The sequence below is a fragment of the Schistocerca americana genome, chromosome 7 (assembly GCF_021461395.2).
Source record: "Schistocerca americana isolate TAMUIC-IGC-003095 chromosome 7, iqSchAmer2.1, whole genome shotgun sequence".
Lineage (NCBI taxonomy): Eukaryota > Metazoa > Arthropoda > Insecta > Orthoptera > Acrididae > Schistocerca > Schistocerca americana.
The window spans coordinates 251,722,154-251,794,242 of NC_060125.1; the positions used below are offsets into that span (position 1 = coordinate 251,722,154).

Genomic DNA, 72,089 nt, shown 5'->3' on the forward strand with positions numbered 1-72,089 from the left:
TCCAGATGATCAAGCAAAAACTTCATTTGTAATAGCAACAGCAGTATACAAGTATCTTCATACGCTGTTTGGACTTTGTAATGCTCCAGCTACATTTCAACGCCTGATGGATTCAATTTTACGAGGGCTCACCCCAACACAATCACTTGTTTACCTTAATGATGTAATAATTTTTGGTGAAATCATGAAGCAGCATACTGAGAGACTACAAGCTGTTTTTGAGTGTATAAGAAGCACAAAACTGTCTTTACCAATAGATAAATGTCATTTTGCACAAAGTAAACTATCTTGGTCATGCTATAACCAGTGAAGGTGTTGGACCTGATCCAAAATTAAATGAAGATGTAAAGAATTTTCATGAACCACAGAATTTGAAAGAACTACTATCATTCTTGGGATTGTCAAATTTCTACAGACGATTTATAGCCAGTTATGCGAATATAGCATGTGCAATGACACAGCTACTGAAGAAAGGAGCCACAACAGAGTGCACCACAACAGAGTACACCACAACAGAGTGCAAAAAGGTAATGGAAGAATTTAAAACTGCTCTAACCACAGCCCCAGTGTTAGCCTATACGGATTTCAGTAAACTTTTTATTCTTTCAATAGATGCATCCAATTTTGCCGTAGGTGCAATCTTGTCTCAAGAAGTTGATGGTCATGAACATCCAGTCTTATTTGCTTCCAGCTAATTAAACAAAGCTGAATGTAATTATACTACTACTGAGAAGGAGCTTTGTGCTTTGGTTTTTGGTATGACACACAACAGATGTTTCTTAACAGGAAGAGAATTTACAGTTATTACAGATCATGCCACACTTAAATGGTTGTCGAGCTTAAAGGATCCAAGTTCCGGATTAACAAGATGGGCATTAAGATTGAGGGAGTACCAATTTAAGGTTATTCACCAACCTGGTAAACAACATGGGAATGCCAATGCAGTGAGTAGAAAAGTCAATGTTTGTGTTACAATAAGTCAACAAGAAGAGTTAAAGGTAGCTCAAGAAGAAGATCCACAATGCAAATTATGGAAAAAGATCAACGTTTTGTCGAAGTAGATGGATTATTGTACAAAATCACTAGTAAAGGAAACCGCCTAGTTATTCCAAAAAGCATGAAAGAGCAAATCATGGGAGAACAACACGATTCTTTATTATCAGGACATTTTGGTAAAAAAATGACAAACATTAAAATACACTCCTGGAAATGGAAAAAAGAACACATTGACACCGGTGTGTCAGACCCACCATACTTGCTCCGGACACTGCGAGAGGGCTGTACAAGCAATGATCACATGCACGGCACAGCGGACACACCAGGAACCGCGGTGTTGGCCGTCGAATGGTGCTAGCTGCGCAGCATTTGTGCACCGCCGCCGTCAGTGTCAGCCAGTTTGCTGTGGCATACGGAGCTCCATCGCAGTCTTTAACACTGGTAGCATGCCGCGCCAGCGTGGACGTGAACCGTATGTGCAGTTGACGGACTTTGAGCGAGGGCGTATAGTGGGCATGCGGGAGACCGGGTGGACGTACCGCCGAATTGCTCAACACGTGGGGCGTGAGGTCTCCACAGTACATCGATGTTGTTGCCAGTGGTCGGCGGAAGGTGCAGGTGCCCGTCGACCTGGGACCGGACCAGCGACGCACGGATGCACGCCAAGACCGTAGGATCGTACGCAGTGCCGTAGGGGACCGCACCGCCACTTCCCAGCAAATTAGGGACACTGTTGCTCCTGGGGTATCGGCGAGGACCATTCGCAACCGTCTCCATGAAGCTGGGCTACGGTCCCGCACACCGTTAGGCCGTCTTCCACTCACGCCCCAACATCGTGCAGCCCGCCTCCAGTGGTGTCGCGACAGGCGTGAATGGAGGGACGAATGGAGACGTGTCGTCTTCAGCGATGAGAGTCGCTTCTGCCTTGGTGCCAATGATGGTCGTATGCGTGTTTGGCGCCGTGCAGGTGAGCACCACAATCAGGACTGCATACGACGGAGGCACACAGGGCCAACACCCGGCATCATGGTGTGGGGAGCGATCTCCTACACTGGCCGTACACCACTGGTGATCGTCGAGGGGACACTGAATAGTGCACGGTACATCCAAACCATCATCGAACCCATCATTCTACCATTCCTAGACCGGCAAGGGAACTTGCTGTTCCAACAGGACAATGCACGTCCGCATGTATCCCGTGCCACCCAACTTGCTCTGGAGGGTGTAAGTCAACTACCCTGGCCAGCAAGATCTCCGGATCTGTCCCCCATTGAGCATGTTTGGGACTGGATGAAGCGTCGTCTCACGCAGTCTGCACGTCCAGCACGAACGCTGGTCCAACTGAGGCGCCAGGTGGAAATGGCATGGCAAGCCGTTCCACAGGACTACATCCAGCATCTCTACGATCGTCCATGGGAGAAGAGCAGCCTGCATTGCTGCGAAAGGTGGATACACACTGTACTAGTGCCGACATTGTGCATGCTCTGTTGCCTGTGTCTATGTGCCTGTGGTTCTGTCAGTGTGATCATGTGATGTATCTGACCCCAGGAATGTGTCAATAAAGTTTCCCCTTCCTGGGACAATGAATTCACGGTGTTCTTATTTCAATTTCCAGGAGTGTAGTTCAAACGTTTTGGTGGCTGAGCTGGAAAGCTGATGTTTTTGAGTCTGTTTCACAATGTGATTCCTATAACAGACGGAATAATGTAGGAAAAAGTAGAGAACCATTATAAGAACTGCCAGAGACAAGTGAACCATTTGAAAGAGTAGGAATAGATGGCGTAGGACTATTGCCAAAGACTAAAGATGGAAACAAATACATATTGACAATGTTAGATCATATCTTTAGATACCTTCTCATGATACCAATGCCTGATCAGAGCACTGAGTCTATAGCTAAAGTTTTTGTAAAAGAATGGATTCTTAAGTTTGGATCACCATTAAGTATAATTAGTGATCAAGGAATAAATTTTATGAGTGAATTACTTAAACAGACTTGTAAGCGCAAGCAAATAACTCAGTTAAGGACTACACCAGCACACCCTGAAGGAAATGGAAGAGTCGAGTGAGTCCACAGAACAAATATTAAAATGGTTAGCCATTATGTGGGCAGCAAAAACGACAATTGGGATGTCTGTTTACCGTACTTGGTAAGTTGTTACAATGCCAAAATGCACAGCTCAACTGGCCTAAGTCGATATGAGATCGTCTATGGAAGAAGACTGCAATGAACACATAAGGGATCTAGCTCGCAAGCTAAAGGAACCACAGAGGGGAATGAAATCATCAATCCTTTCTTCAGCAAGCAAGACAACACGACTGCCAAGTGGCAGTGCAACAGTATCGAGTTGGAGATCTTGTGTATCTGAGTAATGTTGTGTTAAAGAAGAGTCAAGTCAAAAAGTTTAAGAAGTTTTGGAAAGGACCATGTCCAATCTCGGATGTGTTGTCACCAGTGACTCATAAGCTCCAACTGCTCTTTTGTCCAACTGTCATTCATATCAAGCGTGTAAAGCCATTTCTGGATAGATTTCGTGTAGTATCGCAAGATGACGAGGACCGACCGAGAGGCAGACCTGCTGTTCTCAAACCCAGGAAGCGAGAATTGTGAGGTCACAGTCCAGACTTCGAGGCCGAGGTATCACCACATTCTGAGCGATCCTGTTCCAGACACCCCTACAATCTGCATAAATGTGTGTAGTTTGTGAGAGTACAATGTGTGTGTTTATTTCAGCCATGTGATTATGTGAATGTGTTGTGGAAATTTAGTACTGAAACTATTGCTCGAGTGTACAAGTGAAACTAAACCTTTTATTCCACAGGTTACCACAGGAAACTCATTTATTTTATGTTCATTGTTAACTCTAGTATTTAGAACTAATTAACCATGTTCATTTTTATTCTGTTTGCTATGGTAGCATATTCTACTAATGCTGTAGTAATAGTACCACAGAGTACAGGTGTTATGTTTGAACCACGATCAGACACGGTAGTTTCAACATGCAAAACTTGTACTCAAGTACAATCTGAGTGAAATCCCAACAGTTCAATTCTGTAAAGAAGCAAATTGATCTAATTTGTTCTGTTAAGGGTAATGATGGAATTTTGGAAATGGTACATCTTGGTATAATAACTGGATCACAGCCAAAATGCAGGTAGTGTCTACATTTGTTAATTATGAACAAGAGAGTTACTGTTTTTTTAAAGCTTTTGCCACACAAATCTTTAATTAGGCATAAACGTGCCTGGTTTGATTTTGGAGGGAGTATTCTTCATACTGTATTTGGTACTTTAACTAGTCAAGATCTACTGGAAGTTAAAGGCAAAATATTAGCTCTTGAACAACAGTCCAATACACGTTCAACTAACCTTTCTAATGAAATTATCATATTAAAGAATATGCAAAGAACCATTACTGACCACACAGGTTTCATTGAACAGATTGTAAAGCAATTTATCTCACATTTCCACATAATCTGTAATGAAACGAACACAAATACCCAAGAACTATTCCGAGGATTAAATGTTGCGAGTGCACACTTAGATTTAAACACTCTTTTCTTAAAGATTACTGATACTTCATCAAATGCTAGACTTGTTTCCCTTAACTTAAGAACAGCCTTAGAAAGTAGTTCAAATGATTGTTTGAGTAGCGTACTGCTACATCCAGGACAATTTTTACAGATCCTACTATCAATTGAGCGAAAGCTAGATGCAACCTATACTATGATTTATCCTGTTAACTCTTACAATTTATACGATTACTATAAGTTAACCACCACACGCTCTTTAATGATTGAAGATGAATTAACTGTTATTGTTTCTATACCCAGTGCTTGATCAAAGCATAATTTTGAAGTGTGTAAGATTTATACTTACCCTGTGAAATGGAGACAGACAGGTATTCATGTAAAGTACGTACTAAATGATTTTCTACTGATCAGAAATGATCGAAGATATTTTGTGTCCCTAAAGGAAAATGATTTGCATATGTGTAAATGTAGTCGTAAGTTAATTTGCCCTGAAACAGCAGTATTCTTAGATAGTAGAGAGTACAGCTGTGATAAGGAATTGTTTATGAATCATCCCCCAAGAGATGATTGCCCTAGAATTTTAACGCATTTTTATCATCCATTTCTTAAACGATGTTCTGAAGGTATAATTTTCTTGTTTAACGCCACCCTTGATGTCACATTTACGTGCAAAAAGTTATGATACACCTGAGCTACCCTTAAAACTCAAACTGAATAACAGTGGATTAATCTTGAATGCCACACATTGTGATTTATCATGTGAACTATTTCATATGTCTAGTGTATTGGCAACTACATTTCATGCAACTGGACACTTGCCATTAATGAAAATGTTATCTGTTTATTACAATGATTCATACATATTAATATATGGAAAGCATTCCTTATCAAGTTTTTCTGAAGACAATAATTTAATTAAGGATATCCATGAAAATTTAATTTCTTCCAATAATGAGCTAAGCTTCATTGAAGCAGCAAATAGAATTAAGTCCTTTGATTCATACAGTAATGTTAATGCATACTTGATTGTCAGTATTGTGTTTTTATTGCTTTTATTATTTTGTTTTTGTCAACAGCATTTGTCATGTATGATATTGTCATCCTCAAGGCACATTTCTCTGTACCGAAAGTTACTGTTTCTGCAAATGAAATACATGTTGCAATGCCTTCTGATGCAACAAATGGTGAAATAGATTCATAACGCCCAGGAGGCTGTTTTGAGCCACCTATGGTGGCTCTTTTTCTCTGGGGAGAGTGATGTAAGGGTCTACAGGTTGCACACAGCTGTATGATGCGTAACACAAGCTCACCAGGTGACCTATCTGGAATGCTGACAATTTGCTTGGACAGTACACGTGCATCTGGCTGCAGTGCAAGCGATTGGCCGCCGTCCGCAGCACGCTGGATAACTAGCATAGCCTTGGGCGCGAATATGTCTCTTTTCTTAGCTCATCATGGAGCCTTCCGATACGACTGTAATTAGCTGCTGTTAGGATGTCAGGCACAGTGATGATGGGTGCGCATAGTGTGCATGTTTTATAATCAGCCTTTTGTTAATAAAACTGTTTAAACTTACTTCTTGGTTTTCATGTATTGCTGTTCCTCAATGACCCACCGCTTACAAATCCTGACAAATATTTCATGTAATTATCATCCGGGCCAACAACACAAATAATTCCCTTATAGCTACAAGTATTGGATGTAACAACCACTAAAGCCTTTGCTAGACCAACAGTGGCACAATGCAAAATCTCCATACATGCCATTGCAGTACAGGCAGAATTACTATGATACTGAAGAATTTAGGGACACAGTGATCCACATACCATCCTGAAGGCATATGGCTGACTACACAGAAACCTGCAAATTGCCTCACATGTTACATCCACATGTGGCAAGATTTCAGTAATGACTTATCAATACAGCATATCATTGTTTGATATGTGCCATTGCCGCCAGATAGCAAATTAACTCAGTGCCAGAACATTACAAATGTGCAGGTCTGAAGGCCTGTCAGCAGTGAAGTATAATGAAGTTCAAGAAGAGTCAATGAAAGAGTCTAAAAAGTGTTCTGTGACAAAAAGCAGGGGACCTGTGTGCTGGATCAGACAGTCTCCTCCAGCCAGCTGCCACCTGTTCTCCTCGGGTCTAAGGTTTGATGCTGTCAGACTGCCTCTGCAACCCAGTAAATCCTTTGCCTAGCCACCATCTGCTGTGCTAACCACAGTTGCACCAGACTGCAAGAATGGTGCCCCAGTTTCATCTTGTTGCAGCCACCACTGCCACCAGTGGTGCACTTTGTCTGCACGCCGCCTTTCATGCAGCTTGCGTGACTTTCAGGGATGACCACCACCATTACATAGATACAGAGACATTATGAATCAATATCAGGCTGCACCCACCTGTATCTTCTCTAGCTTGAAGTATTAGTTTTCTGGGATTCTGACTACCTTGCTAGCCATCCTGAACTTGAAAGGGCACCTGTTCCCTCACCAGCCATTGGACCCACACTACCCATGTGGAGGCACAATTATGCCATGCTGACAGATAAGAAGAATGGCTCCTCACCCCTTCACAGTGGTCATATCACCCCAGCTACTGCTGCTACACCAGGGGCAGAAGGCAATGTCACACCCACTGTCTAACCAATCAAATAGAAGTAATGGTGATTGGAGCATTGACCCCTGAAGCATCATCCCCTTATCTGAAGTCAGTTTTTACAGCTAGTTTAATTCAGCTCTCTATGTCCAACACACAGCTTTTGTGCTGCACCTGGTATAGAATGACTCAAGTGATGTTAAGTATATCAGCCAGTTCATTTGAAATGTAACTGTATGGTGAGAGGAAAAAAATAGAGAACTAGGTATCAGAAGTGGCAGAGTGCAATTTAGAAACAGTCATAAAAGAAATGAAGATACTGACACGCACAGCATTGTACTGGGACTCCATCATAAAAGAAGCAGTAGAATTTCAAGATATTATGTGTCAGTGCCAACATCACCATTACTCTTATCTGATTAGCTCAACAGTAGGTGTGGCATTAACTCCAATCACTTCTGTTCATAGGAAAGTCCAGGTTGGATTACCAACATTATGGAAAGGATGTATTGCTACTCACTGTAAAGATGACATGCTGAGTTGCAGACAGGGTGATGAAAGACTGTTACATATAAGCTTTTGGCCAAAGCCTTCTTCAGAAAAGAGAAACACACACACACGTTCACACAAGCAAGCATGCCTCTCACACACATGGCTGCAATCGCCAGCCACACCGGACAGATTGCAACAGAAATGTGTTCATCAGGAGCAACAAATTGGATCAGGGTGGTGAAGGGGGAGTGATAGCAGGCTACATGAGTGAGAAGAGGGATTGGCACTGCCTGTCAGATCATGTAGAGTGTGGAAGTGGCAGGGCAGGGCTGACAACTGCAGTGTCAGGAAGCTGTGAGGGAGGGAGAGAAGAGGGAAAAATGGGGAACAGAGGAGTGGGAAAGATCTTGGGTAGGATTTCCCTAATTTCAGGAGATGCTGATAGATAGTAAAGCCTTGGCGAAGGAAGTGGTTCAGTTGTTCCAGTCCAGGGTGGTACTGGGTGATGAAGGGGGCACTTCTTTTTAGCTGGTTCTTGGGGATGGTGGGAGGATTGAGGGTGTTGGGAGGATTGAGGGTGTGTGGGGATATGGCACAGGAAATCTGGCTGTGGGCTAGGTTATGGGGATAGTGTCTGTTTGTAAAGGCCTTTGTGAGACCTTCAGCATATTGGGCAAGGAAACTCCTATCACTGTAGATATATCATCTTCAGGTAGCCAGGTTACATGGATGCGGTATTTTGGTGTGGAATCTCTGGCAGTATATCCACCAATCTTTTCCCCTTCCCTGCTCCTCTCATTTCCACCCCTCATTTTCCCCTCCAGTTCCACCCCCACAGCCTCTCAATACTGTGCCTGTCAGCCCTGTAGTGCCTACATGCTCACCCAGTCAGCACTGATTCCTCTTCACCCACCTGTACTGTGCTATCCCCCCCTTCCCCGCACCACTTCAGATTGTTGCACCCATTCAACACATTTCTGTTACAGTGTGGCTGGAGGTAGCGGCCATTTGGGTGAGACGTGTGCTTGCTTGTATGAATGTGTATGCATGTCTATTTTCTGAAGAACGCTTTGGCCGAAAATTTATATGTAACAGTCTTTTATCATGCCTGTCTGCAACCCAATGTGTCATCTTTACTTGTGTAGCTGGAATTTTACAGATGACAGAGAGAATTTTACAGATGACAAAGAGATGTTATACTACATATTACTTGACAGAAGGAAGAAAAAAGAAAATACTGCAACTGTCATCAGCAAAGAAGGAAAGCCCGAGTGGGAGGATGTAGTGGTTTTGAATGTATGGAAAGAAACAGAGGGAGATGGAAGAAATAACACCATTACAGTGGAAAGGATGTATAAACAATCTGGCAAAATAAGAAGAGACCTGCAGATGTTGAATGTAGAGAAAGTTATACTAGAAATGAAAAATGCCACAACTCCTGGAGTAGATGTCATCGCAGTGGAAATGATCGAAGCTATAGGAGCTATCGGAATTCAGTGATTCTATAGAATAATGGGAACAGTGAGGACCTATGGGGATATTCCTTATGATTAGACATTTACAATTATTGTACCTATTTTTTTAAGAAGGGTAGCATAGCATTCAGTGAGAACTACAGAGAAATAGCATTACTGTGCCACTGCATGAAGATTTTTGAAAAGATAATTTTTAGGAAAGTCAAGAACAAGGTTGAATTGTATTTAAGAGAAAAATAATCAGAACTTTCAACTTGAGGATCAACTATAGGTGCCTTATTTACAGCCAGACACATAGACAAGTGGCACTGTTAGAAGAAAAGAGTTGTGCCAAGATCTGAATAGACTGGAACTGCCAAAAGTGATGCAACTCAGAATCAGAAACATGTATAACAACTGCCTGAATTGTGTTATGTTAGATGGCAAAAAATCAGAATGGTTTAGAACAGATTGAGGGGTTTTACAGGAAAGTGTGCTCTCACCAGTACTCTTCAATAAAGTCATGGAAAACATCACAAGCAAAGTTGGCCGAGGGTCAACAGCAAATAATATGAAAATCACAGCATATGAAGACAGTGTAATGATATGGGAAAACAACGAGCAGGGATTCGAAAAACAACTAGACAAATACATGGCAGAGGGTAATTAAAGAAACAAGCATGGAAATAAGCTTAACAAAAAGAGAGGTAATAAAAATCAGCAGGGAAAACGATAAAATGAAAGATGTAAGTTGTAATGGAAAAATTATTAAGGAAGTAGATGCTTTCAAATATCTAGGAAGTAAGTTAATGAGGAAAGGAAACATCAAGGAAGAATTTCAGGGAGGATAGAAAATTGTCCAAAACTTTATTATGGTGGAATAGATATAATTAGGAATTGGAAAATACCTGCCTATGTAAAGATCACGATATACAAATCATATTATCTACCAATTTTGATCACTGGATAGGAACACTGGACCTGGACACAGAAAGATTCAAATACAATACAAGCAACAGAGAAGCCCTTTCTACAAGGGATCTTGAGTAGGATGAGATGGGACAATATAAGAAATGAAACAATATGAAATACTCTGTTAAAAACCTGCCTAATACCGCCATTTAAACCGTTTCTTGAAAGAAAAACACCTGAATACACTATATATTTTTTCCTTTTCCTGGGAGCAAGGGTGGGGGTCTTGCTGCCCCCCCCCCCCACCTCCCCCCAGCTGTGGGCACCATTGGCAACACAACTTCATTGTTGAACATGAGCAACCATAGCCAGCTGTCTGAATCATGTGCAGTGATACCAAATAAAACAAGTTGATAATCAACGTTTCTTTATTATGTTACTTGGATGGTGACTGCAGAAAACATGATGCTGAGACGACACACTGCATTTACAGTCAATGGCTAGGGGGACTGTATTTCATTAGCAGTTATGAATGAAGGAATACAATGAGTAGGATAACAAATGTAAAGCCGTCTTCAACTAAAAGGTTAGTTTAAATGGCACAGTTTTATGTAATTCCTCGCCTTCCCTCAACCTTTTACTAGCTTATCCACATGTTTATAAGCTGTTTAACAGGCTAATTTGTAATCCAAGCCTTGAAGCAATTTGGTATTATTTCACATAGAGAAAGCATTGCCAGGTGTGAAGATCATTTTAAGTAGCAGAGAAAAGCATATGAGCAATGGGAATCATATTCTGATTCTTTGCATTTTGAAACATACCCACCAACACTTCAACCTACACAATAAAATTAGACCAACATGCCAAAAAATAAATACAATAACATTTATTCAATATAAACTGATTTACAGCCACAAAAATTGTGATGTAGAGATTCCATTCAAAACTTCAATACAAAATATATTTAAGACTTAGTGGAATATTTTGTAAAATAAGATCGGGCTTCCTCTATATAGATCCAGCAGTAACATGCTACTGACATAATAACTTTGAACACAACTGAAGTCTCATCCTAAAACAAACAAAGAACTGAAGTTAATATTATAAGGCACTCAAAACATATAAGAAATCTTACATTATGCTGAGGTATTTATTGTAACTTTAATTTATGTCACATTACAGAACTGTACAACTAAATAATACTATAAAATAGGTGATAAAATTTACAACATTGGAGCTGAAAATAATTTTTTCTTGACCAAGGAAAGAAAAGGAAGAAAAGAAGAAGCAGAAACTGGAAAAAGAGAAATACAAAGCTAAATTATGAATTCAGTTCAAGTGAGTTGGGTTGGATTGTTTGGAAGAGGAGACCACGCAGCGAGGTCATCGGTCTCATCAGATTAGGGAAGGATGGGGAACAAAGTCGGCCGTGCCCTTTCAAAGGAACCATCCCGGCATTTGCCTGGAGCGATTTAGGGAAATTATGGAAAACCTAAATCAGGATGGATGGACGCGGGATTGAACTATCGTCCTCCCACATGAGAGTTCAGTGTGCTAACCACTGCACCACCTTGCTCAATCAGTTCAAGTGAGAAAGACACAAACTGCAGATTGGAATGGAACTTTAACAACATACTTCAGCAGTAGAAAAGAAGTATGATAGACCATAACTGAGAACCTGAGAAAAGACAGTATTACAAAAACAGTACAAAACTTTTCAAAGGAACCATCCCAACATTCATCTTAGGTTACACTACAGTACAGTTGAAATGTAGCTTTTTACAACATTCTTTGAAAAAACTCAGTTCATTTCTTGCCAAATGAGGCTTAAATGATATTTTGCATTCTTGATGACTATTTTCACTGGCTGAGTCATGAACACACTGTCTTACCTAATGTGCTGGTATGTTATATGTAGCAATCAGTGCCTTGTATCATGGAGATGACATACAAATGCCAAAGAATTTACATACTCTAACAGTAATTAAGTTGATGTCTGCGGCAGAGGAATCCTCAATGACAATATATCAGCGTGTCAGTGTAAGAGACAGGAATTTTGTCTTATCACGAATAATTCCATGTTTGTTTGTGAGGCCATGCCAAACAGCTGCTGATCTGCCCAAATCTCAAGTCTGGCATCAATGATCTGCACAATGTACGTACAGAATAGCCACTATACCTGCCATTGCACTCACAAGCTATTTCATCTGGGTGTGTACATGGACAAGAAAAAAAATTCCCGGATTTTTCCTGGATTTCCCGGTTGAACATCGACTTTCTCCTGGGTGAAAATACACTTTATCCGTGTTAAGTGACAGTATACTATTCCTCGGCACTGTAAAACTTATCAATCATTAGAATGTTTATGGTTTTCTACACAGACGTAGAATTTGTCAGCACTTTAGAAAATGAAACCCAGGGGGAAAAAACACTTTTTAGAAAGATTTTTGATGTGCAGCAACATGTACGCTGCATTTTTTCGTGTTACGGAGGTATAAATTCGAATTCCACCAAACACTGCATGTTACTTTCTGAAGCAATGAAATCAGAGCATCATGGATATTCACAGGTCTATGGTGACCTGGCAGTGAACAAAAGCACAATGAGTCTGTGATCACTGAAACAAGGCCACACAAAACTGTCTTATCTCCCAGGTGCTGGCTGGCTGCGCACTGCTGTGGGTCCTGTGATGTTGGAAAGTACAGACACTCTCATTTCAGATGATCAACGGATTACAATCAAACACCTCACTACACAAATGGAAATGACTGCTGGTAGTGCTGACACACTCGTCCACCAGTTTGGGTAATTATTTATTTATCTATATCTAAAAACACAGATGATGTGACTTACCGAACGAAAGTGCTGGCAGGTCGATAGACACACAAACAAACACAAACATACATATCCTTTCGTCTTTCCCACTCCTTCACTCTTTCATGATGAGGCAACAGTTTGTTGCGAAAGCTTGAATTTCATGTGTATGTTTGTGTTTGTTTGTGTGTCTATCGACCTGCCAGCACTTGCGTTCGGTAAGCCACATCATCTGTGTTCTTAGATATATTTTTCCCACGTGGAATGTTCCCCTCTATTATATTCATATTTATTTATTTATGCATACATCTAGTTCTGTAGCACCAAATTGAGGAGCAAATCTCCAAGGTCATGGAACATGTCAGTATATGAAATTACAACATAAAAGTAATAACAGATAAAATAAAATGTTTATGAACCCAAAAAAAAAGTCAAGCCATAAGTTTAAGTAAACCCATTTGAGTCGCAGACAGGCACAATGAAACAGACTGCTACATTAAAGCTTTCATACAGTAAGTCCTCCCAAAACAGAAAACACACATTCTCACATTCTTAGCATTTGCAATGTATATTTTGTCAGGTGCCACAAACATGGATACCAGAAAGATAGTTTATCACTGCTACTTTGAGTCAGTTATTTGTTATGGCATAATCTTCTGGGGAAATTCAGCAAATGTCAATAGGCTCCTAGTATTACAAAAGAAAGTAATTAGAAACATGTGTGTTGCAAAAAAAATGGGAATCCTGTCGACCACTGTTAAAAATTTAAAAATACTATCTATCCCCTCACTTTACATATGTGAGATGGTGGTGTTCCTATATAAAAATCAACATACACTAGACACTTTCCGTTTTGACCACAACTACAGCACTTGCCACAGAGATAACTTCAAACTTCCAACACATTGTTTAAAACTTTATGCCCAAACGCCAGAGCATATGGGGTTAAAAATTTTCAATAAAATAAAAGGCAGTAATATATTTAAAATGGAGCTTGGTTTACTGAAAAGACTGCTCTTTACTCTTCTGGTGAAAAAGTGTTATTATTCTGTCGATGAATTCATTGAGGGCAGCTTCACAGTCAAAACACAGGGATTGTATTATATGTATTATTTTATGTACATGTGTAGCTGTAACTTAGAAATGAAAAATATAATGTAAACTTTTGTATTTATCTTAAAAAATTGAAAAAAGTTTCATTTGTAAACCTTGACATGTCTCCTGTACATAAAATCAAATGATTTGAAAATTGTACGTAATTAGATGAATAAATCACACAAGCACAACTCATACACATGGCCACTGTCTACGGTTGCCAGGGACTGGCTGTGGATTGTGACTGCATCTGACATGAGCAGAAATCGCTGAGGTGGGTGGCTGCTATTGAACATTACCTTTTCCAATGCCCAACTGACTGCAAACCTGGTCATCATGAACAACTATATCCTCACCCACAGTTACTTTTCCTTTGAAGGCATCACCCACAAACAAATCCATGGTACAGCAACCTGTTCATGGGTCTTGTAGTATAGCCCTTCCTAACTACCCAGAATACCAAACTCTTCACCTGCTTCAGATTCATTAATGACATTTTCATGATCTGGACTGAGGGTGAGAACACCCTATGAAGAGTCCTCCAGAACATCAACACCTTCTCCCCCATTTGCTCCACCTGGTCCTCCAACCTGTATTGGCGAGCAGTCCTTCTCCTAATCTGCCAAGAGTCTCACTGAGGCTTTCACAGACCAAAATCACCAACATTGTCCACACACACACCTCTCATGCCTTGTCTCTCCACTCACCAACCATCTCCCACATACCAGCTGTCCAGCCACAAGGAGCACTCCTCTCATGACTCTGCAGTCAGTATCAAATCACAATCTCTGCCACAGTTTTAACTACCTGTTATCATACCCTGAAATGAGGAATATACAGCCCACCCCTCATACAGTGGTATTCTGCTACCTACTGAAACTATGCAGTATCCATATGCACTCTTACTCCATCACTGCCCCCAACACCTAGCCTCATATCCCTGCAATATACCTAGTTGCAAGACCTGTCCCACGCATCCTCCCACTTCCACCTGCTCCAGTCCTGCCACAGGCATATACAGGGTTTGTATAAAAAGTAATGAGACTGAGCTTGTGAATCAAAATTTATTGTAGATATCACTACAACCACTTAGTACTCTTCAATGTATAACCCTTGAGAGTCAACAATCCGCTGCATGCGAGATAACCATGCTTCAAACACTGCTGCGAACGCTGAGTCCAGGATGGCCTATAAATCCCTCGTTGTGGCAGCTTGGACCTTCCTCAGGGTCTCACAATGCTGCCCTGAAAGAAGTTTATAGTTTGGGGAACAAAAAAAGTCTGGTGGGGCCTCATCAGGACTGAGTAATCGTTGGAACCCCTTTCTTGTCAGGTAGCTGACCACCATGAAGCAGCTGTGACTCAGCGTGTTGTCATGATGCAGCTTCCAATCACTGGTGATGGCTGGCCTCACGCGATTGACCCTGGCTTTCAGTCTCTTGAGCACTTTGCAATAAAAATCACCGTTGACAGTTTGGCCTTGGGGCACAAATTCATCGTGAACCATGCCCCCTGATGTCAAAAAACACAATCAGCATTGCTTTCGCCTTCGATTTGCTCATGCAAGCCTTTTTGGATGAGGGGATGCCACGATGTGCCATTCGGCTCTCATGCACTTTGTCTCTGGGTTGTACTGAAACACCCAGGTTTCATCTCCAGTGACAAAATTATCTAAAAATTCCAGATCAGCTTAAAGGCTCTGGGGATTGTCTTGGCAGGTGTCCAAATGTGTTTGCTTTTGAACGTCTGACAAAATCTTTGGGACCATCTTGGCACAGATCTTCCTCATCAACAATTCTTTGGTGATAATGTTGTGCACTGTAATTTTATCAGGTCTGAGGTCATCTGCTGTCATCCTGACACTCATACGATGGTCAGTCTTCAATAAAACGCACACATGGTCAACATTTTCATCAGTTTTGCTAGTTGGCGGGCATCTGGAGGAGTCCTTTTCCTCAAAGCTGTCCCAGCCCTCTTTAAAGGTCTTCACCCATCTGAGAACCTGGACTTTTGACAGGTAATGATCGCCATAGGCTTGCCAACACATATCCAATGTTTCCATACCTGATTTTCCTAGTTTCACACAAAACTTGATGGAGTAACAAGGCTTGATTGTTTGCTGCATGTTGCACCACGACCGAAGAATCCACTCAATGCATGATGCTGCCAAGACAAGAGTTCGCAGGTGACTGACACGCCACGCATTTTCGGCCAGACACCCCCCACCACCAATCCCCCTGGATGAGTGTGTGCTGTGAAGTACAGTTGCATCAGCAAAAAATCAGTCTCATTACTTTTTATACAAACCCTGTACTACCCTATCAACGGGGTTACCTGTGAAAGCAGCCATGTGATCTATAAACTAAGCTGCAACCATTGTACCACTTTCTTTGTGGACATCAGCACTAATAAGATGTCTGTCTGTGTACATGACCACTGCCAAACCATAGCCAAAAGACAGCTGAACTACTCAGTGGCTGAACATGCTGTACAACACAATATGCTTCACTTAAATGACTGCTTCAGAGCCTGCACCATCAGGATTCTTTTTACCAAAGCCAGCTTTTCTGAACTGTGCGGATGGTAACTCTCCCTAGAACATGTTTTTCATTCTTGTAACCACCCTGGCCTAATCATTCACCACTCCCTGTCCTTCACCTACCTATCCCCTTTCCTGATTGTTCCCAGATGCAGCTCAGCATCTTCCCCCACCAATACCCTGCTATCAATTCTGCTCTCCACACCATGCCTCCTCCTTACACCCACCACCCACCCCAGCAGACTGCTGCTCATATCAGATGAAGTCGCAGTCTACAGACGTTGTCCTTTTGCTCGTGTGTGTGTGTGTGTGTGTGTGTGTGTGTGTGTGTGTGTGTGTGTGATTTCATAAAAAGGACTTTTTTATCCGAAAGGTTAAATGTTTAGCAGTCTTTTTCATTGTGCCTGTCTCCAACACAACACCTTTCATACTTGAATACTACACAACACCAGACTGTCACAGCTTCAGTGCAGCAATGTGTTCTTCAATAATCAACACTATTGATACCTTCTCCCTAGCAGCTTCCCTTTTCATTACTGTAAGCTTCAGCATAATATTGACTGCCCTGTTGTCAAGAAATGTACTGATTGTTCAATTTGATATGCTGTGCCAGTTCCCACTTCATTTTACAGTACATTTATTTGCCTGTCAACATAACTTTATAAGTAGTACAAAGCTACTTTAGATTGTAAAAGGCATTTATTTTCTTTTTTGATCATTTAATCGTTTGTTATGGCTGTCTGAATATCAAGTATCAAATTGATACACATCTGATTGTGTTACTTTATAGGAATTTTATTATTTTAGGTGAGAGACAGTTAATCATGGCAAGTTACTTTAAGGTGGGTAAATTCCTCTCCCCCATGAACCACAGACCTTGCCATTGGTGGGGAGCCTCATGTGCCTCAGAGATACAGACAGCCGTACCGTGGGTGTGACCACAACGGAGGAGTATCTGTTGAGAGGCCAGACAAACGCGTGGTTCCTGAAGAGAGGCAGCAGTTTTTCAATATTTGCAGGGACAACAGTCTGGATGATTGACTGATATGGCCTTGTAAAACCAACCAAAACAGCATTGCTGTGCTGGTACTGTGAATGGCTGAAACAGAGGGGAAACTACAGCTGTTTTTCCCTACGGCATGCAGCTTTACTGTAAAGAAGAAAAAGAGCTCAGATGGAAAACCAGTCCTAAGCAAAGAAGAGAAAGCAGAAGGGTGAAAGGAGTAGATAGAGGGTCTACACAAGGGCGATGTACTTGAGGACAATATTATGGGAATGGAAGACGATGAAGATGGAATGGGAGATATGATACTGTGTGAAGAATTTGACGGAGCACTGAAAGACCTAAGTTGAAAAACAGCCCCGGGAGTAAACAACATTCCATTAAAACACTACTGATAGCCTTTGCATGACGAAACTCTTCCATCTTGTGAGCAACATGTATGAGACAGGTGAAATACCCTTAGACTTCAAGAAGAATATAGTAATTCCAATCCCAAAGAAAGCATGTGTTGGCAGATGTGAAAATTACCAAACTATCTGTTTAATACATCATGGTTGAAAAATACTATCACAAGTTCTTTACAGACGAATGGAAAAACTGCTAGAAGACGACCTTGGGGAATATCAGTTTGCATTCTGTAGAAATGTTGCAACACACAAGGCAATACTGACCCTACGACTTATCTTAGAAGAGGGGTTAAGGAAAGAGAAACCTATGTTTATAGCATTTGTTGACTTAGAGAACGCTTTTGACAATGCCGACTGGAATAATCTCACTTAAATTCTGAAGGTGGCAGGGGTAAAATACAGGGAGCATGATGTTATTTTATTTATTTTTTATTTACACATCAAGTTCCGCGGGACCAAATTGAGTAGTTTATGAATCTGAAAAAAGTCAGTCCATAAGTTTAAGTAAACACAACAATACAATGAGAATCCACTTAGTTTTTCAAGGAACTCCTCGACAGAATAGAAGGAGTGACCCATGAGGAAACTCTTCAGTTTCGATTTGAAAGTGCGTGGATTACTGCTAAGATTTTTGAATTTGGGTGGTAGCTTATTGAAAATGGATGCAGCAGTATACTGCACACCTTTTTGCACAAGAGTTACGGAAATCTGATACAAATGCAGGTTTTATTTCTGCCGAGAATGAACCAAGTGAAAGTTGCTTATTCTTGTGGATAAGCTAATACTGTTAACAAGAAAAGACAGTAAGGAACATATACATTGAGAGGCCAATGACAAAATACGCAGACTCATGAAAAGGAGTCGACAACGGGTTCATGAACTTACACCACTTATTGCCCGAACCGCCCGTTTCTGAACCAAAAATATTCAGTCTGTATATTGACTAAAAAAGAAAAATATGGAGTAAGTATTAAAACCCAGGGAAGAGAAATGAAAACATTGAGGTTTGCCGATGACATTGTAATTCTGTCAGAGACAGCAAAGGATTTGGAAGAGTAGTTGCATGGAATGAACAGTATCGTCAAAGGAGGACATACGATGAACATCAGCAAAAGTAAAACAAGGATAATGGAATGCAGTTGAATTAAATCAGGTGATCCAGAATGAGATTTTCACTCTGCAGCGGAGTGTGCGCTGATATGAAACTTTCTGGCAGATTAAAACTGTGTGCCGGACCGAGACTCGAACTCGGGACCTTTGCCTTTCGCGGGCAAGTGCTCTACCAACTGAGCTACCTGAGCACGACTCATGCCCCGTCCTCACAGCTTTACTTCTGCCAGTACCTCGTCTCCTACCTTCCAAACTTTACAGAAGCTCTCCTGCGAATCTTGCAGAACTAGCACTCCTGAAAGAAAGGACATTGCGGAGACATGGCTTAGCCACAGCCTGGGGGATGGGACGGGGCATGAGTCGTGCTCAGGTAGCTCAGTTGGTAGAGCACTTGCCCACGAAAGGCAAAGGTCCCGAGTTCGAGTCTCGGTCCGGCACACAGTTTTAATCTGCCAGAAAGTTTTAAATCAGGTGATGCTGAGAGAATTAGATTAGGAAATGAGACACTTGAAGTAGAGAGGTTATAAAATAAAGGCTGGCTATGACAAGGAAAGCGTTTATGAAGAAGAGAAACTTGTTAACATCAAGTATAGATTTAAGTGTCAGGAAGTCTCTGCTGAAAGTATTTGTATGGAGTGCAGCCATGTATGAAAGTGAAACATGGACAATAAATAGTTTAGAGAAGAGGAGAATAGAAGCTTTTGAAATGTGGTGCTACAAGAGAATGCTGAAGATTAGATGGGTAGATCACGTAACTTATAAGCAGATACTGAAGAGAATTGATGAGAAGAGAAATTTGTGGCACAACTTGACTAGAAGAAGGGATCGGTTGGTAGGACACGTTTAGAGGTGTCAAGGGATCACCAGTTTAGTATTGGAGGGAAGCATAAGAGGGTACAAATTGTAGAGGGAGACCAAGAGATGAATACACTAAGCATATTTCAAAGGATGTAAGTTGCAGTATCTATTCAGAGATGAAGAGGCTTGCACAGGATAGAGTAACATGGAGAGCTACATCAAACCAGTCTCTGGACTGAAGACCACAACAACAAAAAATTACTCAACCCAAAACATCTTGAAGAAATCAAATGTAAATTGTTTGAAATGGATAATAATGAAGTTAAAGAGGATTTTGTAGGTGAAATGGATACAGATTGTGATGATGAAGTTTTAGTTTGGCTGGAAGATTCATAAACCAAAAAAATGGCAGTGGTAATTATGATGACGATGATGATGATGATGATGATGATATGATGATTATGATGGTGATGACGACGACGACAATGAAGTACTCAAGAAAAATGTCCATTACTATATTGGAAGGAACAAAGACTTGCATTGATGACACAAAAGGTAGAGTCAACATTATAAGTTGACAACTTTGTGCAATGTTGCCACAAATGTGCACAATTTGTCCATTGTTACATGTTTTGCAATGATCAATGTGAGTCAAATCAGTACATAAAGAATTTATTTCAGCAAGAATGACAATTTTGTCAGGAGAAAAAGATTTCTGAACAAACTGTCTTATGTATTAGTTTTGACTCATTTTGTCTTAAAAAGTTTGGATACCTCAGGAAATCATGTGGATCCTCAGCAAAGGCTAAAACATTTGAATTAAAAACAATCTTGGTTGCAATTCATTTTTTTACCAAATATGCATTTTGCCTTCATGGGGCACCTTCGGATTGTCTTAACATGATGATCTTAACATTTTTCTTTTACAAAATTTTAAACACTATAAAATGTCTCTGTGCTAGATTCAACCACGTGTTGAATCAGATGACCCTGCAAGGACCTTAATAATGCCATACCTGCAGGCCAGAATGGTGCAATGATAGGACCACACTCACAAAAGGGTAAGAATGAAGGGTAGTGATTAATGTCCTGTTGACATCAAGGCCATTAGAGATGGAGCACAAACTTGAACTGATTTAAGGATGAGGTAGGAAATCAGCCATGCCCTTTCAAAGGAACCATCCTCGCATTTGTCTGGAGAGATTTAGGGAAATCACGGAATAACTAAATCAGCATGGCTGATCGTGGCTTTAAACGGTCATCCTCTTGAATGCTAACCACTGCACCATCTCTCTTGGTCAAGAGCAAGTGTCCACATTTAAATATAATACAACATCAATGCCACTGTAACTTCAAGGCAGGAGTATGGCATATGTTGGCATCGCTGTGTATTATGTTTAAATGTGTGTACTTTTTTGAGAGTGTGGTCCTACCACGGCACCATTCTGGCCTGCTGGAACAATTTTATTAATGTTTCTGCAGGTTCATCTGATCTAACGCATGCTTCAATATAGCTTCAATATAGCAGAGAGCCTTTTTATGTTTTTTAAATATTGTAAAAGAAAAATTTTAAGATAATCTGAAGACTCCTCACAAAGGCAAAACATGTGGTTAATAAATTGTAAGCAAGACCTTTTTTAATTCAAATATTCTACATACAGTTGCTGTACCAGATGTAGTAACGGAATTTGTGATAACATAAGACACAAACAACAGTACAGCCACAATTAAGCAAAGTTTATTCTTCTACCTCATACAAGCGAAGAACAGTTGAGAACATAGACATAAACACAGAAACAATCCAGATACTGATACAAGCATCTGCTAACAATAAACAGGAACACAATATGAGACAGAATGCCTGCTGCACAGTGCTTATAAAGTGGAGGGCTCTGGTAGATGGTGTTGTGAATGCCATGCCATGTGCACAAGTGATGCAGTCCACCGCAGGTAGCTTGTGGTAGACGGCACTTGCAGATGGCATTGGTGCTGTGGTGCATATCCAAGTATTATGTACAGGGTTATAGCAGAGTCTACGATGTTTCATGAGCCTACCGCATTACAGGCCAACATGTGAAAAAGAAGCAGAAATAATGTAAATGGAACTGGAATGAAGAAGAAAATACTTTCATTAAACAGTCAGTCAGACCTTGTATGACCTACAATACATTTAATCGAAAGGTAGCAAACTTTGATTCACACATGGTGCCTGCAATATGTATCAATGAGATCCCACCCACATCAGTCTCTGTTGGTCCATATACGAGGGCAGTTCAATAAGTAATGCAACACATTTTTTTTCTGAAACAGGGGTTGTTTTATTCAGCATTGAAATACACCATGTTATTCCCCAATCTTTTAGCTACACAACACTATTTTTCAACGTAATCTCCATTCAATGCTACGGCCTTACGCCACCTTGAAATGAGGGCCTGTATGCCTGCACGGTACCAGTCCACTGGTCGATGTCGGAGCCAACGTCGTACTGCATCAATAACTTCTTCATCATCCGTGTAGTGCCTCCCACGGATTGCGTCCTTCATTGGGCCAAACATACGGAAATCCGACGGTGCGAGATCGGGGCTGTAGGGTGCATGAGGAAGAACAGTCCACTGAAGTTTTGTGAGCTCCTCTCGGGTGCGAAGACTTGTGTGAGGTCTTGCGTTGTCATGAAGAAGGAGAAGTTCGTTCAGATTTTTGTGCCTACGAACACGCTGAAGTCGTTTCTTCAATTTCTGAAGAGTAGCACAGTACACTTCAGAGTTGATCGTTTGACCATGGGGAAGGACATTGAACAGAATAACCCCTTCAGCGTCCCAGAAGACTGTAACCATGACTTTACCGGCTGAGGGTATGGCGCCACTCCATTGATTGCCGTTTTGTTTCAGGTTCGAAGTGATGAACCCATGTTTCATCGCCTGTAACAATCTTTGACAAGAAATTGTCACCCTCAGCCACATAACGAGCAAGCAATTCCGCACAGATGGTTCTCCTTTGCTCTTTATGGTGTTCGGTTAGACAACGAGGGACCCAGCGGGAACAAACCTTTGAATATCCCAACTGGTGAACAATTGTGACAGCACTACCAACAGAGATGTCAAGTTGAGCACTGAGTTGTTTGATGGTGATCCGTCGATCATCTCGAACGAGTGTGTTCGCACGCTCCGCCATTGCAGGAGTCACAGCTGTGCACGCGGGAGATCAGACAGTCTTGCTTGACCTTGCGGCGATGATGATACACGCTTTGCCCATCGACTCACCGTGCTTTTGTCCACAGCCAGATCACCGTAGACATTCTGCAAGCGCCTATGAATATCTGAGATGCCCTGGTTTTCCGCCAAAAGAAACTCGATCACTGCCCGTTGTTTGCAACGCACATCCGTTACAGACGCCATTTTAACAGCTCCGTACAGCGCTGCCACCTGTCGGAAGTCAATGAAACTATACGAGACGAAGCGGGAATGTTTGAAAATATTCCGCAAGAAATTTCCGGTTTTTTCAACCAAAATTGACCGAGAAAAAAAAAGTGTTGCATTACTTATTGAACTGCCCTCGTATATTCCCACAAATAAGCTATCAAGACGACTTGCCAGTAATAACAGCAGCATGGCATGAATACATGGGTTGGACATTGAGAACCACCTTCGCTGACACTTTTAATCATCACTAAGATGTAACTAATGGTTCTTCCTGAAGTTCTTAATAAATTACCTTTCAAAGCCTTCACATACTGTTGCCTATGTAAAAATAAACAGAAATTTTCTTGACTGGTAAGTACATTTGCCCCATCCATTACCTAACCAACATCTAAAATCAACGCCTAGAAATGAAACAGTATGCCACACACTCAGTTACATCATCCACTAAACAATAAATGCGTATAATTTTCAGACTACTTAATTAATGCTGAAGTTTTCACTTTTAGAAAGTGTTAGGTGAAACATGTACTTACTTACTCAGCTGCTGCCAAAGCAGCATTTTCTACTGCCTCTTTGTTTCGCAGCCAGTACTGTTGGAGACGTGCAAGCCACTGCTGCCAGTACTTCTGGCAATCATCAACTGACAGCGTAAAGAAATTAGCTGGGGAGCCATCACTATAAGCAACCACAATGAGGCCACCCTGTACCTGTATCAAGCATATACAATGTTAGATGAAATGACACTCATCACATTCTTCTATGGGGAAATGTCTACTTCTAGTAATTATTCCCTATCAGTATAAAATACAACATACCAAAAATGAACACTTCGATACTGACTCACTATACATGTGTCACACACATTACCTGCAAAAATGATTCATTATTTTTTCTTCAAAAAGCAAGCAGTTACAAATAAATGTATAAGAAGTTTCTTTGTGATCTGTGCCCATGATTGTTAAATGTTATTCATTGTTTCTACTATGATTATCTTCTTGTACTGAGGTTTTACATACACAAAATGCAACACTGTTGCTTACAAATGCACACAAGCATAAGTTAAAACAGCAAACAACATCATCGCTAAATACAAGATTGTCAAATTTCAGCTGAGCAGCTCTACAAAAATAATGATATGTACCCTACTGCCTACCATCTGACTGTAACATTAAAACGCATTACTAAACATTAAGTGCAACCAGTGTGTTTGTTAATGCAAACTCCTTAATCTCTACAGACATTTCCTGAAGTTAGTCCTGAAGTAGAGAGGATATAAAATGTAGACTGGCAATGGCAAGGAAATCGTTTCTGAAGAAGAGAAATTTGTTAACATCGAGTATAGATTTAAGTGTCAGGAAGTCGTTTCTGAAAGTATTTGTACGGAGTGTAGCCATGTATGGAAGTGAAACATGGACGATAACCAGTTTGGACAAGAAGAGAATAGAAGCTTTCGAAATGTGGTGCTACAGAAGAATGCTGAAGATAAGGTGGGTAGATCACGTAACTAATGAGGAGGTATTGAATAGGATTGGGGAGAAGAGAAGTTTGTGGCACAACTTGACTAGAAGAAGGGATCGGTTGGTAGGACATGTTTTGAGGCATCAAGGGATCACCAATTTAGCATTGGAGGGCAGCGTGGAGGGTAAAAATCGTAGAGGGAGACAAAGAGATCAATACACTAAGCAGATTCAGAAGGATGTAGGTTGCAGTAGGTACTGGGAGATGAAGAAGCTTGCACAGGATAGAGTAGCATGGAGAGCTGCATCAAACCAGTTTCAGGACTGAAGACCACAACAACAACAACAACAACAGTCTGTTGCATGACCTTCACTTACCCCCAATTCAGATTAAGTTAATGCATACAGTACCTGTGGTGTTTCTGATACAGACACAGGTGCCATTTGGCTTGTTCTCATGTGGGAGAACTCAAGCGAATCAACTTGACTGGGTATGGATCTGGTAAAAACACTATGTAATCAAAAGTATCTGGACACTCCAAATATATATGTTTTTCATATTACGCGCATTGTGCTGCCACCTACTGCCAGGTACTCCATATCAGCGACCTCAGCAGTCATTACACACTGTGAGAGAGGAGAATGGGGCACTCCGCGAAACTCACGAACTTCGAATGTGGTCAGATGATTGGGTGTCACTTGTGTCATTCGTCTGTACGCAAGATTTACACACTCCCAAACATTCCTAGGTCCACTGTTTCCAATGTGATAGTGAAGAGGAAACATGAAGGGCCATGTACAGCACAAAAGCATACAGGCCGACCTCGTCTGTTGACAATTGAAGGAGGTCGTAATGTGTAATAGGCAGACATATATCCAGACCCTCACACAGGAATTCCAAACTGCATCAGGATCCACTGCAAGTACTATGACAGTTAGGCAGGAGGTGAAAAAACTTGGATTTCATGGTCAAGCAGCTGCTCATAAGCCACACATCACGCTGGTAAATTCCAAACGACACCTAACTTGGTGTAAGGAGCGTAAACATTTGACGATTTAACAGTGGAAAAACGTTGTGTGAAGTGACAAATCGTGGTACACAATGTGGCGATCCAATGGTAGAGTGTGGGTATGGCGAATGCCCGGCGAACGTCTTCTGGTAGTGCCAACGGCAAAATTCGGAGGCGGTGGTGTTATGGTGTGGTCTCGTTTTTCATGGAGGGACTTGCACCCCTTGTTGTTTTGCGTGGTACTATCACAGCACAGACCTACACTGATGAATTCGGGGATGGCAATTGTATCTTTCAGCACGATCGGGCACCTGTTCATAACGCATGGCCTGTGGTGGAGTGGTTACATGACAATAACATCCCTGTAATGGACTGGCCTGCACAGAGTCCTGACCTGATTCCTACAGAAAACCTTTGGTATGTTTTGGAACACCAACTATGTGCCAGGCCTCACCGACCGACATTGATACCTCTCCTCAGTGCAGCACTCTGTGAAGAATGGGCTGCCATTCCCCAAGAAACCTTATAGCACCTATCTGAACATATGCCTGCTAGAGTGGAAATTGTCATCAAGGCTAAGGGTGAGCCAACACTAAACTGAATTCCAGCATTACCGCTGAACTTGTACATCATTTTCAGCCAGGTGTCTGGATACTTTTATCACATAGTGTATATCCATCCTCCTGTTCAGTGTTTTCTCGGGAGTCTCCAATATCATAATTGTCACCCTCCTTTCCTTCCCATGTGCAACCTCCACAACTCTTACTCACACTTTAGTCCCACCAACACACACACACACACACACACACACACACACACACACACACAGAAGCAGTAGTGTGCGTTACATGCGTACCCACTATGATGAAGGCTGCAAGTTCAATGGCCTGTCCACTATGTGATGTCTTCTTGTCCATTATGTAATATGTTTATCCACCATGTATTAGCTGTGAAGTGCTTCATATGTCACATATATTCATTTAAGTGATATAATTACCTGTAAATGAGCATGTCTAGGATCAAAGCTAAGTGCTCCCATGTATGCACATACTTGTAGAGGTGCATCATACGTTCGTTCAATACATGACTTGCGTTTGTCTGATTTCTTCCATTCTATCAGCACTGGTTTACCCCTGGGGGTGAAGCAAAATCACATTTTGTCATCTTTACAGAAAAGTGTCTCTCAAAACAAATTATTGTACATCTTTAAAAAAAACATTGCACATGATTAAAATTAAGGGAACAAAGCTTAATTGTTTTGTTGAGGCAACAAATATGTGTGGTTACAGAGAAAGAATGTTATATTGCAATAATATTCCTACATACACAATTTTTCTACCTGTAGCAAGAAGATATGAGAAGTTTTCAGTATAATTATTAATGAAGTCAGTTTGTTTAACTTAACTGATACTTTGGATCAATTATTTCTCAAAGCAAGATCATGTTAATGTTTATGTGTGGTTCCACATGTGGACTGTCACTTTTATGTCACTTCTGTTGTGGCATACTCCAAGTAGAAAATCTGTATGATGCTTGACAATGACTACACAATTAAAATTTGCAAGCAGCAAAAAAATAAATAAATAAAATAAAATGAAATTGTAAAGCCCGAAACAGACAGCGTTTTTATTTGAAGTTTATATTACAAAATGAATCTGGTGATAGCTGTTTTATCAATTATTTTCTATCATTTCAGACGGTTTTATAAACATTAATTAATACAAGGCTCAAACAGGAAATTTTGCAGGGCAGTACATAATGCAGGTTCAGAATGTTATTTAATTTACTGACACAAAGACATAATAAAAAACAACACACTGAAGAGTTAGGTTGGTCGATTTGGAGGAGAGGACCAAACAGCAAGGCCATCAATCTCATTGGATTACGGAAGGGTGGGGAAGAAAGCCAGCCATGTCCTTTCAAAGGAACCATCCCAGAAATGGCCTGAAGTGATTTAGGGAAATCACGGAAAGCCTAAACAACAGTGGCCGGACGTAGGTTTGAACCATTGTCCTCATGAATACACCGAAGAATTAAAATTGTATTATTCTGCTTCTCTTCTTCTCACTTGAAGATGTCAAAAAGTATTTTTTCCCTTTAATATTGTTTTGGATCTTCACATTACTAAACAGCAAAATGTGTACATCCCCAGTTGCACATTGCTTATCTAATGGCTTCCAGGGGCAACAAAAGTATAACTTTCAGTATTTCAAATAATTATTGACCAAATTTAACAGTTTAAAATGACGTCATACTCTACCCATTAAGAAGTAAAATATGACATTAAAGGCTTAACACAGTGAATCAAGTATTAAAGTTAGAATATGTGTATATGTACTGATGCAGCATGACTCACAGTATGCAAATCACCAAGATATATTTAACTAGTATTTGAGACTGAGGGCACTTAGTAACTTCCAACAAACTTTACACATAATTTCAAACCTTTAGTAAATCTTTTCTCTCTGACACCCTCCACAAAATACTGAAAGAAAAAAGTTTATCACTTATTACATTTTTGCCTCTTGTGCAGTAAAACTTCAGCATGTGGCATGATCTTTTAATTTGTTACTTCTTTACTGTTAACTGTATTGCGACACAATTTCCAGATAGTACCCACACATGCCACTCAATGCACCTGCAAAGCTATCTCACTGTGTGACACATAGTTCAAGACATCAAACATTGAGATGCACGAAAAACTAACTTTTATTAAAACAGAGTGCAAATTACCCAGACTGTGTTTGATAATGAAATCATTTAATAACTTCCACCATATTTTAAGTATAATTTCATATAAATTCTAACTTTTTCTTGCTTACAGCCTCAAAAAATAAATAGGGCTTCGCATCTTTTGCCATAAAGGTTTTACACAATTGATGTCAAATATTAAGTACATTAACTCATTTGTAAAGTAAACAGACATCTGAATTTGTTTTACACATGGAAGTTCAATTCTTTAAAGAGTCCTTTATTCTGGCAATGATGCTGCAATCTATTGCCCCTGGTACTGGCATTATGTTTCCCTCATATTGCGGTGGATTTTTTTTAACCTATGTTCACCTTAGTGCACAAGCGAACTGTTCTAATGCTTCCTTTTAAATTTTTGCCATTCTTTTATTGTACTACAGGATCTTCAAAAAGTTTAGGTTTTGAGTTCTAATAATATTTTACCTCTTTCACTTAAGAGTCTAGCTCAGCTGGAACATGTTTCGTAAGGTTGTAGGAAGTTTTCCCACACTTAGTAAGAGATTTTTCAAACAGGTTCATTAACCACATTTTTATATTAAAGGATAGCAATATCATCTCTGGGTACATGAAGTATTACCTTGAATATAGTTAGTACCTTACCAAACAGTTACTTCTCAGTGACCGTTCTGGTTATGATTATCATCACTTATCCTGTTCTGCTCATAAATATAACAGCATTTTTTTCTGAATTCTCTAACTGTGCAGCCACAGTATTTGTAGTTAGTATTTACATTGTTTTTAAAATTCAGATGCTGTCTATACTACTGACATAATGTGGTTATTGTCATTAAATGCATTTCCAGCTAATGCATACTGTTCTAACTGCCATAACTTCACAATAACAGTTGTGTGACTGAGTGAGTGTTTATACAATTGAGACAGACAACAGTAAGCTGTTTGATAGTGTATGCTTAATGAGAAATGATTGCTACTGTGTTCCATGATAAGACTGATAAGCAATGAAGTCTGTGTATGGCAGTTGCAGCATTATATCTTCATACGGCTTCACCTGAGGTTCCAGTTTCATTGCTGCATTTTAATTCATGACTATCGCTTGTTGCAAAATTTCCCAAATTTTAAAGAAAGGTTGGGATCTGACTGTAGCTGCAGCTTGATCAATAAAATTCGCACCTCATGATCTAATTTAAATTACAAAACCAATCACGCCTTTAATAAAGAATTACTACAGCTGCAGCACTTTTTATTCAATGTGCCTACCTACACCAATAAACTCCACATGCATCCATTCTTCTCATCCAAACACTTATTACCTCAGCATCTGTCTGAAGTGATAGCTAAAACTTTCTTCTGTGATCTTCAACAATCCTCTTAGCAACTACTATTTTTCTGGAACTTTTGCGGTTTTGATATGACACTCATTTGTCACCAACAAAACAATAATTATGTTATATTTTGCAGTCTTCAGTCTTCCATCCTTCCCTACCTGTTCCCCATTCCACAATCATTTGATCATTCTCAGGTTTTGATGTAAGATCACTGCAGTTTAAGATTATTGCATTTTTTTCAATGCTTGAGTCTTTACATTGTTTTAATGATTTTGTTCATTTCCTGTCAACCAACCCAAATCAAATTTTCACATTTAGTTGAAGTCATGCAAATAAAGCACGATCACTAAACATTTAGCTGTAAATTCATGTTTGTGAATCATAGCTTACGAAACGATTCCAATTTTTCATCAACAGTGAACATGAATGATCTTACCACCTTCACGAAGAGGGACATTCAAAGGTTTCTTTAATGGATTTAAAATCGGTCACTAATTTGATTCTTTAGGCACTTGACTTGTGGTTGAGAGGACCAGGCTTCAAATCCCTGTCCAGCTACACAAATTTAGATTTCCTGCAATTTCTCTAAATCACTTTGAGGTAAATGCTATGATGGAGACAGTAAATTTTCTCACTCAAATTGCCTCCCATCTGAGTCTGTGCTAGTAACCTCATCAATGAGAGGAAATTAAACCTTAATCTTTCTTCCTTAAAATGCAATACCACTGATGCTGACGTGGTACACTCATATTTGACAAGCTATTTTCAGTGGGTTTGGCGTGAATTCTCAATGATGGTGGAAATGTACTTTTCCCATGCTGATAATATCAATAAAAAGTGATAGGGCATTAACATTATCCTCAAACAAACCACAGAGAGAGATCATATATTGAAAGATCAGGACAGTTGTTGGCAATGTATAGAAAGTATTATTTGTAACAAATGCAAACCAATCTACTGACCTAGTGGGTGTAAATTTAAGAACTGTGAGACATCACCAGTGCCAATGTCATGTAGCCTATCTTCTTGTAAAATAAGAAAATATACCTTTCTGACCCTCTCCTCTGTCATCAGTTGTGAGTTAACCATGTCATCAGTTGTGAGTTAACCAATGTCCCAACATGTCCAAGTACATGGGACCTATTATATTTCTCTCTTAACTTGACTCCATGCTCAAGTGCTGAGGACCATGCAATGCCAACTGACTGGCACATCACACTCTACCAGATGGTGTCATTCAGGTGCATTATGGGGGATGGGGAGGGTGGGGAGCTTGGGGACGGCACACTGCTCTCATGGATTTCCAGACCTTGTTGCCACTACTTATCAATGTAACTCATCTAATGGCATCATGAGGCCGAGTGGACACTATTCCAATTTTTCTGCCATGGAAGAAAATTCCTGGTAGTATTGGAAATTGAACCTGTGTCCTCTGTGTGGTAGTCAGGTGCAATGATCACTAAGCTAGTGAGGCAGGGATTATATTTCTTTCAGTGAAGAAAAATTAGTTAAGAAATTATTGTTTAGAAATGGTACAAAACATGTTTACTTTTGGGCTTTCATATTCAATCTCAATTACAGAATGGGTTTCCTCAGGTTCCAAAGTACAGACATTGCATCTATGGACTTTTCCAGATACACGAAATGTCACTTGAACACCCACAGTGGCTTGTTCATCAAACTGTCATTCTGCTTTGTAACTTTCATAAAATTCTAAGAAAATGCCTGCCTCTTTATGGTGAGTTACAAAACGCATATGATCCACCTCAGTTACTCACAACCTTTTAACACAACTTTTTTCTGGCTCTGCATACAGATTCCTGTGCTCTCAATATTCCACTTCTGCACACAATATTGAATACATTTTCACTAACATTTCATCTTACAGAGTGTGCTTCTGCTTGACGACATATGAATCTTCTGCACCACAGCTACTCATAAACCTTAAAACTGACACAGCAGCAGAGAACTACGTAAAAATTACTGTGTAACTGCCCACTAATTTCAGCAGATCCTGTTTCTTTGTGCCTCTATATCATTATGTTCCCCTAAACAATAGCAAATATTTCCCAAAAAATAGGATACACAGTCAAACGAAACTGTTGAAAATACAGACTTCCTCTTGCATCTCCACCCATAATCACAAGCCACCTTTCTTCATGTAGTAGATGGTACCTCAGCAATTACTATTGCTTTCCTCTCCCTGTTCCATCCAAGAATAGTGCACTGGAAAAAAGACTGGCAGTGACTACCTATATGATTTCTAATTTCTCCCTTGGTCATTTTGTGATGCACAAGCGAGAGGAAATATGTTGCTTGGCTCTTCTACAAATGTATGCTCTTATAATTCCAATAGTAACCCTCTCCGCACACCTATTTGGTTTGCTGAGTATCTCTTGTACTTATTAATTGATCCTGTCACAAAACATGCAATTCTTTGCTGTATCTTTTCTATTCATTCCATTAATCCAACCAGATAAGTATCCCAGTCTCACAATTATTATTCAATGATTAGTTGCAGGAGTATTTAGTAAATTGCTCCTTTCATGGATGACTTACATTTTCTTAAGATTCTTCCAATAAATTTTAGCCTGGCATCTGCTTTTCCTAGAAACAATTTTATATGGTCATTCAGCTGTTAGTAGGTACAGATGATTCATTCAGGTTTCTTTTTATGGTTCTTACTTTTTCCAGTGATATATAACTAACAGTGTAATTGAGCAGTACTAGATTTTTTACCTATTTATGTACATACAAATCACTTATTTACATTCAATCAACTGCCAGTCGCTGCACAAATCATCAGTCCTGTTAGGGTATTCCTGCTTTTCGCTAGTTTTCTGGCATTGCAGATTACCTTTTTATGTCAATTACGTCCCATTGATGATGAAATGTTGAGTTGTATCCCAAAGGAAGTCTTGAATCCCATCACAAATATGGTTCAGTGCTTAGTAAGTTTGTATTTTCTTCAATAAATGACAAGATAGAGCTGTATCAAAAGGTTTCCAGGTGTCAATGAACATGACACCAACCTGGATGCTGTTTGTTATGGCATGGACAAATAGAGTAGTTGACTTTCACAAGATTATTGCTTGCAGAATTCTTTTCAATTTGGAAAATGGAGATTTTCATTCTCTAAAAATATCACAATGCATGAGCATAAAATTGCTGAGTGTCCTTCATTGCTCCAGTGGCCTGCAATAAACTACTGCAAGAAGGGGAGCAAGTTCTTTCACATACTACTGCAAGAAGGGGAGCAAGTTCTTTCACATAATTTCTGTAGAATCTCACAGGTATCTCATCTGCTCCGGATGTGTCTCCACCTGTCGAGCAGTTTCAACTCATTTGCTATTCCATGATTAATTATCTCAATATTTATCATTTCCAAGTTCATGCAGTGATTGAACTGTATTATGACCTTACCACAGTTAAATCATTTTGGAAGACCAAGTTCAGTATTTTAGGCTCCTCTTATATTTCGGTGTCAGTATGATCACTGAGCAACTAAATACATGACTTTGATCTGCTTACAGATTTTAAGTATGCCCAAAACTTCTTAATAATATTGGTATGACTGGCTGATAGTATTTTACTTTTGAATTCATTGAACACTTGTCACATTGCTCACCTTATGATGAGTTTGGCTTCATACAGCTTTTATTTCTCAACAAGGCTTTCAATTTGCTTAAATCTATGACTTTGCTGTCATAGCAGCTTTCTAAGAAGGACACTGTACCAGAGTGACTCTCCCATCCCTTACAATCTTGTGCGGCACATTCATGTCTGTGGCATATAGAACAATGCTTCTAAATTTCATCCATTTGTGCTCCATGTTTTGTTCTCAGGTCAACACATCTGATGTTGACCACTCACATACTCTGCAACTTGTTTCCTGTCACTCCATGCTGATTCAAATCTGTTGCTACTGGGTAGCAGCTCATGTCTGATACTAAGGTCCAACAATGCACCCATTCAACAAGTTTCCACATTCACTTTCTACGCAGAAAAATGCTGTACACCAACTCACCACTTTCCACCCATCACCCTCAAATGAAGGTTACATGTTGTGTATCAGAAAACACAGTGACAAAAGAGCTTGCCAGGAGATTCCAGCAGCACCAAGGGTTGCCACAGGTGCTTCAACATCACTGCAGCTTAGGGCAGCAGCCTGAAAGCTGTTGACCATGGCCAACACAGCTTCTAGCTGTTTCCAGACAATGGCCAATACACCTTGAATGTGCACACAACAAGCTCAGTCCATATCAATTACCCACTATGAAAGTTACATAAGGGAAAAAGCCAAAGTAATAAAGGTTAAGAAATTACATGAAGACTGAACAAGAGATCAAAATTATTAATTGCAGTGCTGTTGGTAGCATATATCTATGGTTCTAAAATTATGATATATGCAAAACTTAAACAAGAAAAATAAAAACTATCTCTGAAGGCTTTTTGACAGAGGTGAACGTGATACATACTAAACAATGCCTCAAAAATCAAAGGTAAAAGCTGCTACCTGTGCACTAACCCACTGTACACAATCATATTTTACACAGGCAAACAACAAAACTCAAGTACCAAGTGGTTGCCCTACAATGTTGAAACTGCCCTACTATGGCAAAGTAGGCAGTGGAAACCTAAGGCACTAAAATTTTTGGACATGGTAGTACGATTATGCAGCTTTGTTCAGGGTTGGTGAAAAATAATTTTATTAAAATGTGCAATCACTAGCAACAATAATCTTACATTAAAAGTATGAAAACTATTTTCCTCACAAAAAAGAAGTAATTACTTGTAACAGGCAACACAATCTGCTATGCCTTGATATCGCAACTGTGGATGCACAACTGGCTGTTCCAGCAGAGATGCTGCCTTAATATCCTGCAATACTGTGTGACGCACACTGTGCCAGCACCCTTCAGCAGCCTCAGACTTCAGCACTAAGTCACTCTCTGGAATACCAGACAGATACGAACATACTGCTGTGTGAAACTCTTCCCCTTGTGACAGCTGACCTGTAAAAAATGGAAGTACTTTTCAAAAACCATTGGCATGCCATTAGATGGTAATAGTCAATAATTATTAAACAGTACACATTAAACCTACAAAAACACATATATTTCATGTGAATACCTGAAAAAAATGCTTCAAGTATTTACTTTTTATTCATCAGGAATACAAAATGTAAATTATTTTGTGTTGAAATGCCTGTAGAAAAAAGTTTCAAACAAAAAGATTGGTAGTGGAATAAAGTCTTACACTTATGAAACTGTTAGAGAAACACTAATGAAATGCACATCTGTTGTGTAAGCAACAACATAGCAATTTATATAGTGGCAAAGCTATTATAGTAGAGTAGCAAATTAATTTTTTTTCTGCTGCTGGTGATAAAGACTATGAGAGATCACTGTTCCAATATGGTCACTGTATGTGCAGACTTTTTGCCGTCCTGTTCCTGAAAAACAGTGGCCAGGGTGTGCCATCTTGAAGGTAGTCTACATGTTCTTGAGGTGCAGATGCATCCACACTGCGAACAGCAACAATGTCAATAGCTCCTCCCCGTAGAGACTTTTGATGTAACTCTTCAGGCTTTCCCGGCGATCTAATGACATCTTGGGTTGTCGGGTGTTCTGCCGGATATCAGCGTCGTACTTGCACGATATTTCGGTCACGTAGCTCGAGACCTTCATCAGGTGCGACCTGAGACTGCTCCTCGAGTGGATCTGGTCCAGTATTTATGCCTATGGACTTCCCCCTCCACCAACGGCTGCAGGCGCTTCCTCTGTGGTCCGCGCCCATTCCCTGTGACCTGCTGGAGCGTTGCTGCTCCGTTTTCCGTCCGCTGCGGTTCTAAGTGTTCCCTCTGCGGTCCGCGCCCACCAAACCCGCTCCTGGGGGCTTCATCTACGGTCTGGGGTACCAGGCGTTCCCCCTGCGGTCCGCGCCCGCTCACCACGGCCTGTTGGAGCGTTGCCGCTCCGTTTTTCATCTGCTGCGGCTCTGGATGTTCCCTCTGCGGTCCGCGCCCACCAGTCCCACTTCTGGGTGTTCCATCTTCGGTCTGGTGCTCCTGGCAGTCCGTCAGGGGCTCGTTTACCATCTCCATGTCTCTGGTTCTTCTGTTTGTGTAGTGTTGCAGCTGGCTCCGTTGCTCCTTTAACAATTCCAGAGCCGGATCCCAGGCTCTGCTTAGCTGGTACCCTGTGTCACGATTCATAAGATCGTCAGCCATTTTAATCTCAATCGATTCTCTTATGACACTGTCCCAAAATCTGGGTGTTTGTGCTAGAATCTTGGTATCCTCATACTTCATGGCATGATCTAGTTCTAGACAGTGTTCAGCAATGGCTGACTTAGTCACCTGTCTTAATCTAGTGTGCCTCTGATGTTCTTTGCACCTGATCTCCACAGTTCTTGTCGTCTGGCCAATGTAGGACATGCCACATTGGCAAGGTATATTGTAAATCCCTGGTTTTCGTAACCCCAGGTCGTCTTTGACACTCCCCAGCAGTCCCCCGATCTTGTTGGATGGACAGAAAACACACTTGATATTGTGTTTACGCAGGATCCTACTGATTCTGGCAGAAATAGAGCCAGCATAGGGCAGATATGCCACCTTCCTTGCTTCATCTTGGTCTTCTTCAGGAACCTGTGGTATAGTGGCTGGTCGGAGTGCCCTCTCAATTTGTCTGTCCATGTATCCATTCTTGGAGAAAACTGTTTTGAGACGTTCTATCTCTATGGGTAGATTCTCTTGGTCTGATAGGGCACGTGCTCTGTGGACCAAAGTCTTCAGAACCCCATTCTTCTGTGCAGGGTGGTGACAACTGCTGGCCTGCAGATATAAATCAGTGTGTGTAGGTTTTCGGTACACACTGTGGCCAATTGATCCATCTGCTTTCCTCTGGACTAGTACATCCAGAAATGACAGCTGGCCATTCTTCTCCAGTTCCATGGTGAACTTGATATTAGGGTGGCATGAGTTAAGATGTTCAAGAAACTCATTGAGCCTGTCCATCCCATGTGGCCAGATCACGAAGGTGTCATCCACATACCTAAAGAAGCATGTGGGTTTAAATGTGGCTGTCTCCAATGCCCTCTCCTCAAAACTCTCCATAAACATGTTGGCAACCACAGGGGACAGTGGGCTGCCCATAGCTACACCTTCAGTTTGCTCGTAATATTGGTTTCTGTACAGGAAATACGTGGATGTCAGTGTATGACTGAACAGGTCCAACAGAGCACCATCAAATTTCTCTGCAATCAGTTCTAGTGAGTCCTTCAGTGGGACCCTGGTGAACAGCGATACCACATCAAAACTAACCATGATGTCCGAATCTGTGATGTGCAGTTGCTTGAGGCGTTGCAGGAAATCTTCTGAGTTGCGGATGTGGTGAATACATTTCCCCACATATGGAGCCAGGAGACCCTTCAGGTACTTGGCTGTTGTGTACGTAGGTGCCCCAATATTACTGACAATAGGACGTAGGGGCACACCCTCCTTGTGTATTTTAGGCAGACCATACAGTCTGGGTGGCACTGGCGCTTTTTCCCGTAGTTGTCTGATGATCTTATCGGGCATCCCTGTTTCCTTCAAGAGAGCACTAGTCTTCTTGGCCACCTTGTCCGTGGGGTCACACTCCAGAATTCTGTATGCAGGGTCCTCCAGGTTTCGTCAGTGCAGTAGAGCAAGTTGCAGCCACACTTCCACCTAATGTGGCAGAGGAAGTCCGCCGAGAGACCTGCAGGGCCCTCACCAAGGCCAGGCCGCCGAAATCGAACATCACAACCGAGGAGAGGCTTGCACTCAAGAAACTACGGGAAGACAACAGCATTGTGGTACTGCCAGCAGACAAAGGGAACTCCACTGTCATCTTGCAGCGAGTGGATTATGATGAGAAAGTACGCCAACTTCTGGAGGACCCTGCATACAGAATTCTGGAGTGTGACCCCACGGACAAGGTGGCCAAGAAGACTAGTGCTCTCTTGAAGGAAACAGGGATGCCCGATAAGATCATCAGACAACTACGGGAAAAAGCGCCAGTGCCACCCAGACTGTATGGTCTGCCTAAAATACACAAGGAGGGTGTGCCCCTACGTCCTATTGTCAGTAATATTGGGGCACCTACGTACACAACAGCCAAGTACCTGAAGGGTCTCCTGGCTCCATATGTGGGGAAATGTATTCACCACATCCGCAACTCAGAAGATTTCCTGCAACGCCTCAAGCAACTGCACATCACAGATTCGGACATCATGGTTAGTTTTGATGTGGTATCGCTGTTCACCAGGGTCCCACTGAAGGACTCACTAGAACTGATTGCAGAGAAATTTGATGGTGCTCTGTTGGACCTGTTCAGTCATACACTGACATCCACGTATTTCCTGTACAGAAACCAATATTACGAGCAAACTGAAGGTGTAGCTATGGGCAGCCCACTGTCCCCTGTGGTTGCCAACATGTTTATGGAGAGTTTTGAGGAGAGGGCATTGGAGACAGCCACATTTAAACCCACATGCTTCTTTAGGTATGTGGATGACACCTTCGTGATCTGGCCACATGGGATGGACAGGCTCAATGAGTTTCTTGAACATCTTAACTCATGCCACCCTAATATCAAGTTCACCATGGAACTGGAGAAGAATGGCCAGCTGTCATTTCTGGATGTACTAGTCCAGAGGAAAGCAGATGGATCAATTGGCCACAGTGTGTACCGAAAACCTACACACACTGATTTATATCTGCAGGCCAGCAGTTGTCACCACCCTGCACAGAAGAATGGGGTTCTGAAGACTTTGGTCCACAGAGCACGTGCCCTATCAGACCAAGAGAATCTACCCATAGAGATAGAACGTCTCAAAACAGTTTTCTCCAAGAATGGATACATGGACAGACAAATTGAGAGGGCACTCCGACCAGCCACTATACCACAGGTTCCTGAAGAAGACCAAGATGAAGCAAGGAAGGTGGCATATCTGCCCTATGCTGGCTCTATTTCTGCCAGAATCAGTAGGATCCTGCGTAAACACAATATCAAGTGTGTTTTCTGTCCATCCAACAAGATCGGGGGACTGCTGGGGAGTGTCAAAGACGACCTGGGGTTACGAAAACCAGGGATTTACAATATACCTTGCCAATGTGGCATGTCCTACATTGGCCAGACGACAAGAACTGTGGAGATCAGGTGCAAAGAACATCAGAGGCACACTAGATTAAGACAGGTGACTAAGTCAGCCATTGCTGAACACTGTCTAGAACTAGATCATGCCATGAAGTATGAGGATACCAAGATTCTAGCACAAACACCCAGATTTTGGGACAGTGTCATAAGAGAATCGATTGAGATTAAAATGGCTGACGATCTTATGAATCGTGACACAGGGTACCAGCTAAGCAGAGCCTGGGATCCGGCTCTGGAATTGTTAAAGGAGCAACGGAGCCAGCTGCAACACTACACAAACAGAAGAACCAGAGACATGGAGATGGTAAACGAGCCCCTGACGGACTGCCAGGAGCACCAGACCGAAGATGGAACACCCAGAAGTGGGACTGGTGGGCGCGGACCGCAGAGGGAACATCCAGAGCCGCAGCAGATGAAAAACGGAGCGGCAACGCTCCAACAGGCCGTGGTGAGCGGGCGCGGACCGCAGGGGGAACGCCTGGTACCCCAGACCGTAGATGAAGCCCCCAGGAGCGGGTTTGGTGGGCGCGGACCGCAGAGGGAACACTTAGAACCGCAGCGGACGGAAAACGGAGCAGCAACGCTCCAGCAGGTCACAGGGAATGGGCGCGGACCACAGAGGAAGCGCCTGCAGCCGTTGGTGGAGGGGGAAGTCCATAGGCATAAATACTGGACCAGATCCACTCGAGGAGCAGTCTCAGGTCGCACCTGATGAAGGTCTCGAGCTACGTGACCGAAATATCGTGCAAGTACGACGCTGATATCCGGCAGAACACCCGACAACCCAAGATGTCAATGTCAATAGCCTTCACCACTGCAGAATACTGTGCTCCGGTATGGTAAGGAAGTCATCATTCCACCAAGATACACATACAGCTCCATGAAACCATATGTATAATTACTGTTATATTTGGGTATACTCTGATACTGTGGCCCTCTGTCATCAGTAACATACTCCACCAAAGCTAAGATGATGTAAAAACCACTGTTACAGATTTGGAAAAAATACTAGACACAAACTATACAAAAAATTACCTGCTCAAGATGCAGTAATGAATCTGGCAAGTGTGCAAAAAACTACCTATTCTAGATGTAGTAAGAAATTTGCCACATACATGCTTCAAATCATAGAAACTAATATTGAAGAACAATGATGTAAAAGGACAGAACACCTTTAATGTAATAGACATGTGGTAAAAGCACTGGAAGAACTCAGTAATCATTGCCTTACAACTGCAGGGGCTCAACCTCCCAAAGAAAGACTGGACTAAATGCATTCATATCCAAAGTGGCCACACCAGATGCAACATCATGCTTTCTAAGTGGAGACTTGTGAACTGTCCATGTTGTGACTTTGGAGTACCTGAGGAAGTCCTAGACGATGTCATAAAAGAGTAACATATAAGAAAATATGGCAGATTGGCTGAGGACTTTACAAAAGCCACACCTCATGCTATGAAGTGCACACAAGACGTGGACACCAATGTGCAGCTAATTAGTCACACATGCTGCAGATCTTAATTCTGTGTGTTATGTGGTACTTATTATGTGGTTTATGTTCTCTCATACATGTTGCGCATTTGTGTTTTTGTTTATTAATGTATTTATATTTGTATATGTGCTGCTGCTATGTGCCATAAGATAAATTAAATAAAAGCAAATTAATTATACATTAAGATGAACACACTGAACATTACAACATCCAGAAAGAATTTTATTAAAATCTCACAAAGATGGTGCACAAGTAAGCACAGCAACCTATCTCTTTGGGAAACCATTAAATGAAGGAAAGGTCGAAGCAATTGGTTATGTCAAATCAAGTAAGTAAGACTTAATGGTGCAGAATGCTCACCCTCTGGGAAAAAGCTTAGTCATTACATGATGTTTTAGTTTGTACAGAGTGGCCTGTTATGCAGTGATATGTGTATGGAACCAACTGATGGAAGAGGGACAAGTTCTACAACACGCATGTTCTGGACCACTCATTATGACCACAATATAGGATGACATTGTCTTGTCTTCACGAATTTAATGGACTTCACAGATTTGTCCATTCTCAGAGTGCTATGAGCATGTAAATGCCATTGTTGACATGCTGAGTGGCATAAAGTATGTTTCTAAGTAAGTCTTATTTAAACCTGAATAATGTTTATCGCAACTCAACTACTACAGATGCTCTGTGGACCCATACACAAACCAAGGTGTCCATTACTATATCCATGCCTTCTTTGCTTTCTTGCAGTGACATTTATTAGGTTCTGACTTCAGTATATGGAGGCTTCATATAATACTGAATTCTCAAAGTCTGAGATTATGTACAATTCTGCAACTGTAATAATCTGTGTACTGACAGATATCTACTATGCAGTATGTATTTCATTCCTGTTAGCATTTTCTTGTTGGTGTTGCCATTTTCATAATAAATGCTGTAATAAAAAATTTACAGTACAACTTATGTTGTTGACTTTGCTTATCAATGCCTTTATGAATTCTTCATGAGACGAATTTGGTTAAAATATATGAACTGCAGCCATGCCAAAAGCTAGAAAAGATCACGTTTGTCCTCTCCCACTGTTTCTCACATCAGTCACTCAAAGACACAAAACTGGGAACTCTTAACACAGTCTGTATCTTAAGATACAAGAATACTATTAAAATAGTGAGTCTTGTATTGATCTTCTTATGGACATGCAAATTTCTATCAACTTTAACCTGTCAACATTTGTGAATTCTATTTTGAACTAAGACTGCAACAATCTCCACTCCTCAGCATTTTCCAAATTTGATTATTAAAACACAGAGGTTCTTTTCCATTCTTAATACACCTACTTGGCTCATATGTCTCAAGAACATGATTAACAATTGGTTTAAACTGATCGTCAGTGAGGGGCAATGGCAGTAAAAGAGAAAGAGAGATGGGTGGAGATACAAGCAGTGGGAGCAAAAGTGAAAGGAGAAAATGGAAATAAATAATACAGATGGGTGGAAACCATACATAGGCTTGGGGGGTTTATCCATCCACAATGGCAAACTCTAACATCTAGGCATATGTGAGGATACATTTTGTATTAAAATTTTAATCAAGTGCGTGTAGAGGAAAAGTACAAGGGTGAGTCAAATGAAAACCTTAAATTTCCAATAATAAATCAAAATTTCACGCCATTATCCTGTAAGTTGGCAAGCGTGCTACAAACAGCGTGCAGAATGGCCTGTAGGTGGCAGCATAGTGCAGATGTACACATACCGTCGCAGTATCAGTATAAAGATGGCCGCCCCACTTGCGACTTGCACCAGGGAAGAAAAGCGTTCTGTTGTTCGATTTTTGCGTAGTGAAGGTGTGAAACCAATTGAAATTCATCGATGAATGAAGGTTCAGAACAGTGATGCATGTTTATCACAGCAGCAAGTCTATGAATGGAGTAGGGTGCTCCAGTTTCACAAAGTGTCTGCAAGATGGGTGCCACAGCAGCTGACTCCTGAAACGAGGGAACGACATGTTGATGCTTGTGAAGAACTTCTTCAGCGCTTTGAACGAGAAGGTGATCGCTTCCTTGCAAGAATCATTACTGGGGATGAAACCTGGGTTCACTTCCACCAACTAGAAATTAAGACAGCGAGCAAGGAATGGCGCCATTCCTCATCACCAAAACCAAAGAAGTTTTGAACAGAACCATCAGCAGGGAAGATTATGCAGACTCTCTTTTGGGACGAAAAAGGTGTCATTTTGGAGCATTACATGCCTAGAGGGACCACTGTCACCAGTGCATCACACACAGATCTCCTAAAAAATCATCTGTGGCCAGCAATCAAATCAAAGTGACGTAGACTGCTGGCATCAGGTGTCCTTTTGCAAAATGACAATGCAAGTCCCCACACTGCCCATACAACAGTTGCAACAATCACAGACCTGCATTTTGAGTGTCTTCCCCATCCACCATACTCACCAGACCTTACCCCAAGTGATTTCCATTTGTTTGGACCACTCAAAGACGGAATGGGAAGAAAGAAGTTCTGTTCTGATGAAGAAGTACGCCACGCGGTGCAGGTGTAGCTGCGCGGACTACCAAAAGAACTTTTATCTAAAGGAATTTATGCACTTTGTAAGTGCTGGAGGACTTGGATTGAGCATGGGGGAGATTATGTTGAAAAGTGATACAACTTTGTACCACTTCTGCACAATAAATAATATTTAAAAAAATATTTAAGGTTTTCATTTGACTCACTCTCGTAAGTTGGATCGCCAGAATTTTTGAGCTGCAGAGGTATGGTGGAAACATTGACAGTGTGAAAGAAAGACAAAAGGAGCCAGTGTAATTGAGAGAGGAGAGACAGCAGCGTGGTATACTGTAAACCAATTGGAGAAAAAGAAGACAGTGGGAGAGAGACAAGAGACATATATACACAGTGGCAGTGAGAGGGAGATGCAGAGTAAATGACAAAGACAGATTGGGTAAAAGGATTTAGAATGTCCTCTGTTACAAGAAAGTGAATATGTTCACATTCAAAAATATTCGGTGAGGTTGGTGAAATGATGATTGAGGCAGCTGGTTTCCCACTTTTCTGTCTTAGTCTTTTAAAGATGACAACATTCCCCTTTCCTGTGTTCTAAGAGAAACATTTTTCCACTGGTCTGTATACGCTAACTCCTTGAAGTCCGTCATATTGGAACTACATGATGTCCATTCATCGTTTAAGTGGGATACTAATAATTGCTAACTTGCTTTTTCTAGCATAAATACTCTTCTAGACTTCTTGATGGATTTATTAACTTTAGTAACCATCGTCACTATGATTACATCATGAACGCTAACCTGTCTCTGTACTGACACTGCCGTTAAGGTCATGCCTGTTTTTAGTTACAAAGTCTAAAATATTTTCATTGTGTGTGAGCTTTGACACATATAAACAAGTAAGTACACATAGTGTAAGGTTAACACAAATTTGTTTGCTTTACAGTTTTTTTATGGATACTTTGCTCATCAGTCACAATTCATGGGAAATGCCCAGCTTATGTGTCTCAAAAAAGTAAAAATGTTAATTGGAAATATTTTACTGAATTTGCAGTCCTTCCAGTTTTACACTATATTTGGCAGTCATTTTAAGTTCTTTACAGGCATATTAAGACCATTGGCCATTTTTTGCCTCCGCAGAACAACTTTGAGCATACTGGTATTTGTATAGGCATGAAGAGTCGATTATACAGAGACAGCACATCATAAAGTTTTCTTGGTAAAAAAAATGCATAGTTTGATGACTACAGAACTCTTGTGACGATTCTAGAACCCTCGCCATGTGTTCATTATGTTAGTTAATACTACATTTATGCTTCAGACCAGACGTTGTGTGCATAAGTATGGTAACTTTGAACCTCTGAATCTTGGTAATGGAAAAGGATATAGAAAAATGTTTCAGAAGCTCCCCAAGAACATCATCTTACGAATATGTGATACAAATTTTGATGATTTGCCTTGAAGAGAAATTATAGAAGTGACCATCCCCAGAACTGATACTTTTTGTAATCAAAAATCATGGTTTTTGGTTGTACCTTGATAACAGATATAGATTTTTGAAAACAGGGATAATTGCATTTTTAGATGAATGTCTAAAGAAAATACAGTTAAAATCTGAGCCATCTGCCATGGTTAGCTATTTAGGTCAATGCAGTCCATGATTCCAAAATGACTAAAAACCAGTTTTTGCAATTTTATGCAAAAGTACAGTAACTTTGAGCCTTTAGAACTCAGTAATAGATACTTACATCAAAAAAAGATTTTAAGTTCCCTGAGAATATCACCTTAAGAACAGTTGGTAAAAAATTTTGATAATCTTTTGGGAATATAAATTATAGAGTGGCCATCCCACAATTGGTACTTTTCGCACCCAAAAATCATGGTTTTTTGGTGGTTTCTCAGGAACCACCCACAAACAAATTGAGCTTTCATAAGCCACCTAAAGTCCACCCTGCACCACACCTAATAAAGAAGGGAGAGGAGGGGGAAAAAAAAACCTTGCTCAATTTGCCTGGACTAGAGGAAACGTGTAAGGTTTAAATTTTGACTCTTTACTGTGGGATAGTTACAATATGCCTGTTGTTCTGACAGGTATACAAATGGTCACTAAGCCAGGGGCTCTCCACTACACTTGACCTTTTATCTCTATGATCAATATAACCCACGTTAAGACCCCCTAAAAAATGCATTTTTGTGTGTGGCTTTTTGGAACAAATTGGTACCATGTACTGTCATGCATGCACCGATAGATGGAATAAGTTAAAGGCTGCCCTTGTGGCAACAATGACCGAAACCTTAATAATGTTTACCATTGATTAATGCACCACTTCTTACACGTCTCTCTAGGAGACTAGCTTGTCTTTAGTCATGCTCTGCTGCATGCACCTGTTATCATTCATGGAATTTGTGTTAGTCTGATGCCTTATATTAGAATTAATTAGTGCTGCATCATTATTAGTAGTGTAATTAGCACAAAATTTTTACTGTGCCACAACTTTGAAACATAGTGGTGTAATCTCCTACTTTATCATGAACAGGATAATAAGAAGCATGTTGATTATTTAGTTGGTTTTCAAATGGTCACAATGGCATTATATGCAACCTCCAAAAAATTTGTGTCACTGAATATCAAATTTAAAAAGTGTACCATAATTGTAGGAGTTGTATGCCTGGTGGTAAACTTACACTTGAAGATAAATGTGAGACCACAACACAATCAAATTCTAAGTAAATTATCAACATCGCTGTTAACATTCAATTTTTTTTCACTAAGCGACTGGGCTATACAATATAAATCTTCTACAAATGGCGTTCTCAAGTTATGAGGATACTTGCTTATCATCCAACTAATTCTGTAATAGAATAGTCAAATTTAAGAGGAGATCACCGTCATATCGCATACAAAACAATGAATGACAATCTTACTGAAGGTTTACATACTGTTGAAATATAGCAGATCAAAAAACATAAAAGTAACACTGATGATATAGACATACAAGTAAGTTCTTGTAGCTCTCACATAAATGTCCAGAGTGATATTTCTATTTAATTTTCTGCTCTTATACAAGTGATGAACTATTTTCACAGTTTCCTCTAACAGGATTCATTAATGACAAGCAAAATACTTATAACTAAAATTTCTATTCAAGATGTCTCATATTCCACAAGCAGCTGGAACCAACTAAATGTAGTCTAGATTCATTAACAGCTAATCTCTTTGTCAAAATCAAACAATGGAAAATCCAGGATGGAATGTAACAATATTATGAAAACTAAAGTTGCCACTACCTTATAGCAGAGATGCTGAGCTGCAGACAGGCACAACAAAAAGACTGTCACAAATAAGCTTTCATCCAGTAACGCCTTCGTCAAACATGGACGACAGTCACACACGCACACACATATATACATGAAAATGCAGCTCTCACACGCACATGACTGTAGTCTCTGGCAACTGAAGCCACACTGTGAGCAGCAGCACCTGTGCATGATGGGAATAATGACTGGTGGGGGTAAGGAGGAGGCTGGGGCTGGGGAGGGATAGTAGGGTAGGAGTAGAGGACAGTGAAGTGCTGCTGCAGAGCACGCAGGGACGAGGTGCAGAGATGGTAGGGCAGTTACGTGCAGTTTGGAGGTTAGATGGAGGGCAAGGGAGAGGTGGTGGGGGATAGCAGAAAAGGAGAGAAGTAAGAAGACTGAATGCGATAGTGGAACAAGGGCTGTGTAATGCTGGAATGGGAACAGGGAAGGGGCCAGATGAGTGAGGACAATGACTAACAAAAGTGAGACCATGAGGATTATGGGAATGGGGGATATATTGCAGAGAATGTCCCCCTCTCCCCAACCCTCCATCTAACCTCCCTACTGCACATAGCTGCCCTACCTTCTCTCCACCTCCTCCCTGTGCACTCCCCAGCACCACTTCACTGTCCCCCAAACCTACCCTACAATCTCTCCCCCTTCCACCCCAGCCTCCTACCCCCACCCAGACGCCACTCCCATCATGCAGTGGTGCTGCTCACAGTGTGGTTTCAGTTGTCAGAGACTACAGTCATGTGTGTGTGTGTGTGTGTGTGTGTGTGTGTGTGTGTGTGTGTGTGTCAGTCGTCTATTTTTTATTAAGGCCTTGCTGCAACTTTCATTTTCATTATCTCTTTGCCACTTAGCCACTTACACAACACAGAGAAAAAGAAAAGACAAACAAAATTACTATTTTAATTTCATTGTTATGTCAAACAGCTTGTACCGATCTATTACCTTAGTGCCCACAGCTTACTATTTTTTAAGTTAAATAAGCAACATACATAAATCACTCCAACCTTGAAGGGTGAATATCAAATGTTCACAGCCAGTAGTCAGGTTCCCTTAATGGACATAATAACTCTAAGTTCAGCTAATGTGCTGCAATATCATGAGAGAGAAGCAATTCTGCCTGCTCTTACATAGTACACTTGAAGATAAATATGTGGTAAAGTAACTACGGTGCTTGACCCGCTGCAACAGTTGTCCAATGGGATGATGGCACCTGCCCCTCATTCTACTCGAGCTAAACACTAGACAAGTTAGTTGTAACATATATTACATAAAGCCATAACAAAGGCAGTCACAGTCTCAACACGATGATATTAATTTCAGCTTTGGCTCAGTTCTGCAAAGTTATCTGCTACAGGAAATAACATTAAAAATACAATATTTTATTAATGGACCTACAGAAAAAACATTTTACACTTGCAATATCTTTTCACACAGCAGCACCTGTCACGAAAATACAAGAAATAATACACACAAAAAATGGAAGTATATAATTCAGAATGGGAAAAGTGCAACTGTAAGAAAATAGTGTTAGTAAAAGTAATTTAATAACACAGCTGCTACAAAGAGAGGATGCACCGATGCATATTGGCTAGCCAGCTTTTCTCTCTCCCACTCAACCCCCTTAATCTCTCTTTCCTGGAATTATTCCCATCTTCAGTATCCATACATGATGGAAACCAACTCACCCAAGAATTACCTACTATTGCTCTCTGTAGCAAGATTTCAGTCCAGTTGCTACACCGTCACTTACCTTAATATCAGAGGAAAAGTGTGCATTATCTGCCTGTGATACAAGTGTGTTTCATGTTTTCTCTCTTTGTTTGTTGTACTTCAGAGCTAGGAAAAAACTCAGCCCCTGCCTATCTCCAATTCAAGAGTGTTTTCACGTTCTACTTATGTGTTGTTTGTAATCTTAGCTGTGAAACCAACACAGTTTTTGTCTAGATAAACAAGGAAATTACCCCCCTCCTCCTGTTATAACCCACACTCAGGTTGGTTGATGTACTAAGCTGACTGTCATTAATCCAGTGCAAGCATTTCAAATCAGTCTCCCTTACCCCTGACCCCCACCTCCTTTACAAAATAATTATTAAAAAAGTAAAACACTAACTGACCTGTAGGTTGGTTTCAACATCACAATGATTTACTATACATGGTCCTGTTGAAAGTGGTATGCCCTTGTCTTCCTCTCACCTTTGAAATGGTCTGACCAGCCAATTATATGGGGACATAATGTTAAACATGGATACTGAACCATACTGCAACTCAGCATTTTTCACATTAGGAGAAACTGACAGAGGTGAAATAGATGACGAGGACTGACTGTGGACTGAAACCCAGGCCTTTGGATTTGCAGTCTGGCACTTCACCACCGATCCATCACCAGACAGTTATCTTAGTTACCACAAACCTAAGAATCTGATTGATTTTTAAGGTGCTTAATCATGAACTCAGCTGAATGGTGGGCTGATTCTTCATTTCTACTCCTAATGTTCACTCGATAAACACTTAGGAATACACATAAAAAGTTAAAAAATTGCAAAATGGATTTATACAGCGAGTGGAGGGTGTGTTGTAATGGGTAAAGTAAGCTGTAAACAAAAATATTATTGGAAACTGAATTAACCCAGAAAGGTACTTCTTTGTGCATGCTTAACACTTTTTCTGATCCAATAACAATTAGCTGAACAGGAGGTGCATTCTATCAAACAAATAAAATTTTGTAGTTACATACACAAATTGGTAGTCTTGTCTGCTTCTGCAAAGGAACTGTTGAATCTGAAAGATAAAATACAAATTAATGTTATCTTTGTGCCTCTCATATGACAGAACTGTCTTGTACACAATGACTAAAATTCAGTCCATCATGCTATGCCACATACATTAACACTGACTTCTGTGTCTGCAAGTATCTCTGAAAATAAAGAGAAGTTGCAAAGAATTAAATTGGGTATTTTCATATATGTTCACAGATGTGGATCATTAGTACAGCAAAATAATGTAACTAAAACATAAATTCCCAAATACTAAACAAAAGGACTTAATTTCTAGTACCATGCTCAGATGACTAACATAAATACAGGATTAAACTTATTTTACTATGTCAAAAAATTAAATTTACAAATATAAAACTGAATATGTTCAATAGTACATTGAAAATCATGAAAAAAGTAATAATTATCATCTACTATGTTAAGAATCTTATAGAGCTCAACACAAACTGTGAACCTGGAAACAAAAAACCGCTTACATGATTTATACTTACACACACTTGAAAGATACAAAAATCATATTATCTCTTGCGTTTTGTTTTTCTTGTAGGCGATATCTCTCACCCCCCCCCCCCCCCCCCTTACACACACACACACACACACACACACACACACACACACACACACACACACACACACACACACACACACACAATATATACATACAAACACATTCTCTTCTGATGTTTGAAATGTGTAATCACAAGTTTCTCCTGCAAGACTTTCTTTTACAATAGTTATCAGTTCTTCAACTGTTATCTTGCACTAATCTGTTCATTTATGCATTCATATTGTACCCAACAATCTCAACGACTGTTTTATACAGCTTAATATTTGTCTACATTTTCAGTGTCATGTTAACTGTTCCAGGGTCTGTTAACTTGTACCCCATTGACCTGTTCATTCTAGTAAATATTTATCCTACATTTATTTTCTTGTGTACTCTTTTTCAGTTTTTATGCCTGGGGTCTGACTCAACACTAAGAGGTTATTGTGGCAGCCACTGAGGGAATAGGCTGTAACCAACTGCAGATTGTGCCACACTTTGAAACAGACAATCACCGTCATGTGAGTTCCAAGGTCATACAAGGTGGAATCCAAAATTTTTGGGACTGGTGCTGCCATCTGGAAAGTAGGAGCAATATACCTTTTCACCGCTACATGGTGAGAGCTGCATATCTGATGAGTCAGTGTGCGGAGTTACATTCAGCTGGGAGGACATGTTGTGTGTCCACAGTGATTTCCGTAATACTCTGTGTTTGGTGTGTGGCGATTTTATGATGGAATCGCGAACAGAACAGCGCATGTATCAAATTCTGTGCGAATCTCAGAAAAAGTGCTACAGAGACCCTTGCATTGTTTAGGGAACAGAGCTTGAGTCGTATGTGTGTGTTTGAGTGGCATACTCAGTTCAGGGCCGGCCATACAGACGTCGAAGATGATGCTCACACTGAAAGGGTTGTTAGCCGCACAATGCCAGACAATTGTTGCCAAACTTCAATAATTGATTCGTGCGGATCGACGTCGAACCATTCAAGACCTTACAGATGAAGAGGGTATTGGTTATGGCACATGTCAACGAATGTTGACTGATGAATTGGGTATGTATGCATCATGTCGCTGCAAAATTTGTACCAAGGATCTCGAATGCCAATCAGAAGGCGCAGTGTGTTGAAGTGTGCACCGACCTTCGTCAGACGGCATCTGAAGATCCAACCTTCTTGTCATGGGTTATCACCGGCAACAAGAACTGGTTTTACAGTTATTATCCAAAGACAAAGCAACAATCGTCCCAGTGGAAGAGCCTGGGCTCTCCAAGACCCAATAAAGTGAGACAGGTGAAGAGCAAAGTGAAGAGCATGATCATCATTTTCTTTGATACCAAGGGAATTGTGCAGAATTTGTCCCACCCAACCAAACAGTGAATTCCACGTACTACTGTGACGTTTTGCGATGGCTCTGTGAAAACATGCGGTGACGGTGGTACGAACTTTGGCATCACGGGAACTGGCTGCTGCAACACGACAGAAAGTACTGTCACACATCCTTGCTCACCAGGACCTTTTTGGCAAAAAACAACAGGCGGTTGCACTCCACCTACCGTACTCGCCAGATTTGGCAACTTGTGACTTCACGCTATTCCGAAAATTGAAACTCAAGTTGAAAGGCCGTTGGTTCAACACTTTAGAGAGGATTCAAGAAGCATTACTGGCAGTGATAAACACCCTCAAAGAACAGGACTTCCAGAAGATGTTTGACCAGTGGCAGAAGAACTGGGACCAGTGTGTACGTGCAGATGGGAACTACTTCGAGGGTGATGATGACCATTAGTCAAAGATAAGGTTTCCAACAGATGACAGTACCAGTCCCAAAAATTTTGGATAGACCTCATATTTGGATCATTCTAGCAACTGGCAGAGAAGGCTGAGAACACCAGTCTTGCTTCAGAGGTTTCAATGAAGCTCATAACCTACAGCACTGTGTGCAGAACAGATTGTGGCCTTCTCATTCTTAGTCAAGTGGAAGGACGGAATCAGAGACTGTGAAGGTTCTGTGACTTCCTAGACTTGCGCCATTGGGCTGAGAGCTGTAGGGTACCCCTAAATGAGTCAAGTATGTACTCCACAACAGAGGCTGCTGCCCAGGTAGCTGACTGCGTGTGGGATACACACACGGAATTTTTACATTAGGCTACTCTCCATCCAGTCCAGATAACAATATGTGTAGAAGACCCAGAAGTATTGATGTAAGATCCAAACAAATGTCTCCCACAGGCAACAGCATTAAATTCCTAGCCATTAACTGCTGAAACATTCACTACAAAGTGCCAGAGTTTGAACTGCTTCCAAACAGCAGCAAAGTTTAGACAGTACTAGGAACAAATGCTGGTTGAAACCTGAAGTTGACAGCAGAATGATTTTTGGGGAAAACTTCAGTGTCTTATACCAAAAGGATTTAGGCTAATGGGAAACAGAGGCAGTGCATTTGTCACAGTAAACAAGATCCTCAAATCCACCAAGACAGAAATTGCAGCTGCATGTGCAATTGTTTGAGCAAGAATAAGTAGCAGGAGTGGGTAAAAAATTATAATTGGATCCCTCGATTGACCACCAGATTCATCTCTTGATGGGGGCAAAAACTTTATAGAAAGCCTCAGGTCACTTGTTTGTAAGTTCCCCAATCATACTGAACTCACTGGAGGAGACTTTAATCATCCAGCAAGCAACTGGGGTGATTACAGTTTTGTTAGTGTTGGAAATGACAAAAAATCCTTTCAAATATTACTTCTTGGGAAACTACCTGGAACAGACAGTTCAGAAACCCACTCATGATGGAAATATATAAGATCTAATGGCAATAAATAGGCCTGATCTCTCTGAGGATATCCACATCGAAATTGGTATCAGTGACCATGAGGTAGTTGTAGCAACAATGATTACCAAGTACAAAGAGCGACTAAAACAAGTGGAGATATGTATATTTTCAGCAGACTACATAAAGAAGCACGTAGTGTCTTATCTCAGTGGGATACTTGAAACTCAGGACAGGAGCATGTAGAGGACGTGTGGCTCAAGTTTAAAACAACAGCTGACCATGCTCTGGATAGAAATGTACTCAGTGAAACAGAACACTGCATAATAGGTGTAAAACAAAGCATTGGGCTATAAAAAGAGAGATGCTGAATGAAACACATTTGACTGACAAGAAGGCAATGCATGAAGCCTTCAATCCTATCATAACAGAATACTGTCAAATAAGCTTTCAAAAAACCCCGAGAAGTTCTACTTGTATGCAAAGACTGTTAGTGGCACCAAAGTTAGTGTCCAGTCACAGACAAGACAGAAATTGATATTGACGGCAGTAAAGCAAAAGCAGAAATGCTTTCCTAACTCAGTGTTTTTAGAAAGGAAAAACAAAGAGTATAAGCCCAACTTAACTCTCATACAACTGTAAAGATGAGTCAAACAGATAATAGTGTCAATGGCATTGAGAAACAGTTGTGATCATTAAGACTGAACAGAGTTCCAGGAACTGACTGAATCCCATCAGGTTCTGTACTGAATTTGGGACTGAGGTAGTTCCTCTTTTAACTATATAATCTATCACACATACCTCGAACAAAAAACCATGCCCAGAGATTGGAAAAAAGTACAGGTCACATCTGTTTACAGGAAGGGCAGCAAAAATGATCCACAAATCTACCATCCAATATCCTCGGCACCCATTTGTTGTAGAATCATAGAATATATTCTGAGCTCAAACACAGTGTGATATCATGAACAAAATGACCTCCTCCAAGCCAACCAGCATGGATTCCAAAAACACCAATCACGTGAAACCCAACTCGCAGTTTTCTCACCTGACATACTGAAGGCTTTGGACCAAAGCAGTCATGTGATGCAGTATTTCTTATTTCCAAAAAGCATTTGACTCAGTGTCACATTTACACTTATTATCAAAAGTATGACCGTATGGCGTACTAGTCTGTGGGGAGGACACAGCACAGTATCTTGGATGAAAAATCATTGATAGGTTAGAAGTAACTTTAGATTTGCCCCAGGGAAGTGCATTGGGATCCTTGCTGTTCATGTTGAATGTTAATGACATTGCAGACAAGATTAGTAGTAACTTCACACTTTTCATAGATGCGGCAGTTATCTATAATCAAATACTGTCTGAAAGAAGCCCCAAAAATCTCAGTTAGAACTTGATAAGATTTCAAAACGGCGCAACAACTGACAACTTGCTTTAAATGTTCAGAAATGTAAAACTGTGCACATCACAAAACAAATAACCACAGTATTCTATGACTATAATATTACGGAGTCACAGATTAAATAAGCCAACTGATACTAACACCTGGGTGTAATACTTCATAGGGATATGAAATGGAATGATCACACAGGCTCATTCACCAGCAAAGTAGACTTTGGTTTATTCGTAGAATACTAAGAAAATTGAATCAGTCTACAAAGGAGATTGCTTACACTTCAGTTATTCAACCCCTCCTAGAACATTGCTCAAGTGCGTGGGATCCATATGATATAGGAATAACACCGAACAATGAACATATACAGAGAATGGCAGTGCAAATGGCCACAGGATTTTTTGACACGTGGGAGTGTGTCACAGAGATGTTGAAAGAACTGAACTGCCTAACTTTGAAGATAGATGTAAAGTATCCTGATAAACCCTAATTGCAAAGTTTCAAAAACTGGCTTTAAAGGATGACTCTAGAAACACACTACAACCCCATACATGTAGCTCCAGCATGGATTGTGAGGACAAGATTACACGAATTACAGTCCACATAGAGGAATTAAAATAGTCATTCTTCCATCATACCATAAGTGAATGGTATGGGAAAAAGCCCTGATAACTTGTACAATGGGTCATACTCTCTTCCATGCCCTTCATGATGGTTTGGAGAGTGTAGATGTAGAGTATCTCCTAGATCATACTTCGTCTCATTTTAAATGTCCCTCTGTAGCAATACATTTCTTTGTAAGGTGCATGTTTCTTACTGATATAGAGCACTGCTCCAGATGTATAGTTCTCACTATTTCATTCTCAGTTCTATGTCAACATGGGAGGTCATTAAAGTTTTGCCTAAACCAATCTACTTGCCCATTGTGTGCAATCTTGTTTCATAGATAAAACAATTAATGAATTTCTTCTAATGTCTTAACATCATTACCTGCTTTTTTACTTCTCTTCAGCACTTTCATTGAGCAAAGGTGTCTGACACAGTGGTTTGGTGCTGGATTTTTATTTGTGAGTGGGGTTGAAATCCCTGCCCTACTATCCAGATTTGTTGTTGATTCCCCTAAAATACTTTATGTGAAGTCAGGACCCTTCTGTTGAAAAGATCACAATTGATTTCCTTCCTCATCCTTGCCCAGTTTCAGTTTGTGCTCCATCTCTAATGACTTCAGCACCGACGGGATGCTAAGAGCACATTTTCCTGCCTGTTTGTATGATTTTTAATTTGTTTCGTTCAACCTTAACACAAATTGTGTTTTATGTAACCTAGCAATTACATGCAACACTTGTTTTAATATCTTCCTTTCCTTCAGCTCCATGGCTTTGTCACCTGCATATTTCATTACTGGTTTTTACAGTTTATTTCCATTCACAAATTATCTTTAAGTTTACTCATTGTACCCGTGACAACCAACTGCAGTCCTGCCTAAGTACATTATTTTGAATATGAGTTTGTCTTTCTTGAGTTCTGGAACTTTCTGAATCAACTTTTTTTAAAAGTATTCTTCACATATCTTCGTATTTTCATCCAGTTTCTATAGACGATTTCAACAATCGTATCCTAACCTTTTTTGAAGTTTCTTTGTTTCCCATTGACTGATACTCTGGTCAGCAATTTAATAATGAGCCTACTCCTGTCACCCTATAGTTTTCAGACTTATTTACTGGTACTTACCTCAGTAGGATGAGATTATAATTTTCTGAAAAGTTAATGGTATACCTCTTGTTCAATAGAGTCTGTACAGCTGATAAAATAACAATGCAGTCCCTGTACCTCCACTGATTTTAGCACTTCCGAAGGTATCTCATCCACTCTTGATGATTCGTTTGAGTTTGAATCATGCAGTTGTCTGTGACCATATTATTTCATGATTTGCATCTTCTAAATCAATCTTGCTCTCTTCTGTTACTCCACAGGGTGACTGTCAGAAGTAATAAAAAAAAATTTTGTGTCCTTTGTTCCATGCTTAACAAAGGTTTCCAATCTGCAATTCAGAGGTTAACATCTTTACCTTTTAACTTCTCCCAAATTTTGTACTTATTCAACACAGTCAAAAAGTTTCATTCAAAGGCCACACAGTCCAGAATCTGTATGCTAATCAGGCAAAATCACCATGACCACCGAGGAAATCATCCCACTGATGCACCTGGTTGAAGTTACCCATTTGGTAAAGTACCGTGTCTTCCTGCATGAAGAACTCTGTAACTGCCTGCTACAACATCATCGTCTGACAGGAATCATTGACCCTTCAAGGCCTGTTTTAAGGGACCCAAGTCATGATAATCACATGGGGAGAGATCAGGACTACAGGGTGGGTGCTCAGGTGTCTCCCACTTGAGTTGCTGTAATGTCTGCATAAGTGCCAGATCAACCAGTGTCTTGAGTCAAATCTCGACCAAACTTGGTGCATCATTCTGCAGTGTTGGTTCTCAAGAGAAGTGCTGCCCCCTAAACACTGGATGTGTATTGCTGTTTATCCTTCAGCATCCAAGAACAGAATAAGAGTATGCTGGTCTTGTATTGTCACCATAGTTCACATTTCCGCATTTACTGCATGCACATCAGAAAGACATGAGTGCCACATTAATACCTTGCCTACATGTCAGTGCTTATATACCCACATTGGAATTGCACTATGTTGCATATACACTGCAGCAATGCCCTTGAACAGAATCTTTTTGATTGCCCTTTATACAATTTCATTAGCCTCAAATATTTTCCTCCCCTTTATTATATTTTCACCCAGGTCTGTTAAACCATCCCCAACATTAACATTGTTTTAGAAAATTTACACTTCCTCACATTCTACTTAATTACCTGGTACCCCACACATCCTCATATGCCCACACTTTCATGTTTTTAAATTCCAACTGAATGTTCACCACAACTAGGTTGGGATCCAAGTCAGTATTTGATTATATCGGTGAGTCTTGCAGTTTAGCTTCTGATTCCTAAACTTTTGCCCAACAATAAGAAATTGCAGCTTGTATCTTCCAGTATTTTCTGAGCATACCTACTTTCATGAGCTTTGAAGTGTGTGTACTCTAGTCGCTTGAAACTCTCCTCACTCATTTCTTTCTTCCACTCAATATCATCTAGAAATTCAACCTCCATTTCTCTCTCCTGCTGCAGTATCCCATTTACCCAAGAGTATTACATTCAATTTCCCTTTCATATATGTTATCAGCCTCTCAGTTTCCCTAACACATCCTAGTGCTGTGCATATGCAAAACATGTTCACTTAGAACAATAATTTGATCACTGTGTTGCTTGGTGGTGCTAATTGTGCAACTCACTTTCCTATTCACAATGCGCATTACACCAGTCATGGCTATTGTTGCCATTATCCCATACTGACCTGTTCACACCTGTCTGACATATTTTCATTTACCATACATAACCATCACTAAACTTGACTGTTCATCTGCCCCCTCAACATCTCCAGTTTTTCTACAAATTCAAAACTTCTGACATTCTATACTCCAATTTGTAGAAAGTTGGCTTTCTCTTCCTCTTACTAGTGAGTCCCTCATGACCAGTACCCCTCCCCCCCCTCGCAGACACGACTCATTTTGGATTTTATACCGTCTTACTAACAACAATTTTTGGCAATACACCAAAAGAGGGACGCACATTCTGCAGACGTCAGCCATTCTATCACACAAACTTTCCAGCACTGAGAAATGACACTGCATACAATTATGGCTTTTCATTTATGTCACTCCTGAGGCAGTTTTCCTTGGACCACTGTACACCACTATTTCTTTGCTTTAGCTCGTTGATGGTTTTAATTTCTACTTTTGGTACGTGTTACACAGTGTGCCCCCTGCACCACCTTTTTCAAAGTAGATAGATGCTACAGACCTCCGTGCCCATCTTTCAGTTATAGTTCACCTATTTTGACCATCATGGCAACTGAACCAATTAATCAACAATAATGTAATGATGATGCGGCATGTACTATCATATATGCAAAAACAGAAAAAGAACACTACACTGGAAATATTTCTTCTGCATCAATATTAATTTTAGATATGTAGTTTGTAACAGAGTAGCCCAAGGTTTAGTTTAGGTTAGAAGGTGACAGTTTGGTAACGAGTTGGCAAAATCTCAGATATGGTGGAATACTGATCCATAATGTAGCCTAAGGTCTAGGTTAAGGAGAAACTAGTGAAGCAGTATCAAACACATTAGTTAATTAAAATTTCCTCCTCCTTTTTGCTACAGTTCATTATTTACACTCCATATGCCCCACACCATGTTCGGTGCACACACTTATCACTTGTCCTGATTATAAGCAACTTTACTTCAATTTATACTATCTTTCAATGTCCAATACCTCATTTCACACCACACTAACATTTGTAATTAGCAAGAAAGACTGTAATATCAACAGTACATATGTATGGTTACATGTTACTTCATTCAAAATTTATTATATGATTTCTCGGGAAAGTGATTATCGTTCTTCACACAACTGCAATTTTTGTATCTTACATTTTGAATTGACATCCATCTTGGAAACTTGAAATTATAAGATGATGACTCAAGTTAACAAAACAACATAGCTGTCTTCACTTAGGATTTCCAGAACAATTACAAAACAAGTGGGTTCTTGTATCATTTCTGATAGCTATAATGATTTAAAATTAAGTGTTTTACTTGACAAATAAACTGATGTGTGGAAATAATCCAACTAAATCACTCAAATGTCGTAAATAAAATGATGTCATGCCATGTTACCAGTATAGAGGTCCATGAATCCTTCCTGGCCAAGTTCAGCAATCATCCTCTGTTGCCATCGCCGTAGAGCAACCCGTGACTTTTCAGACATGGTAGCATTTAGTATTCTACTCACTGCTGGATATTTATAGTATTCGGATTTCCAGGCATTTTCAGTTACAGGTTTTTCTGATCCACATGTTGAGAGTTCTTCAATTTTCTCATTGTTGAATAATGGAAAGGAGGGTATGCTTTTCAGTACATTGTCTGGTAAGTGCAACAAAGTATGTTTCTTACAGTTTTCTGTTACACTGGGTAATGGTGGGACATTGGAATCATCAAATTTTGGGAGCAACCCTTCGATGTCCTCTGTAACTTTACTGTCTGGTTCGGAAACAGTGGTTAATTTTGGTTTCGCTGCTGCTGGTGGTGTTTCTGTTTTCTGTACATGGTTTGACGCCTTCCTGACTATAATCTGGATTTGAGGATTACTCAGCTGACGGAGCTTGGTTACATTCTTAGTACTTCTCGTCAGCGTCCACTGCAGTTCTCCAGTAGCACTATTTTTCTTCTTATCTTCTGGTGCATTTGCAAATAAATTTTTGTTACATTTTCCGTTTGCTCGTTTCTGACTTCTTGTTTCCAAAAGTTCACCAAACAAGCTTTTATTTTCTTTATTTAATTTTCTTATCGCTTCTCCTACCTCTCTGCTAACTTTTTTCTTATACGACACGGACATATGAAGCTCACAACCATTATGTGCTACAGGTCGAAGTTTACTGAGCAGTTTGCGTGTCAACATCACTAAACTTTTATGCCTTACAAACAATTTAGGTTACTTGTCTAGTGTCACAAATTTGTGATCCCAAAACATTTATTTCAAAACAACCGCTCGTTATATGGCATAAGCTGTGGACAAAGCGATCAGCTTCTGGTTTTCGTCGGCAAAATCTTACTGCCATATGTTATTTGGTGTCTACTCGCCAATAATCCACTGTATCAAACGAGCTGCATGCAAACGAACTTGACCTACACAACTACTTTCACTTCTCAGCAATGCATACGCCCACATACTGTTTACTAATAACCAGAGATTCGAGTATAAACGGTCGACAACATATTCACAGATAAAAGAGTAAAATGTCAGTGTTGGAGCGATAAGAATAGCGTTGAAAATAAGTAACCATTACGTGTACTCGACGCATTCGATTATCTAACAGTTTAATTTTTTATACAATGGTTATCCGTTCCAAAATAAAGTTCAAGGCAGTGACAACAAACATTAAAATTTTTTGTATAACGGATTTTCGCCCCCAATTAAAGTCTAAGCCACTGACAACAAACACGGCGTTACAGTGTCACTTAACAATTTAAAACTTTAGATCTGGATTTACTGCCACATTGTGACCAAACATATGTCCCTTTTCCGCTAGACACAAGAACGGGAATAAAATAATGCTGCTCCATGTGTTAGCGAGTGTGCAGATGAGTAAATATTTGAAAATATAAACGATGGTGCATGACAGATTTTCATTAAATTTAGGAAGATTCAGTACTTACCACAAAATATGAGAACATATAACTCTCTTATATGTTGAAGCCTACGAAATTAAAAAAATAGATAGCGTCCTGCCTTTGAGAGAACAAGCTGATCACACCACGAATTCGTTATTTTGACAACTGGTTCATGATATCTATAATTTGATGTAAAATAGACAAATTTCTTGAAAATGTAACGTTTTTTTTACAAAATACATTGACTAACTTCTCCCATTTACGTATGAAAAATTATATTCTCCACATGACCATCCAAAGGCCGTGCGGCAACGGGCTCATTGAAGTTCTCGATGACGCGTTCACAAACATCTGGTGGGATGCCGTTAATTGGTCAACTGGTGATTGTTTGTTGTTTATTTTTGCAAACTTTAGATTTCACAAAATTCCACAAAAAAATCATAAAGCGTAAGATCGAATGATCTGGCAGGTCATTCCCGGTTACCACGCAAACAAATAATTTTTCGAAGAAACTTTTCATTCAGCAGAGCAATCGTTTCATGGGATTTGTGACATGTTGCACTATCTTCTTCAAAAAAAGAACAGCCATTTTCGTCAAAAAGAGGAGAAAACTAATCATAAAGTATGTTTCAGTAACGGTCGCCATTTTCAGTGGCCGCAGCTCCCTCATCATTTTCCGAAAAGTATGGGCCGATCACTCCTCCTGCCCAGAACCCACACCACACAGACGTACGTTTTGGATGTACCTCACCTTCCACAGTCACTCGCGGATTTCTAATATCTTTCTATCACATGGATACGTTGCTCGGTTGTTATCTGATCCAGGACGAAAATAAACATCACACAACGGTGCTCACCACACACAAGCTATCAGGCTGCAAATGTGAAGGATTGCAGATAACAAACATGAAAAAACCATGCCTGCTAACCGTCGTATGAAAAAATAGTGCAAATTCAAATTCGTCCTAACTTCCTGGATATCCTGTACGTAGCACTTGACGTTTAAGGTCCGAGAAAGCGAAGTTGTCGTCTGTCTACACACTCTCTATGGTGTTGTCTCAATAGAAAATCACTTTGTGTCACCATCTCCTACAAAAATACAAATAAATTCGAAAATTCACATTTATTTATTCTCGGTATGGACTATAGTCTGACTCTGTAGCTGAGCAGTCATTGTGGCTGACTGCCCTGTGGTGGACCCGCATTCTATTCCCTGTACTGCGAGGAATTTTTTCCTTGGTAGGAGGACCAGAACAGGTCCCACTCAGCCTCGTGATGCCAACTGAGGAGATATTACATTTCCACGTCAGTGCTTTCCTTCTTTTTGTTTATAGATTACAACTGACAACTTCACACTGAGAGTAGTAGGTGTATCATGAAATTTATATACGGACAGAGTAAGACAAATGTTGCATAGTCACAGTAACAAAGTCCAAATAAATAATTTTTAAAAAAGGCAGATTTACCATTTTACATGTACAGGGTGAATCACCTAAAACTTACGCCGCAAATATCGCGGAAATGGAGAATGCTATTGGTGTGTATTTTTCATAGAATGGATTGGTATTCAGTTACTCGTATTGTTAGCCAATAAACAGATTGTAATAATATTTGGAAAGTGCATTTTTTGTGCAAACATACTCTTTTTTAAACCTATTGACATTAAGAAACTAAAAGTAGGGTAAATTAGAATATTACTGGTGTTTGTTACAGGATTCCAGCGCGAGCTGGTTCTGAGATATCGTATTTTGAAAAGTTTCCACACCGATGCTTGCTTGTTCCATTTAACCTGCGTAGTTGCTAGGTTCGATGTTGTTATGTCTGTGTACAGTGTGCTGGTGTGTTCCTTCAGCACATTGTGAGTTGTTGGTCAGTGTGTGACAGTATAAGCAGAAGGTCGTAAGTGGAAGATGGGATTTAACAATGCACAAAAAGCCGACATGCTCAAGGTGTATGGAGAGTGTAGGAAGAACGTAGTTCATTCATGTACAGTGTATGCGGTAAGATATCCTAATAGACATCAACCATCTCGGTAATTATTTATCAACCTTTTCAACTAGTTACTTGAAAGTGATATTGTAATGTCTAGACAACTTAACAGAAGGAAACAAGTGATGACAGAAGAGGGGAAATTAATGTCCTTGCTGCTGTTGCAGTTGATCCCCAACTTAGCTCTCACGCAATCACACGAGGAAGTGGCAGGACTCAGGCAAGTCTCCTGCTCGTTCCCCTCTGACATACAGTGAGTCTAAAAAGTATTTGTCTAGTTGTAATTTTTTAAAGAAAACTAAGTATATGTCACATGAAAGGAAGGGAACATAAAATGTGAACATCCAGTCATATGCAACGAACCTTGATAAGTCATTTTTATTGATGAACAAGGAAATAAATACATCCATAGGGATAATAAATTTGACAAAGTGCAGAATTTATTCTAGGGCTACTTCAAAAAGTATTCGTCCACTCATTTTTTTTAAATTTACAATCTGTAAATATGATTTCAGTTACAAAAATTGATATTTAGTGGGGTTTCCCTTTGCATCTATTACTGCTTGTAGTTATCTGGGCATCGACTTGACCAAGTTTGCCATCAAAGAGGCAGGAATTTTGTCCCATTCGTCTTGAAGTGCTTCTTTTAGGTCTCTCTTGTTAGGAATGTGTCTTCTCCTGATGCCATCTTCCAGTATTTTCCAAATATGCTCAATAGGATTAATGTCTGGGCTCTGAGGAGGGTGTTAAGTTGTTTTGGGGTGTTGTACAGGAGCCACAGCCTTGTATTTAGAGCCATATGCTTTGGGTCGTATCATGTTGAAAAATGTAATTTCCTTGCAGACCTAATTTTTCACGCTAAGATTCAGATCGTCCTTTAAAATGTTGATATGCAAATGTTGATCCATTGTACCTTCTACGAAATGTAATTTCCAGCACCCACAGCAGTCATTCAACCCCATACCATAAGGGAGCCACCACTGTGTTTAACCATTGGCACAAGATTGCATGGCAACATCTCCGCATTCTTCTTCCACCACACCATTCGCCTGCCATCCGACCCAAATACGTTATATTTACTTTTATCATAAAATATTACTATATTCTAGACATATTTCTTTTTGAATATATGTTCCATCGCAAAATCAAGACGTTTCTTTCGATTCTGTTCACTGACCCAAAATTATTGTAATAATCACTATGTGGACGATGTGGCCTATTCTACACCCTATTTTAGATCTATGTGATGATGCTGTGCCCATTATATTTATATATTTTGACGATGCCATTATGGCCATATCACTTTAGGACATGGTGTAAAAAAGATCTGAGGATGGTCAATACGGACTGAAACCGGTCATCATCTAAAGAATTGATATTGTCATCAGAGACTGGAAAAAAGCATATACCCATATGTTCTGAAGGTATTTCTGATTGTGTTGGCACATACCTTGTTTCCCTGGACTCTAACTCCACAGCGATCTTAGGAGCGCTGATTTTAAGTTTCTTCTTCATTTCCCTCGTCATAAATCTCACGTTTGCATCAGTGAAAGTGTGAAGGTATCTGGTATGCGGTTGGTTTCTTAATGATTTTGTTGTGCAAAATCGATCTATTATCGACTGAACCGTCGATCTAGGTCTACCGACTACTTTAGCAATCTTGTAAGAAGATTTGCACACATTATGTAAGCGCAGAATAAGTTTCCTTTCGATTAGCGTCGTCTCACTACACTTACGGCCCATGGCGCTAATTGCACTGTATCGGTGGCATTCAGAACTACAACAGGCGATAGAGTGGGGCCGCACACGGTTGACTCTAGTGTGTGCCGTGGGTCAGCCTTATAATTTAATCACTGCACGTAGAATTTCGGCATGTTCGGATAGTGGACGAATACTTTATGAAGTAGCTCTATTCTGTTACCTTGTTGACGCTTTGGATGTATTTCTTTCCTTGCTTTTCAACAAAAAATGACTCACCAACATTCTTCTTACATGACTGGCTCTTTAGATTTTGTATACATTTCTTTTCATGTCACACCAGCTTTGTTTTCTAAAAGATATGCAGCTAGACAAATACTTTTTGGGCTCACTGTAGGTTCCATCCCTAACACATTTCTCTCCATCAAGAGCTGTGTGGAAACGGTTAAGAGAATCGTGTTAACTCCTGTACATGAGCATTAAAAGAGCGTACTCCAGATGTATCATGTATCTTGTTTAGTGATGAAGCCACGTGTACCAACCATGGTCAGGTAAATCGTTAAAACATGCACTATTGGTCCGTTAACAATCCCCATTGGCTTTGTCAGATGGAGTGTCAGAGTCCATGAAGTGTTCACATATGGTGTGGGATAGTGAACCATCAGCTCATAGGCTTGTTTTCCATAGACGGAATACTGAATATCTCCGCTGCAAAGCTAGCACATGTGCAACAGTTGTTCCATACTAGAAATGGAAGCTTGTACTGTCGCTGTCTGTGGTCATTTTGAACAAAACTTGTGATAGTCAATTGTCTCGGTACTGGTCAGAATTTATGTAACTAGCGTATGCGCTTGTGTTGTTCATTAGTGTGTGCTGCCTCAGGTAGCGTACAAGTGTCAGTGTGGGAACTTTTTAAAATACAATGTCTTGTAAACGATTCACACTAGAATCCTGCAACAAACACCACTGACATTTTAATTTGTCCCAAATTGAGTCTGTTAATGTCAACATGCATTGTTCCATTTAAAAAATGCAGTGTATGCGCCAAAAATACACTTTATAAGTATTATTACAATCCGTTTATTGGCCAACAGTACGAGTCCCTGGCTACCAATCCACTCTGTGAAAGCCGCACATCAGCAGCACTTTCCATTTCTGCAACATTTGCGGTGCAGGTTCTAGGTGACTCCGACTGTACATACAGGGTGACCCTCCTGAGATTCGTCAGGAGCATCTTCTCTGATGTTTCGACAGGTATTTGCAATTTCGTTTTCGCAATGCGTAGCTGGAGTCGGCCCAAAGAGTACTTCTGTACTCATCACGTCTTTCTTGCGACTCTCAGTGTCAACGGTTAGCGCTCGTTTGTGTCCTGTTATAAACAAAGTTATTTTTAAAACGTAATTTTACGTGCGCATTCGATAGAGCAGTCTCATGTTAGTCTAATGCGACATTTATTTAATCGATATGCATTAACAGAGAGATTAAAACACGAAGAGTTGATGTGACGTGATGTCCAGTGTGACGTGACGTGACGATCTATTGTTGTATGTTATGTACTGGCCTTAATTCTTCGTGTTGTACTGTCTCTGTTCATACAAGAATTATTCGAAAAGTCAGGCCTTTTGACGTCTGTAGTTTTGTTGCTGCAGGATAATGACAGACCACATTTTGTCACTCACACCCAAAATTTGAACAGATCTTTTGGATGGGGACAGATTGTCTACTCATATTGCAGTCGAGGCTTGGTGCCAAGAGATTTTCATTTGTTTCTCGGTGGAAAGTCGTCTATAGTGTAGGGATACAAAAGCCTGTAGAAATGTTTAAACGAATATGGAATTAACTAAAAACATTTTTTTTTAATAATTGAGTCTGGTTCAGGTTCATTGATGATGCCTTCATGATCTGGACTCAGTGCCAAGATACCATACCCTCATTCCTTCACAATGTCAACCCCTTTTCTCCCATCTGCTTCACATGGGTCTCCTCAACCCAACGTGCCACCTTCCTAGACGTTGACTTACACCTCTCTGATTGTACCATCCACATCTCTATCCACATTAAACCCACCAGTCACCAACAGTACCTACATTCTGACAGCTGCCATCCTTCCACACCAAAAACTCCCTCCCATATATCCTGGCCAGGATAGTATATCTGCAGTGACAAGAACTCCCTTTTCCAGTGGGCTGAAGGTCTGACCAAGGTCTTCACAGACAGGCGCTATCCCATAGACACAATCTGCAAACAGGTTTCATGTATCCTTTCCTCACACACCCCCAATCGTCCCACCACCCCCAAGAGCCAATTACAAAAGAGCGGCCCCTTTGTCACCCAATACCACCTCGGACTGACACAGCTGAATCACATCCTTCATCAGGACTTTGATTGTCTGCCATCATGCCCTGAAATTACTGATGTCCTACACAAGATTCTTCCCACTCCTCATAAAGTGGCATCCCATCACCCACTGAACCTCCAAAACATCCTAATCCATCCTTACACCACTCCCAATGCATTGCCACAGGGACATGATCCCTGTGGGAGACGTAGGTACAACAGCTGCCCAATTCACCCACTGAACACTTATTATTCCAGAACTGTCACAGATTTATCTTGCCTCATCAAGAACAGGTCACATGTGAAAGCAGCCATGTTGTACACCAGCTCTCCTGCAACCATTGCACAGTTTTTATAGAGGTATGACTAACCACCAGTTGTCCATCAGGATGAATGGCCACTGCCAAACTATGGCTAACAACAGAGTACACCATCTTCTGGCACAGCAGGCAGTTTAACATAACATGCTTGATTTCAATGGTTGCATCACAACCAAGGTCATCTGGGACTTACCCTCCACCAGTTTTTCTGAACTAATCAGATGAGAGTTATCCTTACAACACATTCTTCACTCCAAAAATTATCCTGCCCTCAATCTACAGTAACCTCCTGCCCCCACACCATCCGCCCGATAATTTCGACCCCCTCGTCCTATCACCTCCTCCCTTTCCATACTCACTCATCCTCTACATCTGCATCTACAGCTACATGATTACTCTGATATTCACAATAAAGTGCCTGGAAGAGGGTTCAATGAACCACCATCAAGCTGTCTTTCTATCGTTCCACTTTCAAACGGCGTGAGGGGAAAAATGAGCACTTAAATTTTTCTGTTCCTATGGTTCAAATGGCTCCAAGCACTATGGGACTTAACATCTGAGGTCATCAGTCCCCTAGATTTAGAACTACTTAAACTTAACTAAACTAAGGACATCACACACATCCATGCCCGAGGCAGGATTTGAACCTGCGACCGTAGCAGCAATGCAGATCCAGACTGAAGCGCCTAGAACCGCTCGGCCACATCGTTCAGCTTTTCTGTGCGAGCTCTGATTTCTCTTATTTTATCGTGATGATCATTTCTCCCTATGCAGGTGGGTGCCAACAGAATGTTTTCCCAATCGGACGAGAAAACTGGTGACTGAAATTTCATGAGAAGATCCCATCGCAGCGAAAAATGCCTTTGCTTTAATGATTGCCACTCCAGTTCACGTATAATGTTTGTAGCACTATCTCCCCTACTTCATGATAATATAAAACGAGCTGCCCTTCTTTGTACTTTTTCAATGTCATCCGTCAGTCACATCTGATGCGAATCCCACACCGCATAGCAATACTCCACGATAGGGCGGACAAGTGTGGTGTAAGCAGTCTCTTTAGTAGACCTGTTGCACCTTCTAAGTGTTCTGCCAATGAATCGCAGTCTCTGGTTTGCTCTACCCGCAACATGATCTGTGTGTCATTCCAAGTTAGGGTATTTGCAATTGTAATCCCTAAGTATTTTGTTTAATTTACAGCCTTCAAATTTGTCTGACTTATCGTGTAAGCGAAATTTAGCGTATTTCTTTTAGTACTCATGTGAATAACTTCAACTCATCTTTATTCAGGGTCAATTGCCACTTTTCACACCATACGGATATCTCATCTAAATCATTCTGCAAGTCGTTTCCGTCATCTGATGACTTTACAAGACGATAAATGACAGCATCATCTGCAAACAGCCTAAGACGGCTACTGAGATCTTCTCCTATGTCGTTAATATAGATCAGGAACAATAGAGGGCCTACAGCACTTCCTTGGGGAATGCCGGGTATTACTTCTGTTTTACTCGATGACTTTCTGTCTATTTCTATGAACTGTGACCTTTCTGACAGGAAATCACGAATCCAGTCGCAACAACTGAGGCGATATTCCATAGGCACACAGTTTCGTTGGAGGACGCTTGTGAGGAACGGTGTCGAAAGCCTTCTGGAAATCTAAAAATATGGAATCAATTTGATTCCCCTGTCGATAGCACTCACTACTTCATAAGTTTAAAGAGCTAGTTGTGTTTCGCTAGAACGATATTTTCTGAATCCTTGCTGACTATGTGTCAATAAATCGTTTTCTTCGAAGTACGACATAATGCTTTTGTATGTTCATCCTTTTAGCAGGACGTCTCTGGGACGACGGTCGTTTACTATCGTAACAAAAAATTTAAAAAAAAGTTGATGGTTGGAGTGCTGACACATTGTCTGAGAATCCAGTAATGCTGGCAACTGATGGGTTATGCATGGGTATCGTATTAACCTGTGCCGCATCAAAACAGCCTGAAGATGACGCAATGAAGAGTTGAAACTGGTAGCGACAAAATAAAATAAAATCATAAGGACGGCTGTAGGTGTTTTCATTTTTTGTCACGATACATCATAATGTTCGAATAAAGTATATGTTCCAAAATCCTACTGCAAATCGACGTTAGTGATATGGGCCTGTAATTCAATGGATTACTCCTAATTCCCTTTTTGGGTATTGGTGTCACTTGAACAATTTACCAGTCTTTAGGTACGGATCTTTCTGTGAGCGAGCTGTTGTATATAACTGCTAAATATGGAGCTATTGTATCTTGATTGGAATTCAGGGATATTTACTTCCTCTTCTTTGGTGAAGGAGTTTCGGAAAACCATGTTTAATAACTCTGCTTTAGTGGCACTGTCATCAGTGGCTTCACCATAGTTATCGCTCAGTGAAGGTATTGATTGCGTCTTGCCACTGGAGTGCTTTATGTATGACCAGAATCTCTTTGGGTTTTCTGCCAGATTTCGAGACGGAGTTTTGTTGTGGAAATTATTGAAAGCATATCGCATTCAAGCACGTGCTATATTTCGAACTTCGGCAAAACTTTGCCATTCTTGGGGGTTTTGCGTTCTTTTAAATTTGGCATGCTCTTTTCGCTGCTTCTGCAACAGCAATATGACCCGTTTTGTGTACCATGGGGGATCAATACCAAATTTACGTGGTATATACCTCTCGTTTGCTGACGATACTATCTCTTTGAAATCATTCAACAACTTTTCTACGCTTGCATGATCAGATCAGAAGGAGTGAAGACTGTCTCTTAAAACGGTGTTACGAGAATTTTTGTCATCTTTTTTTAAATAGATATACTTTGTGTTTCTTTTTGATGGTTGTAGGAGTTGCGGTATTCAGCCTGGCATCTACAGCCTTATGGTCGCTAATCACTGTGTTCGTCATGATAATCACTATTTGTTCAGGGTTATTTGTTGCTAAGAGGTCAAGTATGCTTTCACAACTATTTACACTTCGAGTGGGCTCATGATTTCTGAGAAAACATTCAGTATAATGTCGGATGACGTTTTATGCCTGCCGCCGGCTTTAAACGTACACTTTTTCCAGCATGTCGAGGGTAGATTAAAGTACCACCGAGTATAATTGTATGGGTGGGGTACCTATTTGAAATGAGACTGAAGTTTTCTTTGAACTGTTCAGCAACTATAGCATCTGAGTCGGGGGGGTCAGTAGAATGATCCGATTAATAGTTTATTCCGATTGTCAAATATGAACTCTACCCATACTATTTCACTACAAGGCAAACTATTTCTGACAGCAATCTATACTCCACCACCACTTGTATTTAGTCTATCCTTTCTGAACACTGTTAGATCGTTTGAAAAAAAATTCAGCTTAACTTATTTCCGGTTTTAGCCAGTTTTCTGTACGTATAACATTTTGAGCTTCAGTACTTTCTACTAGGACTTGGAGCTCTGGTTCTTTCCCAACACAGCTATGGCAATTTACAACTACAATACCGATCGTTTCTGCAATTAACTTACTGTGTTTCACCTGCCCCCCTTTTAGAAGGATGCCCTTTCTGTGGTACTCTGAGGCCCTCTAACCTAAAAAACCTCCCCGCCCCTTCCACACTGCCCCCGCTACCCATGTAGCCGCTTCCTGTGTGTAGTGGACTCCTGACCTATTAAGTGGAACCTGGAAACCCACCACCCGATGGCGCAAGTCAAGGTATCTGCAGCCTACATGGTCACAGAACTGCCTGAGCCTCTGATTCTGACCCTCCACTCGGCTCTGTATCAAAGGACTGCAGACGGTTCTATTAACGATGCTGCAAATGGTGAGCTCCGCCTTAATCTCGCAAGCAAGACTTTCAGTCTTTACCATTTCCACTAGCCACCCATAACCAGAGAGAATCTCCTCCAGTCCAAAGCAACACATGTCATTGGTACCAACATGAGCCACCACCTGCAGTTGGCTGCACCCTGTAATCTTCATGGCATACGGAAGCAGCCTTTCCACATCCAGAATCATTCTCCCCCCCACCCCCCCAGTATGCATACGGAGTGCACTCTGGCTTCCTTCCCCTCCTTGGCAGCTATGTTCCTAAGGGACCCCCTTATACGCCTAATGTTGGAGCTTCCAACTACCAGCAAACCCACTCTCTATGAACGCCCAGACCTTGAGGGCCGAGAAGCTTCCTCTGGAACAGTGTGGATGACTACATCTGGCTCAGAGACATCGTCAGCCACAGATAACGTCCAAAACCTGTTCGTCAAACGAATCGGGGAGGCCCTACGATCGGCCCCTAGGTAAGTTTTCCACTACCTGCCAGACATTGGAATGATCACCCACTCGACCACGGGTGAGGGGTCAATCTCAGTGCAGGCAGAACCCGGGGCGGCTACAGCTGTGGACCGAACAGGGGATACGTGGGATGTTCTCAATGTCCCTCACATCCTCATATCCGACCACTCACAGTGATGCCCCTTGGCAGCAGCCTCAAGCTGTGTGGTGGAAGCCAACACAGCCTGGAGCTGTAAATAAAGGGTCACCAACTCAGGTCACATCTGTTGTTAATTATAACATATTGACTGAATATTTTAAGACATAAGGTTAAGACAGTTCAACTTAACCTTATGTCTTAAAATATTCAGTCTATATGTTATAATTAACAACAGCACTTTACAAGTTATTTACATACATCATACTACAATATTTCCAAGTGATTACAGTACTACAAACATACTAGTAATAATAAGATTTTTCATTCTTTACATACATAATTCTCTACACTATAGAATTCTGTTTCCATCAAGTAATCCTTTTGAAGTTTCTGGAATATCCTTTCACTTATACTGTCCTGTAGACACTTAGGAAAATGTTTCACCATTTTTACACCGGAGAATTGAGGATACTATTCAGCAGCTCTCATTCTGTGTGGTATACTCACCTAGCCTATATTTCTTGTGTCACATGAATGAACATGTGCATTTTTTCTAGTAGTACAGGGTATATCAAAAAGAATCATCCAATTTGGTACACCTATATTTCTGAAACTAATAAACATATACAATGAATTTTGTTTTTTGATGATCAGGAAACTCAAAGAGTTTTTTATACCTTTTCGTAGGTGTTCATTTCACCCCCCTTGAGATGCACAATATATGCCAATGTGGTATTCAAATTGTTCCTACACTGCAGCGAGCGCATCTTGAGTTACTGCTTCCACCACTGCTATTATGTGATAGCTTAATTCATTCATTGTTGTTCATAATGGAGGAAGACAAACCGAGTGTTTCATAAACTCTCACAAGAAATAATCACATACAGGCAGATCCAGTGACCTTGGAGGACAGTAATGTAAGGCTGAATCATTTGGTCCAGTGTGATCGATCCATCATTCAGTCATCCTTTGATTTAAAAAATCCCCCACTTTCAGATGCCAGTGTGGCAGTGCCCCACCCTATTGGTGAATGAAGTCGATCGAATCAGTTTCCAACTGTGGGAAAAGGTGGTTCTCAAGCATATCGAGATATGTGCTTGCTGTAACAGTGTTCTCAGCAAATAAAAATGGACCATACACCTTCTTCCATGAAACTGTACAAAACACATCAAATTTAGGAGAGTCTCATGTTGTACAACTTCATGTAGCTGTTCTGTACCCCATATTCTCAGATTATGAGGGTTCACCTTTCCATTTAAATTGAAGAAAACTGTCATCCTTCATCTTATCAAGAATAAATCACAGAACTCCACAAGTTCTTGTTTGTCACCTTCACAAAGAGCTTGCAGTAGCTGAATTTTGTATGGTTTCATGTGT

At 40.6% G+C, this 72,089-nt stretch overlaps 1 protein-coding gene across 1 annotated transcript; it reads right to left on the reverse strand.

The window, feature by feature from the left end:
• Positions 1–10,856: 10,856 nt before the first annotated feature.
• LOC124621992 (mitochondrial genome maintenance exonuclease 1-like) lies at positions 10,857–59,559 on the reverse strand. The gene is made up of 5 exons (XM_047147535.1): positions 58,460–59,559; positions 34,466–34,688; positions 26,634–26,769; positions 23,703–23,876; positions 10,857–11,057 (listed from the first exon to the last, which is right to left on the reverse strand). The coding sequence occupies exons 1-4, from the start codon at positions 59,238–59,240 to the stop codon at positions 23,703–23,705; spliced, it is 1,314 nt and encodes a 437-aa protein (XP_047003491.1). The 5' UTR covers positions 59,241–59,559; the 3' UTR covers positions 10,857–11,057.
• Positions 59,560–72,089: the final 12,530 nt, after the last annotated feature.

What these genes read in the sequence shown, in the direction of transcription:
- LOC124621992 (XM_047147535.1), bottom strand. Translation starts at nt 59,240, where the DNA reads ATGTTGACACGCAAACTGCTCAGTAAACTTCGACCTGTAGCACATAAT. An exon ending in ATTCATGGACCTCTATACTG is followed by an intron (nt 34,689 to 58,459) that starts GTAACATGGCAT and finishes CATTTTTTACAG; the next exon opens with GTCAGCTGTCACAAGGGGAA. An exon ending in GATTGTGTTGCCTGTTACAA is followed by an intron (nt 26,770 to 34,465) that starts GTAATTACTTCT and finishes CTTCACCCCCAG; the next exon opens with GGGTAAACCAGTGCTGATAG.